The sequence below is a fragment of the Meleagris gallopavo genome, chromosome 2 (assembly GCF_905368555.1).
Source record: "Meleagris gallopavo chromosome 2, MGAL_WU_HG_1.1, whole genome shotgun sequence".
Classification (NCBI taxonomy): domain Eukaryota; kingdom Metazoa; phylum Chordata; class Aves; order Galliformes; family Phasianidae; genus Meleagris; species Meleagris gallopavo.
This window is the reverse complement of record NC_139405.1, coordinates 3,231,363-3,287,037: the sequence shown is the minus strand read 5'-3', so window position 1 is coordinate 3,287,037 and position 55,675 is coordinate 3,231,363. Positions and strand designations below refer to the sequence as shown.

At 45.6% G+C, this 55,675-nt stretch overlaps 4 protein-coding genes across 4 annotated transcripts; 2 read left to right on the top strand and 2 right to left on the bottom strand.

Annotated features, from left to right (window-relative positions):
• The first annotated feature begins 1,344 nt into the window (after window positions 1-1,344).
• GZF1 (GDNF inducible zinc finger protein 1) lies at window positions 1,345-8,259 on the top strand. Its single transcript, XM_010706331.4, has 5 exons — window positions 1,345-2,690; window positions 4,281-4,375; window positions 4,965-5,132; window positions 5,854-6,011; window positions 6,138-8,259. Exons 1-5 carry the CDS (start codon window positions 1,345-1,347, stop codon window positions 6,492-6,494), a joined length of 2,124 nt encoding a protein of 707 aa, XP_010704633.2. The 3' UTR covers window positions 6,495-8,259.
• Window positions 8,260-8,315: 56 nt separating this feature from the next.
• On the bottom strand, window positions 8,316-15,105 carry NAPB (NSF attachment protein beta). Its single transcript, XM_010706332.4, has 11 exons — window positions 14,971-15,105; window positions 14,449-14,528; window positions 14,065-14,181; window positions 13,590-13,636; window positions 13,393-13,470; window positions 13,022-13,077; window positions 12,463-12,547; window positions 12,045-12,149; window positions 11,474-11,542; window positions 11,118-11,168; window positions 8,316-10,933 (listed from the first exon to the last, which is right to left on the bottom strand). Exons 1-11 carry the CDS (start codon window positions 15,066-15,068, stop codon window positions 10,829-10,831), a joined length of 891 nt encoding a protein of 296 aa, XP_010704634.1. The 5' UTR covers window positions 15,069-15,105; the 3' UTR covers window positions 8,316-10,828.
• A 25-nt stretch (window positions 15,106-15,130) lies between these two features.
• LOC104909455 (uncharacterized) lies at window positions 15,131-27,192 on the top strand. Its single transcript, XM_085218646.1, has 7 exons — window positions 15,131-16,602; window positions 16,673-16,856; window positions 17,349-20,603; window positions 21,312-21,482; window positions 21,768-21,940; window positions 22,228-22,345; window positions 23,312-27,192. The coding sequence occupies exons 1-7, from the start codon at window positions 16,397-16,399 to the stop codon at window positions 23,567-23,569; spliced, it is 4,365 nt and encodes a 1,454-aa protein (XP_085074772.1). The 5' UTR covers window positions 15,131-16,396; the 3' UTR covers window positions 23,570-27,192.
• On the bottom strand, window positions 25,822-54,914 carry ZC3H6 (zinc finger CCCH-type containing 6). Its single transcript, XM_003203639.5, has 12 exons — window positions 54,278-54,914; window positions 41,413-41,590; window positions 40,074-40,199; window positions 38,270-38,525; window positions 36,321-36,442; window positions 34,088-34,204; window positions 32,503-32,614; window positions 31,924-32,033; window positions 31,061-31,314; window positions 30,092-30,606; window positions 29,587-29,826; window positions 25,822-28,245 (listed from the first exon to the last, which is right to left on the bottom strand). The coding sequence occupies exons 1-12, from the start codon at window positions 54,367-54,369 to the stop codon at window positions 26,747-26,749; spliced, it is 3,621 nt and encodes a 1,206-aa protein (XP_003203687.1). The 5' UTR covers window positions 54,370-54,914; the 3' UTR covers window positions 25,822-26,746.
• Between the last annotated feature and the right edge of the window lie 761 nt (window positions 54,915-55,675).

Genomic DNA, 55,675 nt, shown 5'->3' with positions numbered 1-55,675 from the left:
TCATTTTCTGGTCCTGTGAGTATTGTTCTTATGTCTCTTTATTCACTGAAACGGATTTATTGCAGTTACATTAATACAAACTTTGTTCCATTTAAACACTTATTTTCTGATTTTATTTTTCCGAATAAGGTTTGTAGTTTCCCACGTATAAAGTACAACAAGTCTGCTGTGCCTGGAGTTGACCACAGAAACTTCAGCGTACCGCTTGCAAGAGGAGAGAACATCTTTTTAGATGCACACGTACTGTGTGCGTTCACAGTTAGTAGGGACACAGTAACAGTCAATGCATTGCAGGGGAAGGCATTGCTGAAAGCGCCTCAAAACCTCAAGGCTTTTTCCTTTGTTTTGAGAACTTCAGAGCAACATAAAACATTACTTGGAAATAAAACCTTACCTGAATGATTCTGGAAATGGTGTAGGGCAACATGTGGGTGCTCGAAACTTAGAGGCTCTAAGCTTCATAGAATCACAGAATGGCCGTGGTTGCAAAGGCCACAGTCCTCATCCAGTTCCAACCCCCTGCTGTGTGCAGGTCGCCAACCAGCAGCCCAGGCTGCCCAGAGCCACATCCAGCCTGGCCTTGAATGCCTGCAGGGATGGGGCATCCACAGCCTCCTTGGGCAACCTGTTCCAGTGCCTCACCACCCTCTGTGTGAAAAACTTCCTCCTCATATCTAACTTAAACCTGATTTGAGTGGTGAATTTGCTTTATAAGAGAAACAGCATCAAGGAAGTTTTCTGGTTTCTTGAGTTTACAATTGGAGAACATGCTTATGCAGTTCCTATGCTTCTGTCAATTAATGAGCATTTGGAAGTCTATCCAAATCCTGTTTGAATGTTTTAACTGAAAAGCCCGTTTAAAGCAGTCATTACTGATGGCTGCATTTAACTTAAACTTACCTTCTTCTTACTGCCTGAGTAGGGGGGAGAAGAACTGTTTAATTCCACATGCCTTAATGGAAAGTTTTCTTTTGATCTCCCTCTGTTTGTTCTGCCCCTGTTACACTTTGTCATAGTCTCTAGTGGTTCAAGTGAAACTGCGGTTGAGATTTAAAAGCAAATTAACTTCAGAGAAATGTGTGTGACTGACAGCGTGCTTTTAGATATTGCCACTTAGGGTGACACTTCTGGAGTCCTGTCTGTGCTCCTAGCCAGACTTTTCACAATGCTCCTTTGAAAGTGTGCTCACTTAAGCTGCAGCACCTGAAGTGCTTAAATCTGACGTGAAGCACTCTCAGAAACGTGGACGTGATTTTTGGCTGCTGATACCTTTGAGGGTTTTGTTGTTGTTGTTGTTGTTTTAACATGCAGTGTTGTTAACAGCTTTTTGCAGAGAGAAGAAAGATGGAAAGTAATGCAGTTTTACTGGAATCCAAGTCCTCTCCCATCAACCTGCTGAATGAAATGCACCAGCTGCGTCTCCTGGGCCACCTCTGTGACGTGACGGTCAGCGTGGAGTACCAGGGTGTCAGGGCAGAGTTCGTGGCACACAAGGCTGTGTTGGCAGCAACGAGCAAATTTTTCAAGGAGGTCTTCCTTAACGAGAAGAGCATGGATGGCCCGAGAACCAACGTGTTCCTGAACGAGGTCCAGGTTGCTGATTTTGCTTCGTTTCTTGAGTTTGTCTATACTGCAAAGGTAGAAGTGGAAGAGGACAGAGTGCAGCGTATGCTAGAAATAGCCGAAAAGCTGAAGTGCTTGGACCTCTCAGAAACCTGCTTTCAGTTAAAGAAGCAGATGCTTGAATCGGTGCTGCTGGAGCTGCAAAATTTCTCTGAATCACAGAACTCTGAGGAAGAGAGTGCAGCCCAGCCAAGCAGTTTGCTTGAGTGTAAAGCAGCTGCTGTGGCAGAACCCGAGCAGGCTGGCTGTCCTCCGGATCCTGCAGGTTCCCCAGGTGGCAGGCCCAGAATTGGACTGTCTCTTGAGGTGCCAGCTGCCAAACCGAAAGAGAAAGCAGACAAAAAGAAGGAAATGATGAAGCCTCCTTATGCCAAAATCAGAAGGGCGAGCGGGAGACTGGCTGGGAGGAAAGTATTTGTGGAAATCCCAAAGAAGAAATACACGAGGCGGCTGAGAGAGCAGCAAAAGAATGCGGAGGTTGCTGTCGAAGAGGACAGTTACCCACAGGACCAGGATGTGTGTGACACAGAGAGGGAGGAGGAGCAAGCAGAAGACAGCATCAAACCTGAAAGCGAAGAGTGCGACGGCAACTTTGAAACGGAAGAAAACGTGAAAAAATCCGAAGAGGACAAAAAGAAACGAGGCAGTAACTTCAAGTGCGGCACGTGTGAGAAGGAATTCCTGTACGAGAAAAGTTTTCTCAAGCACATAAAACACAGCCACGGCATCGCAGCCGAAATCGTTTATCGGTGTGAAACCTGCAGTCAGACCTTTGCCAACCGGTGCAACCTAAAAAGCCATCAGCGCCACGTCCACAGCAGCGAGCGCCACTTCCCTTGTGAGCTCTGCGGTAAGAAGTTCAAGAGGAAGAAGGACGTCAAGAGGCACATTCTCCAGGTTCATGAGGGTGGTGGGGAGCGTCATCAGTGCCAGCAGTGTGGAAAGGGGTTGAGCTCCAAAACTGCCTTGAGGCTCCATGAAAGGACGCATACAGGCGACAAGCCTTATGGGTGCACAGAGTGTGAGGCTAAATTTTCTCAGCCTTCTGCACTTAAAACACACATGAGGTATGAACAGACTTAACTGGCCTTGTTAGATTCTGGGGGGAGAAGCGGAATCCCCTGGATCACGCCTTGAGCCTTCCAGTGAAGTGGGGGTGTAAAACGTGACTGACTGGAAAACTTGAGTATTTCTGTTTCGTGGCTTTTCTCCTGCTTTTCAGGTTAAGGGAGTTCTGTAATTTCCTTTCAGCCAAAGGAGAGGCAGCCTGAGCCCACGCACCTGCTGCTGAAGTGCACTAACTTTGAACATAGGAGTATATGAGAAAAGCAACCCCATGATGAGTAATTTGTGCGATTAGGGCTATCATTACTTCAGCTAATTTGATGCCCCCCTTATATTCGATAGCAAAATGTTATGCAGTAAGTATGAAAATAATCTAAAAAGACACAGCTGTGTATTAAATTGAAGAATGCCACATATTATGGGTGCTAAGCATAGCAAACAGCTGAAATTTGCTTAGGAACAGGTCTGTCAATGTCTGGAAGTGAGTGAGGCACTGAGGGCATCCAGAGCAGAGCGGTGAAATGAGGCGTGGGCTCGAAGGTGGAGGTACAAATGCACAGTCTTGGAAGTTCAAAGGAGAGACTCTTTAGCGAGGCTCTTGGTTTTTAAGGGCTTTATCACTGCCTTTTGAAAGCAGTGGGTTTATTCCCAGTGGTAGGAAGCGCACCCAGAAACAGACTTCTGCCAGACTGCCCCTGTGATATAATTGCTGATGCAGCTGTATGGAAACTTTTCCATTGTGTGTCCTGTCCTTACTACAAGTATTTGCTTTCTGCTGCTCACAAACAGTATTTTGACATAACCAAAGTTTCTCCACCATGAATATTCAGCAAGCCTGCTGAATGCTAGAAAGCATGGCTGTCCTCATTTGTGTACCATGACAGTCTGTAGTGAGAATTTTTCATCTTCTTGTGTATTTTTTACATCTAAGGCAGTGTTCTTGCAACACTATTCAAAAGATCTCTGAAGTGTGCACGGGGTGAAGATCTAAGCTCTAGAAAGCTGGTACAGGCAAGACTTGTGTGAGCTGCCCCTCCTGGACACAGCCTTCCCCAGGAGGTCACACTGCTGGCTTGGAGTGACAGGAATTAAACTGCCCACGCAGAAGTGGCATGTTCTTGTTCTGCTCCTTGATGCCACATGTGTCCGTTGCAGCTTTTCCTACCTGATGGCCCTGCAGGAGCAGTGTGCTAGGGAAGGCATCGCTCATGTTCTGCGTGGAATGTTGCATTGGTAGAGCCAGCGATGGGAAGATAACCACTTCACTTTAGGTCACAGCCTGGTGACGTTTTTCTTTCAGTCTCTTTATCTGCATATAAGGTTTCTACATTTGATTCAATTTCTAACTTGAACATTTTGTATTTTACCCTAAAGAAAAAAAAAAAGTCCTGGATCTGAGCCTTGATCATGCAGCACAATAAAATGAGAGCAGCACACCAGAAAGCACAGTTGGGCCCAGCTGCAGGTGTTTGCAAAAGACAGTGAAGTCTTGTGCAGGCATAAGATCACTCTTCTCACAGTGAAGACAACTGCGGTGTGCTTCGAAAGAGAGTTACAGACCTTGGTATTTTAATGTTGCTTTCTCATTTCAGAATCCATACTGGTGAAAAGCCTTTTGTCTGTGATGAATGTGGTGCCAGGTTCACTCAGAATCACATGCTTATATATCACAAAAGATGTCACACAGGTAAGGCTTGCTTCTGCAGCACGCTACACCTAGGAGGCAGCCTGCTGTGAAGCCAGGAGATCTTACCATCACTCAGAAGCCAAATGCCTTTTTGCAGTTTTTGATAGAAAATTAGATTTTCTCATCCCAAGATAGAATTTCTGTGAGAAAGGTTCTTACAGGTGGAAAGGCTGTCAGTGGAAGGAGCTTATTAAGGTGCTCCCACCCAGTCAGGATCTGGCACCTAAAGCATGGGTTGTGGCTCTAGTGTTCAGCAATGTCCAGAGATCTGTCAGTCATCCACAAAAGGGTTGGCTAACTCCTTTCAAAAAAGAGCTTTCTCAGAACTGTTGGCCCAAGGAACATCATGAAGTTATCTTGGCACTTTGGCATACTTCTAAATGGCTGTGGTTGGCCTCAGTTGGCTCTTAGTGAGTCCGTGCAGCTTTCTCTTGGGTAAAGCTCAGTGCTTTATGCAGAGATCACTGCTGTCGCCTTAGTCTGCACAGATCCTGCTGTGAGGTGGTTAACTTGCATGCAGTAGCCTTCTCTTTGTATAGTAGCATTCTCAGATGCTACACTGGCTTAATTCTCTTCATCCTTGCTGCAGGGGAAAGACCTTTTATGTGTGAAACGTGTGGGAAGAGCTTTGCCTCTAAGGAGTACCTGAAGCACCACAACAGAATCCATACAGGGTCCAAGCCTTTTAAATGTGAAGTTTGCTTTAGAACATTTGCACAGAGGAATTCACTTTACCAGCATATAAAAGTTCACACAGGTAGGAGGTGCTCTGTTTTGTTGCTGCTTGAAACAAGCCATCACAATGTGAAGTCTTTGTTCTCCTGGTTGCTTAGTTCAGACAAGATGTTTCTTGGATTTCCCATTACTTGAATTTCTACACTGCAAACAAGTTTCAATTCTTGATGCAGTCTGTTTTCTTTCACTCCCTTTCTCTTAGTATTTCCCTGGATTTCTTCCTGACCCTTACAGCAAATCTCTAAAGTATTTCTGACAGCTGTGCAGATGCTGCTAGTAATGCAGCTGTGTTACGATGAACCTTATTAGAGACCAAAGTAGTACGTCTGTTTTAGTTTTCAACGAGGCACTGCAGAGAGCCAATCCCTTTTTGTCTGCTTGCCCACCTTTCACATTTGCAATCTTTTCTGCTTGGATTGTGGTGATACCACAGGTTGCAATTTGCTCGTGTTACTTTGTAGTAAATACTACTTTGTGGTAAATACCACGCTTTCCCACCCAGTGCCACCCTACAGCAAGCAGCCTTGCCAACATTCCCCAGCTAACAAAACTGCTGCTTGGCTGCTATGCCTTCCTCTTTCCTTTCTTCCTGCCAGTGTGGTGTCACCGCAGGGGGAGCAATGGACGCAGGCTGGGCAGTGCTGACATTTTCCTCTTCTGGAATATCATCTCTTCTCTGTGATGAAGGACAGGGGCTAACGGAGGTTACCCAGTGAGTAACACGCCGTGTGCTGTGCTTCCAGGTGAACGGCCCTACTGCTGTGACCAGTGTGGGAAGCAGTTCACGCAGCTGAATGCACTGCAGCGTCACCATCGCATACACACTGGGGAGAAACCCTTCATGTGCAATGCCTGCGGGCGGACCTTCACTGACAAATCCACCCTGCGGCGGCACACCTCGGTGAGACCCTGTCCTCCTCTAGCCCTGCTGCCTCCTTCTGAGGCCACGTGGTGATTTAGCCCCCTGCCCTGCCTTCTGCTCCACGTGTTCAACCTTCTGAGCTGGTCGGTTGGTTTGTTTTTCCAGATCCACGATAAAAACACACCGTGGAAGTCCTTCCTTGTCATTGTTGAAGGAGCATCTAAGAATGATGAAGCTCACAAAACGGAGCTCCCGGATGAAGAGTATGATGTGTCACCTAAAATGCCAGAGAAGCTGCTGTCTTTCTCTGAAAACGGCCACTATCAGAGCTTCACTGCTGTCCCGGGGGGTGTGACTGCACTGCATGACAGCAGTTCTGCAACGGGGACTGACTGTAAGTCAGATGGGACTCCGGGACCCCAGGGAGCCCTTATAGCTACCACTCTCAGTGAGCTGACAGTACTGCATACGCAGACAGAATCTATTCAGCCACAGCTTCATGCTTTGGTGAATATGGAGTAATTTGGTGTTACGAATCCAGTTCAAGCTGCACACTTTGTATAATCGCTTGACTTTGCCAATAACCTGCTGAGGGAACTAGGAGAAGCTATGAAAAGGAAGGAAGCAGAGGTAGATGTGAATGACCTGCCTGGGTTACCAGAATTTCTTCCAAAATGTAATTATCCACATCCAGTGCATATAGCCCCATCTCCTGAAGGCAGGGGAGAGTAATACCAAAATCTGATTTGATTTCATCAGCTGAAGAAAGGTTGTTCCCTGCAGATAAAAGAAGGTTGGAGGTGGGTGCAGTTGAGCAGAAGTACCTGCGTTCATCTAGGCTACAAAGAAGGTGCACGTTTGATTTGATGACTTCTGTACAATCGAGGGAAACCATGTTGTGTTTCTCAACCCACTAGTTTCGTTAAACAAATCTGTATTTTCTCAAGTGGAAATCCTTTATATAAGTTAAGTTCCACTAATTTGCATTTCAGGAGATGTTGGTTAGTCTCTGCTTTTGCCAAATAGCCAAGCAGTAAGCCAGCTCGTTCCCTGGGAATAGGGGGTGGGAGCAAGCTCTGGAAAGAGCTGAAGTTTCATTTCAGGAATTGTGAGTCTCTGGTTGCTGCATAGGCAAGTGGAAGCCAAGTGCTGTGTCTGTGCAGGTGGTGGTGCTGTCGTTGCTTTCCAGTAAATCTTGGTGCAGTTTAGATGCTTGTACTCAGCCAGCTTTCAAGCTGGAGAGTTGGAGGATAAAACTTGTCAATGAATAGAATAGGCAGCTTACTGACACTTCCCTGCTGAATTGTAGCTAAGCACTTTTCTGCTGGTCCAGATAAGTCAGCAGCGTTCTTTTCTCCACCGTCACTTCAGCATTGCTGTTCCACAGGCCTCCTTTTAAATTAAGTCAGTCTTACAGGGACTGAATCCCCTTGTTCTCTTCCATCACGGCCAGTAGCTGGGAAAGTCTGAGAGTCACTGCCCAGGGTAAGCACGCTCTGTGTTTCCTGCACTTGGGCATCTTTGCTAACACAGAAGCTGAACTGAAATGAAAACGTGACTTTGTTTGGCTTCAGATTAAGCTCCCTGGAGTAGGGGGAAGAGTAGGGTACTGTCCTTGTGCAGGGACAGAAGCTTTGAAATAGGTGCCAAGTGACAACTCTGACTGGGATGACTCTCTTTTTTTGGAAGCAGCACTGAGTCAAAAGCAATTTGCCCATATCATTAACTCTTCCACCTTAGGACCAGATTCCCAGTGTCAGCATGTTAAAAACCTAGAGCTCATCTAATTTACTTCTCTCTTTTGCTTTTCTGTTTCTCTTTATTTTAATATTAATATAGTATTTCCACAGAAGCTTTCTCATCTGAAGCTGTGAGGAAAAACTGAAAGATTGCATTAGTGCAAAGGTAAGCACAATCGAGCCTGGTTAGGGCTTATTCTAAGGCTTAGGGGTTGGCAAAGCAATAAAGATATCCAAACTGTGGCACAGAGCTATTTTTGAACCTTAAAGGGATGTCTGATATGTTTCCATAGAATCATAACTTAATCTAGAGAAAGGGATTTTTTTTTTTTTTAAAGAGAACATTCCAAGAGCTTATATTTGAAATATTTATTCAAGCACGACGTCCTGTTGAAACTCAGTATTCCCAGTGACCAATGTAAAGAGTTTGTAGATATCTCTGAGTAAATCTGAGCATTAGTACCTGTAGCCAGGGAAGCTTTTGTACTCCATGAATGGACAAATGTGAGTTGTGTATGAGCCATTCTTATTAAAAGACTGAAATATTACGATGGACCCTCCCCTGCTTTGTGTATTTTCCCCATAAAGAACATTGCTTGCTCTGTACGTTCATGATTTTCACTTTATTAATGTACAGATTCACACAAGACATCATATTCTTGCTAAGGCCATTTCATTAATAAGTTTTCATAGTATGTGTACTGAGGGGAAAAAGACAGCAGAGTGGCAGATTGTCATTTTAAAACTGTTAACAATTTACGACTGATACACTGGAGGTCATGCTGTAGCCTATTTATACAGAACTAACATTTGTATTTTAATATTTACTCCAGAGCACAGTAACAGACCACATAACCCCATGGGTATGGTCTTCTGGTCCACCAGCAACAGAAGCATCTTATCACAGCTGTGCACAATACTGACAATTGGAAAAACAAACCAAAAAAAAAAAAAAGGCATAAAACACTCACCTCAGTTCTGTGTGACATTAACAGAAGTAAAACCTCCCCTCAGTGGGGCAGCTAAGGTGCTGGAGCCAAGTCAAGACAAATCCCTCTGTAGGCTGTGCCTATGCTTAGCAAAGAGACAAATTAAACCACAGTGGTTCCAAACCTGGGTAAGTTCAGCAGCAGTTCATCTTTGGGCTCTCTTGTACAAAATATCTGCAACCAATCCAACTTCTGCTCTGAGATTCTCTACCTGCCTACCACGCTGGCTGTGTCCTATGCCCATGCCCAGTATTTTCAGGCACAGAACACATAGAGGATGCTGGTACAGCCCCAGGCCAGGCTGGGAAAAATACCCATTAGTTCATGTTTCTGATGGGCTGAGCATCTCTGGTGAAGACAGACCAGGCCCACAAATGCAATTCAAAGACTTTCTTTGGTTAGGCCGTGCAACAGACAGATAGATGTGAAATGAGGTGGGCTAAGCTGCAATGATGGATTTGTTGCAGCTGACCTTAAAAACACATCTGAGAAGAGAGGAAACTGAAGCTGTGTGGGAGACTGAGCATGTCCCCAGCTTACTGGACTCACCCTAGATCTGCACAGCTCCTGGGTCTCACCTTTCACGTTCTGATGCATAGAACAGTCTATGGGAATAAGTGACTGCAGAGAAAAGACAGAAAAAACCAAACGTGTGTACCAGCAGTGATTTTTGGTTTTCTTACGCTTGAGCAAGTGGGAAATAACAGTAGTGCTTCACAACTACTGAACCCTTTTAGGTCAGTCTGTCAATCCAGTGGTTTTCTACTCCAATAAACATCTAGATTAAAAACAAAGAGCAGTGAAAGCCAACATATGGGCTGCCAGGACAGGAGCAGACACAATCCTTACAGCAAGAAAAACAAAAGACAGAGTCCAAACTGCAGCAGCGCCCACCAGAGCTGCCACAACCACCACTGCTGCCAAACAAAGCAGCTACGTTTCCATTCTTAGCATCTCACTCCACTGCAGAGAAATGCCAAGTGACAACTGCTGACAGACTGCATAGGCTCACAGGTCTGTCAGTATACGCTGGGCTGTAGGTAGCTTCATCATCACTAGTCAAACAACACGTTGCACAGAGGAGCTTTGGTTGCAGACATTTTAAAACACGTCTCTAAATTGACAAGGAGAATTTCTAAAGCGCCTACATCTCTTCAAAGCACGCTCCATCCATCTGTCACCCAGACACCTAAGGGTCCTGCTCAGTGCCAAGCCTCTGCCAGCACCTCTGCACGTCACGACAACGAGGAGCTGAGCCAACAGCAAAAGGGCCAGAAGCTAACAGGTAGTGCCTGGCACGCACAAAAGACCTGCAGGAGACAGCAACAGGAGCTGATTTAAATGAGAAGTTAGAAAAATATATCATTACGTGGGTCAAGTCATCTTAGGGCAGCGGGGTTGGGAGCTGTGCCACAAAATAAAGTGGAAAAATAGATCCAAGAAAATAGAGAAGAGCCTTACATTTTATATTTAGATCTTAAATACAAAATACATGGTTAACTAGGTCTGCTCTCCCGTCCTCTGATGTGCAATGCTTCCAGCACTAGGCCACTGTGCAGTCTGTGTACACACGCACACGTGTCTGTAGAGATGTACACACACTTGTGCTTCCTGTGTCTAAGAGTCACAAAGCCTTTCACTAGCACCATTTTAAAAGCTCAATCATTAAAAAAACAACCAAGATCCATGTGCATCTGGCAGAGGTCCATTTAAAAAACAGGAAACAATAACGATACAGCAGCAGATCAGCATCTATTATTTGTACTGCACTGGCACGGACAAATATTTACATGCTCAACTCAATGGTACTGAACCTTAAGACGGAACAGGAAGAGAAAAAAGGAGTTCCAAGTGCAAACTTTGGGCTCATCAATAACAAAAAACAGAAAGATTTCTGCCAGAAGTGTTCCTTTCACCTTGGAAAAATCTGCCAGTGATACCCAGAGCATCGCTTCTCATCTACCCACGTTGCCACAACAAAGAGCAGGGTACTAAAGAAACACACAGTCATTTGGACTTAGAAGCAACAAAATTAAGCTAGATATTTTATCACGTATCCTGGAGTGGTCCTTGGCTGTAACACGAGAACAAATGACTTAGGCTGCATGCCACAAACACCACGAACAATTCACTTCAGGTCCCCGTCCCCTTCTCCTTGAATTGACTTCTTGATGCGAAGCAACATGGTTGTGAGCCACTGATCCAACCGCGAGATCGAATCGAATTCTTTCACCTATTAAAGGGGAAGAAAAAAGCAGTCAGAAAGCAGCTGCAGAACAAGCACTGCGCATCTCTTGAAGTGTAATCTTTTAAACCTTCAGCTCTTCCCGAGGCAGAAAAGGCCTCTGTTAGAGAGAGAAAAAAGGAGGCTGCCTCAAAGAGCCGCAGGCAGAAATGCACAGACTGGTGGTACTTACTGCCTCGGTGTACGCCTCGGAGTTCTGCTCCTCGTGGGCTTCCAGCAGTTTCTAGAAGAACACCATTACAAGTCAGACAATACTGCGAGCCCCTCCATGATGGGGGACCTTCGCCACCTACCACCAACCCCCCACCACAAGCACAAACCCAGATTCGTTCAAGTAACCACAATGATCATCTTCCTGCTGCTGCTACTCCCACCCGCTTGGTCTGAATCCAAAGCAGAGCGAGTCTGATGTCCCTTAAGACGTTTTGAGAAGAAGGCCAAACCCGTGGCAAGGCGAAAAAGCACAAAGCAAAGGGCAGTTTGCATTTCTAAATGTGAGCGTGTTATTTTAATGCTGGCTTTACTTACTTTCAATAGCTTGCATTCCCGTGAATCTGTGAACGCTGGGAACATTTCTTCGTATTTCTCAAGCGCGAGCTGAAAGAGAGAAGCACACCCTCAAGCTCTTTTCACACAAAACTCCTCACTTTTTATTTCAGTTTTTTCTCTTCTAGTCCTAAAACCACGCAGAAGACTCAAGAAAACATTCACAGCAAACGCATAAGCACAGGGAAATGAATAGGCAGGGTCAGATCTGGCCTCAACCTGTTCAGGGCCAGCCGTGGCTCAAGATATCACTCGGCAAGAGCCAAGCAGACACAGCCAGAGCACAGGCAGGGCAGGAAGCAGAAAACTCTGCATTGGACACTGCAGTAGCAGGTGCCCTGATTTACCCCTGAGCATCACTGTGCTGCAGTTCACCCTTCGTTCTGCTTACTCTGGAGTCTAGCGGTGATTCAGCCATCAGCAGGTGACAGCACCAGCTACAAGCCCCTGTAACAGCTACCAGAGCCCTGTGCCTGCAAAAACACCTCCCTGCTGGCAAGGGTTGGTCAACATGGCTGCAGGAGGTTGGGGCAATCACTCTGAGCCCACTGACCTTAGCGTTCAGTTCATCCACAATGAAGTGACACAGAGCAGCTTTGAAGAAATACTCCTTTGCGCTGTACTTCAGCAAAGGATTATCCATCGTGTTTGTTCCAACCTAGGCGTAAAAAGGAAGTATTGGAGTTGGGAAAGGAATCTGCATCATTAGGAACTGAACTAAAAGCACGGCATCTGATTAAAACTACGCACAGCACCATGAAGCGTCTGCAGATAAAGGCCGTGACAACTGCCAGTGTCTGTGCAGTTATGGGGCAGCCAGACAGCTTTTTGGAGAGAAACCAAAGAGGAAAACCCATCCCACCCTCAGATTTCTGTAACTGAGGCCCACCATGGCAACCCACCAGCCATCCCAGTGCCAGCGCAGGCGGTGGTGCCTGCAGGCACAGGAGGACAGGCTGCCCCTGCCTCACCTGCTCGTAGATTTCTATTGCCTTCTGGTACTGCTCCAGCTGCGCGGCGTAGGCAGCCACCTTCAGCAGACATTTGTTGGCTGAGCTGCAATCCATACCAGGAAGTGAGTGATGGGGGAGAACATCCATGTCACCTGCAAGCACTTGCAAGCATCCCCTCCCCCACTTGCTGCATAGAACGGTGGGACCCACGAGCTACAAGTAGGCGACTAACTAACACCCATGGAAAAGCACGAAGACCTGCAGCCTGACCAGGTGTCAGACATCGCTCATCTCTTTGTGCTTTCTGTGCACAGAGAACGGGCATCCCAACCCAGACAAGTCTGCTTGCAGCATAAGAACCCTGCACAGAAATCTGAGCATTCTTTAGAAACCCAACTGGCATGACGCACGGGCACCTGCTAAGCTTAAAATAATCACGTAGGATTTGGGCATCCTACCAAAGGATGTTTTAGAAGAGCCTGCTGGGCGAGGAGCGTGAGCACGTATGCAATCTAGGGCAAGTTCCCATTTCCAACCCCTCCCTGCTGGAAGGGACCACATCCCAAAGCCCACTTGCCTGTTGGACTCTTCTCCTTTGTAATAATCCGCAGCCTGCTCGTAGTGCGCGATCGCCTGGGGACAGAAATGTTACACTTGAACACTGCTTCTGAAGAGGGGGTTTGGGTTAGATCGGTGCAAGGCGACCACGTTCAGAAAAGCTTTTCTGCTCTGCAGATGAAAGGAGTGAGATGATGACACGCTGCAGGGCTGTGGGTCAAGAGGGGCACCCAGCAAACTCCAAACGCAACGCTGCCCTTGAACGTTTGCCCGCATGCTCGTTAATGGTCCCAAACTCCAGAGCACGTTTCATAAAGGTGAAACATGAAACGCTGTTGCTGTGGGATCTCGGTGCCCCACAGCAGCAAACACAGGGCCCGGCACCCTCACCTTCTCGATGTCAACCAGCTCAGCCTCGTAGATCTCCGCGATGGTGATGTGGTGCTTGGCCGCGATGGTGAACCGCCCCTGGGGAGGACAGAGGTCTGTGAGGGGGGGTCTCCCCGCCTGGCACGCAGTCATAATGTGGGCACAGTGGCCGTGCCTTGGACGCACAGCTCAGCCCCATCCCCAGCTCAGCCTCTTACCATGTCGGTGTAGATATCGATAGCTGCATTTAAGCAGTTGATGGCCTCTGCAGCATGTGTGTTCAGAAAAACAACACAAAGTCAGCTGGCGCACCAGAGTGCCCACTTCAAGACCTCCCCCCCCAAAAAACTGATAGACGTGGAACAGTTGAGGGCACATCTGGATGTTCATGGGGCTGAAGACCCCGGGCCCCTAGCTTCTGGGGAATCTCACCCACTGAGCCCACCTCTACCGTCCCACAAAAGCCCCAACACCAAGAGGTGACACAGCCATCAGGACGAGCCACGTCCAAACAAAGGAAAGCATCACTCTCGTGTCGAGAAGTGGCACGAGGAAGAAATGCCAGTAATCCCCAGCAGGCTGCACGGAGGCTCTCCGGGCACACGGACAAGCTGACTCCGAAAGCCTCGGCACTGCGCTTCTACGCTGCTAAGAAGATTTGCACAAAACAATCCCGGATTTTGTCCCCTGTACCTTGCGGGTCTGCTTTTTTGTAGGCGTTCCCAGCATCCACAAAGCTGGTGGCCGAGTCGTGCTTGCTCTGCAGTTGCATGTGCAGCTTGGCCGCCTGGCAGAAGGCGTTCCCTGCAGCTGGAACAGAAGCACAGCACCGAGTGTACCCCACAGAGAGAGCAGAATTGCAGGGCAACAGCCAACCACCCAGCAGCACCAGGAAAGCTTTAGAGGTACAACAGCCCCAAAGGTATTTCCGACCCAGGTCAGCACAGCGACGCTGGGCTCCATGCAAACCTCCTCCCATAAATTCAGCACCCTGAGGGCTGCTACAGCTCCAGTTTAGCGTGGTAAGCTGTCCCCAGACGGGCCCATTTAACAGCACAAATACTCAGCCGCACTCACCGCTCCAATTTTTGGCAATCTTGAACATGTTTGCAGCCCTGGTGTACATCTCACAGGCCTCCTCCACTCTGGTGTTACCCCTGGACGAGAGCAGGAGAGTGCATGAAGCCACTTTTGCCTTTTTGCCGGTGGGTTTCAGTGCCCGAACAGCGCTGCTCACAGCACCCTGCGGGCACCGCGGCTCCCAGGGCTCCGCTCCCCGCGCCGTGCCAGCAATTATTCAGCAAAACACAGACGGGTTTTGCCATGCGGCCACATCCACAGCCCCCCAGCGTGCCCCCTCCCACCGAGCCGCCACCCCCTGCTCTGCCTATGGGGCGGGGGTGTCATCCGGGCCGCGCAATCCCCTTTATGCAACCCCACTGCACGTCGCGCACCCCACTTTTGCAATTTTCCCCTTTTTGCAACCCCTCCCCATCGCATCTCCCTTTTGCAACCCCCCCGCGCACCGCACCACCCCGCTATTTTGCAGCCCCTTTTTCTTTTTTGCAACCTCCCCCTCGGACCCCCCAAATGGCTCACCCGAAGAGCCCCCGCAGGAAGGAATGCGAGCCCTTCACCCGCTTCTCGGCTTCGGCCATCAGCTGCACGGCCTCCCGCTCCTTCCCCGAGCTGTCCATCGCGGCAGCGCTCGGCCAGGCCCGGAGCCGCCTCCTCTTCCTCCTCCTCCTCCTCCTCTTCCTCCTCCGGGAGCGCGCACAGAGGCGGGGCACAGCGCGTACTGCACGATGCGCGCACGCAGCGCACGGCCGCGGGCTGCACACAATGCGCTGCAGGTGATGCGTACCAAAACCAGCCCCGCGGAAGGCACGCGGTGGATGCACCTCGCAGGACGCACGGGGTGCAGCCGGGCCACGATGCCCACCCTAAAGACGAGGGAGGAGCGGGTTGTAGGGTTTTCCCCGCAGGGCCAAAGCCTCGGCTCCCTGCTGCTGCCCTGCATCATGGTGAATGAGTACAGGAAAAGCCAGAAGAGGCAGCGAGCTTGCCCATTTTCTGTCTCCTTCCTCAAACTAGAGACGGATTTCTCCTTCTTGGCGAAGCAGCTTGGCACACCAGCATCCTCGTGGTGTGCTGGATGCCAGCACCATCACTGCAGTGCTTGTCCAAGATGTGCTAGGCCACAAGCAAATACAGCAACACAGGCTTATAGTCCGGGTGATGCAGGGGGGGTTAGAGCTGCCGGGGGGACTCACCCATTGCCAAAAGGCCCAGGACCTTTTGCTTCCAAAGCCCCAAGGGGAACCAGGCTGTGTGCCTCCAGACTGCAGCTCCCGGTGTGCCCAGCTCCTGGTGTCACATCACACCTCCACCGCTGCTCCATGGGGACACACGGGTTACACAGCCTCCTCCTCCCCAAAGCACAGCCCTGCATGGTGCTGAAGGTGATGACATCTCAGCAGATCTGCAAGGCCAGAAAACCACGCTTTCAGCTCCCCAGCTAAAAGCACACCCCTTTTTGACCAGCAGCTCCAAACCTGCCCTTCAGACCTGTGTTTTTCAAAGCATCCGCAGCGGGAATTAATCAATCAATAATTAATTTGCCCACGTGGCTATGGATTGCCCAGAGCTCTCTGCAGGTGCAGAATTCAATGCCAGGGAGGGGAAGGGGCCAGGCCAGGTGATCGCTGTGCTGCCCAGGCTCACATAACACCAGCTGCAATGGGAGCTGCTAAGAGCTGAGTTGTCAGCACTGCAGCACCTCGGGTGCCAGTGGGATGCACACACACGGGCTCCACTTACAGAGGGGCTGGGATGCTCTGGGTTACTCACACAGCCTGAGCAGCACAACGCCTTCCCTCCTGCAGGTTGGTGCTGCACTCAATGCTCCGATGGCCTCCGGGGTTTCCTCCAGCCCAAGGCTGCTGCTGAAACTGATCACCATCACACATTGTGAAGGATCCCAAACCATCCCTGGTTTTATTTCCTTTTTTCCAGGCAGGACACAATGGAACCTTTTTATCTCTATGATCTTGGAATACAGATAGAAAACAAAGCTATCCAGAGGATCCTTTGCCCCATGGCCGCAGAGTTCTGTCATCTAATGCTTGCCCTGGAACAGGAAGATGGAACGTGTCAGACCTTACCCAACATAGAGGAGAACGCAGAAAAATTAGCCAAAGCCACTGATGAACTCGCTTCTGCCTCAAGGAGGTAATTTTGCTGGGTGGTGGGTGGTAGATATGGGATGAGGATGAGCTGAGCCTCATGGCTTTTCTTCCAGATTGGCCGAGCAGTCCAGTGACAAGGCGTACCAGGAGGAGACACATCTCACAGCCGAGTCCCTTGTGCTGGCAGGGAGGCACGTGTTGCAGGCAGCCCGGCAGCTGCAGGGACAGCCGGACAGCCCTAGCCACAGGGAGGTGCTGGCTGCAGCAGCAAAGGGCATCCTAACCGAGACTGTGAAGGTAACACCAGAGGGGATGGTGCTGAAAGGAGTGGAGGGGAGGATGCAGCTGCAGGAGGGACGAGATGGCCCCTCTGCTGGGGAGCACTAGTTGGAGCAATTTTGTTCAATAGGATGAGAAGGGATGGCCTCAAGTTGCACCAGGTTGTAGTTCAGGATGGGCATTAGGAACAATTCCTCCTCCCAAAGAGCGGTGAGGCACTGCCACAGCTGCCCAGGGAGTGGTGGGGTCACCTGGAGGCGTCCCAGAGCTGCGGGGATGTGGCACTGAGGGATGTGGGCAATGGGCACGGTGGGCTGGGGTTGGACTGGATGATCCTGCTGGTCTCTTCCGACCTTGATATGCTAGGATTCCCTGTGTGCTCACTAGGAGAGGCCTGCTGGACAAAACACACCTCTTTTCTCTCCAGCAGCAGATACAGTATCATTTCCAGAGGGATGTAACAGTGATGCGTAACCTTAGCCACACTGACTGTACTTTCTGCTGCGCTAGATCCTTCAGATCGAAGGTGCTGCCGGGGCAAGGAGCATAATGCAGGCTGCCAGCTGGCTGTTGGAGTGCCTGGGCACACTGCGGGATACAGGGGACATGCCAGGGCTGCTGGCTGCTTTCCAGGACTTTTCCAAGGCTTTGCTTCTGCTGAGCAATCTGACAGCACAGCACCTCGAGGAACTCCAAGATTCTCCTCGACGGACCAGCTTGGCCCAGACATTGCAGCTCCTTCAGAAGTGCATTCCTTTGCTCCATGAATCCAAGCACAGACACCTTAAATGCTCCTGTGCTCAACAAGTCAACTTCTCCAAAAACGATGCTTTCCAGCTGATGGATAGGACCATCCAAGAGCTTGTTTCCTTGCTTGTCAACAGCACGGGCAGCAAGGAGCTTCAGGACAGACACGGGACCTTCTCCCATCATGTGCATAGGCTGCTGGCTCTCCTCAACCACCCAGACCCAGTGCACCTCTCTGACAGCGAGCTCAGCACTCACGTGGAAGCAGTAGTTTTCCACTGCATGCTTCTAGCAGAGATGTGCAGGGCAGATCTGAAGCAGGATCTGGTAAAACGTTGCTGTGTTCTCCTACGGCTCAGAAAGAGCATTTGCTGCCACATAAGTCAGCAGGAGGGATGGACAATGCCAAGCTGGGGAGAAAGCAGCCTGCAGGAGAAATGTCACACCATGGGAAAGGAGGTGGAGGACCTTGACAAGGCTGTGCTCAAAGCTACTCTGCACCAAATCCTCAACACCTTCTCCGAGGCCAAGGAGCCCTTGAGGCAGTTAGTAGAGGAAGCTCTTACCCTTGCAGATACAGGGTGTTTTCCAGCAGGGCAGGGAGGATTACTGAAGAAGCTTCAGCCCCTCACTGCCACCTTTTTCGCACATGCCCAGCAGATGCTCAGAGTGGCAGACTTTGTCCTGGCCAGGTGCACCAAAACCCGAACTGCTAGAGAAATCCACGACAGTTTAGAGTACTTAAAGAGCCTCCTTGCCAGTCTCCCTCCAGCGCTCACAGAAATGAGCAGAAATCCAACCCACATGAGCACTGCTCAGCAGCTGCAATCCTTGTACCACGCATGGGCTGGGACAACAGAAAGCCTCTTACAGTGTTTCGAAGAGACAGTCAGCATGCATGAATTCCTGAAGCTGTCCATCCAGGAAATGGCCAAGCACAAGGAATGGTGTGACAAGGCCCTGCAAAGCCAGGACCCCAAAAGGCTCTCTAAGCATGCTACCAGCCTCACCAGTTGGGCTCGGTGGGTCGCTGAAGCTGCTGCCAGGTATGTGGAAAGAACAACAGACCCCATTTTCAGGAACGGCTTGCTGGTTTGGATTGAGCAGCTGGCCAAGGCCATTCTTGAGCTGAAAGCAGCCACGGCCCTTTGCACGGAGCAATGCTCCTGTCTCCAAACTAGGGATGTCTTTTCAAGGATGATGAGCTGCCTGATGGATACTGCTCACTGCATTCAGGATGGGCTGGATGGGTCCAACCACCCAGATATCCTCAGCCCTCTCCGGGAACAAATACGGAAAGCTGACGTTGTGAAGGAGCTTCAACTCAGCTCATCCTATGCTGGGTTAAAAAACATTATCAGTCAAGCTAAATTGCAAGGAGGTATCTTAAGTCATCCGTCTCCACAAGCAGGTAACTCACACCCAAATATTGTTCCAAGGAAAGGAGAAATGCACCCTGTCATTACAGCACTCCTAGCAGCTACAAGAGCCCATGATACAGCAGCTGTGAACGCTGCCTGCTCCGCCTTGCTCGAAGTCTCCAACTGCTGTATCAATGCAGCAAAGGAAGCACTGCCTGTTGCTGCTTCTCCCCAGATGGAGACACTGGGGCAGTACCAGAAGATTATCTTACTGACACCATGTGTTATTAGTTTGGCCAGGGAAACAGCCAGGCCAGAGCAGCTCCAACATCAAGGCAGACTTCTCCAAACTGCACTTTCCCTCTCAGAAACCATCTGTGAGACCAAAGAGTGCCTGGCAGCCATGGCAGGCTCTTGGTACAGTCTGTCTCAACAAGTGCTTGGTTTTATCTTGGCCGCTGACTTTATGAGCAGCAAACAGGCTTTGGATGAGACCATGATGGGTTTAGCAGGAGCGGTTCAGATAGCAGAGGACATTGCAAGCACGGCCTGTAATAAGCAGAATCCCATCTGTCCTGATGTCTGGGAAAACTTTCTACAGGTCCAAGCCAAATTTTCACATGCTCAGATGAAGACCAAAGTGTTACTTGAGAAAGCAATGTCCTTCAAGGGCTCCTGCAAGTTGGGAGAGGCCAGCCTGGAGCTGCGCTGTGTCCACTGGGCTATCAGCATGCATGTGCTCCTGAGTGCTGTGGATCAGTTCATAGGCAGAGACATCCTGTTCCTGAGGGAGCTAAGAAGTGCCATGGAGAACAAGCTTTGTTCGCAGAGCCTCTTGGCTGCCGTGTCTGAGACCTCCCTGAGGCTGCAGGAAGCTGCCCGGCTCTCTTACTTCACTTGCCCTGAAGACTGCGGCCGCAGTGAAATCCTCACCCTCAGGGAGGAGATAAAGGTGCTGATGGAAGCACTGCTGGATGCCTCCAATATCCTCTTGGTCTCTCCACTGCCTTCTGCCAGCTTGTATATTCGCTTTGAGCTCCTGCAGAGAGACTTGGCCCTCAGGGCCAAGGCATTACTGCTCCACCTGGAGAAGACCAACAGCGAACACCTACAAGTCATCCGAGATGTGGTTGGACCAGCCCTGTCTTTCTTCCCCAAAGAGTGCGGGGAGATGAGCCAAAAAGCTTTTAAAGAGAAAGCAGGTCAGCTAATGGCCAACATTCAGTGGGTCAAAGCCACCCTCCAAGATGTCCTGGAGACCACCGCACAACTGCAGCCACGGGCAGACCTGCTCTCTGTTGCAGACCACCTCCTGGTCCTCACATCTGATGCAGTGGACAGTGCCAGCCAGCTCTTCCAAAGCCACCAGGACAAAAGGCACCTCCACCTAGACAGCATTGTCTGGTACTGGTCAGCTAAAGCACACTACCTTGCCACGCAGCTTCAGGCTGTCCATGGCATCAATGGACACATCCTGGAACTCATGAGACAACACCTGCAAAACGTGGGGGATCAGTGCTCTCCAAAAGAGTGCAGCAGCACAGCCAAGCTCTCCCCAGCCCGAGAGCTCGATGTTCTGAGGCCCACCAAGTCAGCAGAAACTTGCCTGAGCAGGAGTGGACAAGCAAGCAGAGCTGTCAGAGAGGCACGCAAAACGGTACGGTAATTTTTCCCCCATTAGTGCAGTGTGATGAACACTGTTCAGTAGGAGAATAACTGAGGTTGGCAGGGATCTCCTGGAAATCAGCAGTCCAACCCCTGCCCGCGGCAGAGCCAATTTGTTTGTTAGATCAAGCTGCTGGGTGCCCCATGCAACTGGGCTCTGGATATCTGACCTGATAGAGACCTTTCCACAAATAAATCCATCTCCAAAACACTGTTCCTAAGGAGCAGGGAACTGTACTGCCCTTCCTTTCCCTGAAATACTCTTTCTGCTCAGCTCCTCACCTCTCAGTGAGCTTTCCTCAGGAGTAGCAGCCACCCTGCTCCCACAATTGCTGCCAGTTGCCAGGTGCTGGCAAAGGCTTCAGCAACATGATCCAAATCACTCTGCAGAGCAGTTTAAGAGTATTTCATTGCACTTCTCAACTATGGGCACTGCCAACTTACGCTGCAGTTACCACCCACTTGGAGATAGCTCCAGACAATGGCACGGGGCATTTGGACTCAACAATCCCATTGTGGGTGAAGGCAGAAGAGAAAAAAACTGCGCAGGAAGGCAGAGTAGACTCAGCAGCGTTGCAGGCAGCCATCCCACCTCTTTACTCACCAAAAACTGCTTCAGAAACACGCAGGCAGGAACTTCTCAATACTGATACAATCTGCATACTCTAGACTTTTAACTGTTCAGTTGTTGTCTCGACAGCAAGGGAACCGTCCTCTCAGTACCTTCTTTGCAAGCAGCTCTGGGAAGCAAGAGAGAGAAGACAGGGAGAGAATGCAGGGAGGTGCCAGCAGGATGTCCCAGATGACCAAGGACATGGCAGTAAGGATGCTTCACATGACTCAGTTCCTGAGGAAGAAGGGCCCCATCACGGTATGGAGTTTCTCACCCCCTACAACTCATCACTTCTGTAGGTATAGAGATGCCTTCTAGAGGAGATACCCAAATGCCCAGTGCCTGCTGAAAAATCCATGTTATCCCATCCTACTAAAAGTGGCACTGGGTGCACTTGCCCCAGTAATTTCAGGAATTACTTTCCTGAAAGGAGATGCAAGTCCATTCCTCATTTCAGAATACACCTGGCCTCTCTGGATGCTCCTATCTTACAGGAAAGATGTTTATTTTCCTCCTCCCCATCACATTTCCATTTTGTTTTAGAGCAAGGAGCAGCTTGTGGCCTGTGCTAAGCAAATAGCTTCTGATGGGCAGGCATTTGTTACATTCGGCCGCATCATTGCAAAGATGTGCCTGGACAAGAGATGTTCTGCAGAGCTGCTGTGTGCCACTGAGCAGACCCACACCATCAGCAGCCAGCTCACCATCGTGGCCAGGTGAGTTGCTGGTAACGAGGAGTCTCCCCGAGGCTCAAAGAGACGTGCACAGTGGTCTCCAGAGGTCTGTGTTGGATCTGGGTGCAGCACTTAGAGCTCAGTTACAGTTCAGCAGGCTCTTCTCTTTCTGCTGCTGCCAGCAGCACTTTTCTCCCATTTGCCTGCCTCGTTTCCCCTGAAAAACTACAGCAGTGCAGGGGACACTGCCTCTGGCTTTGGGCTACCTGGTGGCAGAGAGCTGCACGCTTCCATGCTCTTCCAGTAAAATATCTCAACGTGTCTTTAAGGGTAAAAGCAGTCACTGCTGAGAGCAAGTCCTCTTCTGAGCTGCTCGTGAGCAACGCGCAGAACCTCATTCAAGCAGTTTTACACCTTCTGAAGGCAACCGAGGCAGCATGCATCAAAGTAAGTTAATGCTGCTAACACTGACTAGGTTTTGCAAGGTGAGCTTGTGCTATGGGGAGCTCCTTCAGCCACATCTGGTGGTGGAGATGCAGAAGCTGGCTGCTGAGGGACCTCAATAGCTAGGGGTCAAGATTCCTACTGCTACGTTTCTGTTTTATGCCTTTCTGTTTTGTTTCCAAAGCCTCCTCTGCATTTTTTTCCAGGCATTGAATCTGCTCTATCGCTGTTACCAGCTTTTAAGTCATCTTTAGCTGGTCCATTTCCCATTTCATATTTGGAGAGTGGCAGCACCTCATTGGAGGCCTTTATTTGGAAATAGTCCATGTCAGTCTTAGCCTTCGTGTTGTCTCTAGATGGGCTTTGATCACAACTCCCAAGAGCTTGCCTTGCAGCTGCCAGCAACGGCTGACTGATCCAATTGTAAATAGTTTGTGAGAGCAGACTTGATGTGAAAGCACTTCAAAAACAAGCACAAATACAACTGCACTCTGCGCCGGTGCAGTTTTTCATTGTGTGCCTTAATCTCCTACATAGCCCTGCAACCTCTGCTGAGCTCCGTGTCTTTTTGACAGAGTTTTGATTAGAATCTTGGTTGATGGACAATCAGCAAAAAGCAAGGGAAAGCTCCTCATGTCCATCATTACCTATGCTGTTTAAAGTGTACTGTCTGGGTTATCTGCTGGCAGCACAATGTAATGAGCCATTCTTTTATCTCGACTGTCCAGATTACAAAGTCCTTTATGGCCCAGCTGCTCCCCTTTCAAAATGTATGGGCCCACTTACCAATAAGCTGACGAGACAGCCTTATTTTTCTCTCTCTGTAAGCAGGTTTTTAAGCACGTGGAGAATTTTTTAAGCATTAACTAACAGAAACGTGGCATCACTCGTACAGACGTCGTTACGTTCTGCCATATATAATTTGTCTTAACGTCTTCAAGCACGTAAATATTTGTCTCCTTCCAATAGGGCTTGCGACAGCCTGCTCCTGACTCTGAAGAAGCAGCAGCTGCTGCTTTTTGCACCGAGTGGAGGAAAAACCTGTCGTGGCACAGAGCCAAGCAATGCTTAAACTCAGACAGGGATGAATTAGGCCTCCGCAAGACTCAAGCGAGGGCTGAGCCCACGCTCACAGCCATGGTGCAAGGACAGTCGCCTCTGATCGGTGGTACCCCCCAGTGTCCCAAATCTATTAAAGGACATCCAACTATGGGCAGCCACCTCTAGAAACAGGAAGGCATTTCTGCTGCTGCTGAGCTGCCCAACCTTGCAGATGTGAGACAGCTGGGGCTCTGTGGCAGTGAGGCTTCTGAAATGCTGAGGGATGGAAGACGCCGTTTCATGAGGTACCTTCACTGCAGCAAGAAGTGCCAGTTTTTGTGCTCTCCAGATGCAAACAGAAAGATGCAGGAACACACTTGTAGCAGCAGCAAACGTGGCTGGTAGGATCAGAGGGTGTTGCTCACCTGCATCAGAAAGCCTCAGAGCTGGGAGGTGTTTCTCAGGGCCCTATCGCACTCCTCTTCATCCAGCAGTATTGCATGATGCTAACAGACACCACCCCACCAAGGAGAGCTGCAGGGCATTCTCATGCAACCAGCACCTTTTCTTCTGCAGTAACACGACCCACGGTACTACAAAACCCTGAGGAAAAAACTGAATGAGGACGACTAAGGAATGGGCTCACTGACTTCTGAAATGCAAAGGAGGCATGTAATTAAACATTCTGCACTTTGCAATAATAAATTAACTTTAATTGGGAAGGATTCGTATTCTTTCCTTTATGGCAGAAAAATATTTGAACAGGCTACATATGGAAGCTAGAAACCTCATTAATAGTCGTCTTATCACAGGGCAGCAACAGCAGGTGCTGATCTAGGAATGCTCATCTTTCTAAATTGCAGAGATTATTTTACTCTTTCAGTAGTCCAGGGCCACAGGAGCATTTTGTCACACCTGCTGTCCCTGACTCAGCAGATCCTACAGCCTGAAACGAGCCTTTTCTCCAGAATTCCGGGGCACACCATCACAGTAAAACGTTCAGTGCTGATGCTCACCCACCTTGCAACCATGGGCATCTGGGACATCCAGGACCCCCAGTACTGGCTGCTCCTGTTGCTGCTCTTCTGAGTTGAAAGCGTCCGAGGGAAACGCTGCTCTGTGCTGGAGGAAGGGATGGAAGCAAGTGCTTTCCCTGCAAAAGACACAATCATTTCTCACAGCAGACCTGAGCTCAGGGAGTGTGGCAGGACTGTCCCCACACACCTTCCTGCCCCTCTGCTGGGCTCAGACCCCCCCCCAGCATCTTCCCCTTGGCTTACAGGGTAGGTCAGTACTTGTGCTGTAGCAATGAATCCTCTCCACGTTTCAAGAGGGAGCAGTAGCAGCAGGCACACCGGAGCAACCTCGAGCTCAAGGAAGAAATCTGCAACGAACAAACACGCAAGCACAGGCAGAGGAGAGGAAGCAGCCCACGGACACTTGCACTGCAGCTGGGGATGCCCTTGCAGAGCTGCTGGCCAGGCCCAGATGGATCGTGGATGGATGGAAGGAGAGAGGTTTCACATGGAGACAGTAAGTTGCAAGGACAAGCCAGCCCCTTTCAGATGACATTTTCTCCTTACCTTGTCCTCCTTCTTGCCCCAAAGAAGCCCCACATTACATTAAAGGCACTGACACGGCAGTCCTGGGTTTGAAACTAGCATTCTGGGTCCCCTTACCAAAACACAACCCATTTTCATCTGCACCTCCAAAATGGATCCATACCTGGACCAACGGCAAACCACCTGAGATCCTCCAACTATCTCAACTGCAAGGCATAACATTTTGTCCCTGGTATCAGCATTTTTCCTTCGACCCTCATTTTCCCAAACGCTGAAGACAAGCCAGAGTTCAATTTGATGATGATATCTTCACTGCTCTGAAACCACTATTGCCTTCAACAATACTGAATTTGCCACACCGTCACATCCCAGTCACCAGCACTACCCAGCCAACACGCAGAGAGCAAGAGGACAAGGTCCACCAAGAAGAGGCTTAATGCAAAGAAACATTCCAAGTGGGCGGGAACCAGATAGCAATTGAGCAGACTGCAAAATTTTATTGTAAATGTAGCTAGCTAGGAATAACTACATTTCCTCTATATAAAAAGCAACCCAAAAGGCAAAACGAGAGAGGCTTTGAGGACAGTTGTGCTCTCAGCATGCAACATCTTTGAAAATTAAAGAGCATGCATGACATTTCTCACAGCAGCGATGACAATCGTCGTCAGAGAACAACGCAGAAGTCTGATCTCGGGACCACTCAGCCACAGACTCCATCTGGATTCAATACGAGGGCAGCTTAAAAACCCACCACCATCCGACTGGCGAGTGGTGCAAAGCCAGGCTTCATCACTTGTGTCCTTCACACACCCTCTCTGCTGTTCCTCCAAGCCTGAGCTAGCTGGCAGCACGTCAACACCACAGTCATTACCAGACTTTAATGGTACCCTTTTTAATTTTTTTGTTAAAAATGTTGTAAAGACACAATGAATACAAGTACTGCAGTTACATCGATACAAAAAAAGCAATACAAATTAAGCGGCTGAATACAAAAATACATTGAAATACATGAACACCACAATGTAACTTATAGCACTAATCAGAATTGTGTATGTGTGAAAAAATTAAATAAAAACCTTTTTCGTATTAGACAACTTAGGTATTCTCCACTTTTAACAGTAACTTTCTTCTAGTTATGTACTTCACAATTTCTTCTATATACAGCATAGAATAAAATACTTTTAAAAGATATGACATTTTTACTCCTCAATATGTGATATAGGTCTCTTTTACACTAAGAATATTGACTGCGTGAATAAAAACCGATGTCTGACGTCGACTGATCGGAAAAGGAGGATCAACATTTTCCTTTTAAATCACTTCTGTATACTTAAGTTAGTCGGTTTGGCTTGATGCGTCGGACAATCCTTGTCAAACAGTGTCTCTCACAGTAATGTACATAATATTGCTTGTATCTATACAATCATACAAATGTGGCAATCATATCTAAATGTTGTTTATGAAAGAGACAGCTCACACATATACAGGTCTTCAGACTTTCTTAATGACTTATTTACAATGAAAGTGCTTTTATCAGCTCTAACACGATACATGTTGTTTGTTTGTTTGTTTCCTACATGTCAATTATTAGTCTCCCTGAAATTGGAAAAGTATTATATAGAAAATACCACAGCTTTGCAAACACTATAGCGTACTGTATAACTGCATGTGGTTCTGAGATTAGCAGCTGAAAAGTGTTGATAATTATAATTTAAAAATAAATAAAGCAAAGAGGTAAACCAGTTACAAAACAGCAGAAAACTGCAATATTCACAACAGTAAAAAGACTTAAAATCAATTGCTAACAAAATGGTGAAGCGGTCGGATCGAAAGTCTTGAAAACATCTTTTAAGGACTTATCATCTGACTCCCCGTTGGGATCATTATCCTGTGTCTGAGTGACCTGTCCAGGCTGTCTCACCTGCCTCGGATCACTGTACTGCGGTCTGATCAGCCCCGATAAAGCTTGGATAGGAAGATTATGCACTGCAGGTGCAGCGCTGGAGTGTTTAGCCTGAGATTTACTGTTGCTGTTTGCTTTATCTGAAGCAGCTTCTGCTGATGCTTCGGGATTTTTCTCTACGTTGGAGGCAGGCTTGGGCAGCGACACGTCTTCTGAGAGGCTGGGTTCATTTTTAGCAGAATTTTTCAAAATGCTTTTTTTCTGGTTCTCTCCGTTCTCCCCGGAGCTGGCTGGGGCCGTGTCCGACGACGAGCTGTGATCTCGGGGATCATACAGACTGATACCGCTCAGCAAGGAGCCCGAAGTCCCCAGCCTGACGCCGCTCGCCGACAGCTTGGGCGCGTACGGAGGCAGAGCATCCGGGTCAGGTTTAGCAGTGGCAGCTTCTGAGGGCTGTGACGAACTGGCAGCGGATCTGGCGAGGCGGGGGTCAAACTTTGAAGGGTGCGACTCCTTTGCGACTCCGTGATACGTATCTGTGTTAGACAGTCTGTGGAGCCTGGGGTCAACGTTCTTTTGTAATCGAGGATCTCCTAACTTGCTGGAGCTACTGGCATGAGAATCCACAGACTGATCCAAGTAGCCACTCCTGCCCACTAAGTTATTTTTTGCTTTTGCGGCTAGTCTCGGGTCAGCTGGCATCGCGTTTGGATGGGGATCGTTTTTCAGATTCCTCAGTTTATTGAGCCTCTGGTCAGCTATGAGTGGAGGAAGAGGTAAATTAATTGAAGAGACGGGGTCAGGCTTAGGCAAAGGTATTGGGAGCAAGTCTTCGGGCGCCCATACAATATGCTTAGCAAAGTTTGGTTTCATCAGGGTAACATCCATTTTAATGTGGCTGAACTGCCTAAGCTGAGATCGGGGATCCCTTAACGTTACACCGGGCAAAGGTTCCAACGGAATCAGAAAAGCTCGTTCTCTCAGTTCTCTTTCTGAATCCTCTTCATCATCATCCATCCCTTTTTGCTTGACTTTCACACCTGTGTGAGGGTGGTGTAAATCTAACTTTGCTCCCACAAGAGACGAGCTGGCATGACCACCGTCGCTGATTTTATGCATCCTGGGATCCCTCAGCCTGGGGTCCAAGGCTGCGGATTCCGATGGCTTTCTGGGGTTTGATCTTGGCGAGGCCCTAAGCCTTGGGTCAGCAGCCTGAGGCCCTGCACCTTTATCTTTTGCCAGCCTGGGATCAGTAGGAATACCAAGCATGTGCTGCTCTGTGGAATGCTGCTGCTGATTCCTAAAGTTTTCACTCTGTTTCTTCAGTGTTTTCAGTATTGATTTAACACTGTTCCCCTCTTCCTCTTCACTGCTGGAGTACCAGTTGACATTGTCATCTGAGAAAAAAGATTATGGAAACAAATGGTCACGAGGGAATAAAGCAACATGCTTACTCACATAAAGGGACAACTTCTCAGTGAAAAGGAATGGAGTAATAATATCTGGTACCAAGTCCTCGTTCGCTGTATTAAAACAACTGCAATATGACAAAAATAATGTAAATGAAGAACTGAAGGAACAAAAAAACCAAGTTAGCTCAGATACTCTCAAACTCTGCTGCATTCTCTCCACATTTCTCACAACAGCAGCTGGCTAAGCACCACACAGTCCTTCACTTATTCCTTCCCCCTTCAAAACTCCTCCTTCATGATGCCATACAGTACGGAGCATCCCTTTGGGCAGTTTAAGTCAGCTGTCCTATTTTTGTCCCCTCCCAGCTCCTCAGGCTCTTTGCTGCAGATGGCCTTGGCTCTGTGCAGCTCTGCTTAGCAGCAGCTACAAACATCAGTGTGTTATCAACATTGTTTTTTTCCTACAATCAAAACACAGGATGATACCAGACACTCTGAAGTAAGTAATTCCATCCCAGCTGAAATTAAGACAATAACCTACCTCCAAACAATTATTCCTAACAGTAAGAGTCTAGATGAAAATGACCTTCACTGTGGGATGGGTGGGAAAAGAAAAAAAAAAAAGTAGAATAGTGCCTTACAGTCATCTTAAAAACAGATACATTACAAATGTGGAATTTGCTGCTTCATTACAATCCAAATTAGAAGATTTAGGGGAGAGGTCAAGATTCAGAATGGGGGGAAATATGAATATCTAAAAGGTTAAATTCTCAACCATCATCTTCTCCAATTTACTGGAGAGTAATATAGCTAAACAACACAGCTGCATGCTCTGATCTGTAATCTAAACTTGCATACTCACAGAAGGAGATGAGTGGTCTATTCTGGCTCAGTAAGATGAGAAATGAAGATGAAATCCACCAACATCAGCAATTCCTAATGCACAGTAATGCAATACTTAATGCACAGCCTAGTGCAGAGTTTGATCAGTGCTAGCTGCATCACACAAATACTCACTACACGGCACAACCACAAGGAGGAAGCTAGGAGGATCATTTCCCTGTTACACTGCATTCTGAAAGACCCCTAAATGAAAGGACTAGTTACTGAGAAGCATTCAGTTCAGAACCAGTCTAGAACCAGTTCAGAATCCAGTCTAGAATGAGCTGGAAAGAAAAGCAAGTTGACCTGAAAATACTGACTTGGTACTTGTCCACTCAAAATAACAACAAATGGTAACGTGATGAAAATTCAAATCAACAGACTTGTTCCAGAATAACATATGGTCAGTAAATGAATTTTGAACATGAACAAAATTAACTCTACCTTCTTCTTTGCTCATTGCCCTTTGACCCTGGCTGCTGACAGAGTCTCCATCTCTCTGATGCTTCTGACTAAGCCTTACATACAGGGCTTTCTGCATTGCTGGAAGAAAATCTGGTACATTAATGGCTGGTTTATGGCCCATATGACCACCCATACAGTCTGACTCGCTTCCACCTTGATGAGACTCTTGAGCCATGAGGTGAGCCTGGTGATCTGTAAATTCTCCATGCCACGTTCCATCTGCAGTACAAAAAAAACAAAGCAGTCAGCAGCTATTCTGCGCAGGCTTTCACAGCAAAGCAGTTAAAACACAACAAAGCAAAATTAATGGGATGTAACGCATGACTGGAAGGCATCAGCTGAAAATAAATATATGGTGAAGATTTTAAAGGAGGTGTGGCTCTCTACAACTCCTTCCTCTGTTCAGCATTGAAGCCACGATGATTCAACTCTATACTGCTACAAACCACCACATCGAGGAACAACAATTCTTAAAGGTCCTTACCACCAGAGTTATTTGCTGGCTGGAAATTATGTACAGCTTGATGAGAATAGTAATTGTCATAGAAATCAGCTGGGTTCTGAATAGGCTCATAATTCATATTCGGCTGTCGTTCACCAGGCATCTGCTGGTACTGCGGCCCTGGAGGACAATGATTATCTCTTGGCATATTCACCATATGTCCTTGAACCCCAGGGGCATTGTAAGATCCACCAAGACCTGGTGGTGTCAGAGGAGGACCACCTTGCTGTCCTTGCATAGGCATGCCGCTCTGGTTCTGCGGTCCTAGAAAGCCTGGTGGGACACCCTGCATAGGAGGACTCTGCGGCATTCCTTGAGGCCCTCCACATGGATGATGCCCAGGAGAACCTGGGTGCATTGGTGGTCCATTATGTCCTTGTGGCATGCCAGGTCCAGGCCCTGGGCTTGAACTTGGGTTATACATATGCTGAGAATGCGGGTCATTTCCCTGAAATGGTGGTCTAGGTGGTGATGAGCTGTTATAGAAGGTTGGTGGCCTGTAAGCAAAAAAAAAAAAAACCTTAATGAATCAAATTCTGCACCTATAATGATCAGTAGTCTACTAGCTATCTCCTCTCTCTCTTCACTCTTACAGATGTCTGTGCACACTCACTGGATCTCAGTAAGTCTTTGGTCAAGAGCTAAACATATAAAGCTTTTAGGAGGAGACTGAACTGGGAGACTGAACTTTGCCCAGCTTGCAAACTGAGACAGGCAAGGCAGGCACAGAGTCAAAACAAGAGCCAAAGGAGTAGTTTTCTGACAGGTCAAGGCTCAGTAAGTAATCCTTTCAAGGAGAGCATTAAGTAAATAACTGATAGCCTGTGTTTAACAAATAATTAACTTAGCAATGTACTCAGAAGTATACACTTCTGATGGAAATAAATGAGTAATTTATGCTTTATGTAGCCACGTCCTAAGGAGAATTCTACAGAAAATGCAAAAACCTACTTTTTTCCAATTTTGTGTGCTAAATCCACAGTGGGCTTCACAACAATTTCAAAGAGAGATGGTATTTTCTTATAATCTCCTGAAGGATCTTGATAATTCTCGATATCGGACTCAGAAAATGGATATTGCTCAGCTGGGGTGGGCAGCAGTCCAACACCCGGTGGTGGCTTAGGGAGAGGAACTATGCCACGCTTTCTGAGCTCCTCCAGTTCCTTCTCATCTTCATTTTGTGGTTCCTCCTCATTATTCAAAACCTACAACAAAGTAATAGAGCAAATAGTTTGTAAGTTTATAGTCACCAGTGGCCAACTGTACAGAAGTCCATTTCTCTCACAGAGTCACTTTAAGTGACATAAATGACTTATTTTAGAATTCATCATAGTCTCTAGTGTTAAATTTGCATCATTTTTCTGATAAGACCCATGATATGGTAGGTAACTGTTTAGGTAACTACTTAAGCACAAAGGTCAGTATTTCACGAATCCTGCAAAAGAGGCATCTCATTCCTTTCTCCACCCAGATGAGATCTAACCTCTGGGTAGATAGAGGTAGGCAACATAAAAGTCACACTCCTTGTTACAGAGTGCAGAAAGGGAGTCAAAAAGAATTTATGATTACAAATAAAAGCTGTGAAATTAAACCAGTCTAACACAGCAGAAAAATAACTGGTGGCAAGGGGGAATTTGTTGTCTGGGACCGAGTCACAGACTTGCAGTGCTAAACAGCAACAGGGAAGTTTTAACACTGTTTTTGTATAGCATTGTATAGCATCATCTTTCCCCAGAACCCCCTGGAAATTTCCAGGACTATCCCCCACTCTTTTTGGGAACAAAGCTCAAGTTTACAGATTGCAAACTGCTCACCTTATCCAGCAGCTCTTTTGTTTCTGCAGTCAGGGGTGCATGAGAAAATTTGCACTTATCTCCTTGATAACATTTTGCTCCTGTATGGTAAAACTTGCAAGGGAATTCATGTAAGCAATATGTTAAGGACTCCTAACAAAGGCTAATGATCAGTTTGCCCTGTGACACATGTATGAAACTCAGCTGTCGGTTATTTTTCAGTTAATCTTTCCAAAACAGTATCTTAATAATTTTGAAAGCTAACAACCAACTTACCTTTTAGATTCATTTGACATTCTACTAATAATTATTTTACTGTCACCTTACCATTGGTTTTTACTATGATAAAAAAGAATAAACAAAGCTACAACACAGCAGAGATTAAAAAGTACACAGCTGTAAGGGTACATAAAATATATGGATAAACACATCATATTTTCTCCTCCCATTTGAGCAAAGAAATTATTTTCCTCTAGTACATCTACACAGAAATTGGTATACACTTTTAAGAAGAGAAACAGCCACCCTTTAAAATCATTTATGTGAATTACGAGTAAATACGAACAGTTGGTTGAGTTCAAGTATTTTTTTAAAGGATATTGTGCAAATAAATGCAGTTCTCTCCTTTGGTGCAATAACCCTGTATGTAAAACTTGCAGATTTCCTTTTTCTTCTCTATCTCTGCATCATGATCAAATTTACACTGCTCTCCCTATAAATAAGAAGAGGAACACGTTATCAGTCCGAAATGCTGAGTAGTTCAATTTCACATCTCAAGGAAAGCATCCTCCTTCACTGAATTTAAACTTTTTATAATTGCTAACACAGGATTATATTGTAAGTATGCACCTAAAAAAAATCTGAACAGGGGAAGTGGGACACAGAGAAACAATTGCTGAATCTGGGTTCTAAATAACACATTTGGTGCTTATAGAAAAATAAGCTGATGTTACTGTACCAGTCATCTTCTCTGTTCCCATCTAGCAATTAGCATTGAAAAGACATTTAAACCAATACCTAATCAAAGTTATCTCACATATAGACAACAGTGCACTTAATCAGTAAACCTGACTCTATTTTAACAACACATGAGATAACCATGAAGTCCAATAAGCAAAGTATTTTACTCTTCCATGTAGGACATCAAGCTGCCACCCCTGGCACATTAGGGTTAATCTGCTAGAGAGGTGGTTTTGTTTTGTTTTGGTTTTTTTTTACATTTTTTGTAATTATTTTCAAGAAAAATACACTAAGTTATTTCAACTACTCATCTTGCAACTGAAGGTGGCAGCAAACACTCATCTCACTGAGCACAACAAACTAAAATACATAATGCCAGCAAAACGTGCTCATTTCATTTGCCCCTTCATTTGGGAGAAAAGCATACTGATTTTCATCCTTAATTTCACAATACAAAAAAGCAACAGAGAATGTTCTATCATGAAATACACAGAAAAACTGGATAAAATGGCGCACTCACTTATTTGAGAAGCATGGAGTGTGATTTGTAACTGACTGAACTATTCTGACAGCACAGGATTCAACTTCACAGCAGCATAAGCTTCAAAATGAAGCAATAGCAAAGTTCTAATGCAATAACAGACTGTCTTGCTAGGGATTTTGCTTGACAGCTGACTGCTCTGAATAGGATTCTCTTCTTTCTGTTGCCTTCCACTTGCTGGCTGAAGGAAGATGACTTCAATTCTTTGGTAAGGGAACTATTTCTACAACCTCACTTCTTACAGAGAGAAATAATTCAGCATAATTAAGCAATTTTCTTCACTGATTCAAAATTACTGGTAGCACAAAACACAGAAATAATCTAATACATTCAGAAATCATTGACTATCTACAGATTCCATGCTTGCAAAACTTGTTATATATTTACATATGAGACACTGTCAGTGTAAGTTTATAATGCCAAAGACATTTTTGCTGGATATATTAGCAAGCAAACACAATCACTTGTTACAATCAGTCATAATCCTAAGCATGTAACAGAGGGGATATTTTTCCACAAGCACTTCTGTTAGCATTTATCTATAAATATGTAAAACAGAGGAAGTCAAACACAGCTTCAACCTACGAGTTTTCCTTGCATCAGCTGAAGTAAAAAAAGCACAGTGCATCTTCTCCCCTCCCTCACACCAAAGAATTAGGCCGACAAGACACAGTGCACATTTACCTTAATACATCTCCCTTCAAGGAAATATTTACAGATTTGTTTGCCTTTGTGTTCCACTGTGTGTTGATTTATGAATTCCTGACTCATATTAACCCATTTCTTCACTGGTTTGCCATCCTGCAAGAAAAAAGAACATTCTGCTGATGTTTACTTATTTAGTGAAACTGCAAAAACTGTTAAGAGCATATTTGGTGCAGCAGTTAGCCCAAAATGTGACTGATTACACCAGGATTGAGTTGTTAATACTACACCCGCAGCTCAAAGTAAAGGTAAACACACATACCTTTTCTTAGCTGCTTTAATACTGAGTTTTACACTCTTTTGCAAATATAATCAGATCAGAAATTTCTTACAATACAACAGATGTAAGTAAGTTCAGTGAATGGACAGAACATCTCACACTTCATTTGAAATGCTAAAAAGCAGGGCTGACTCATGGCTACCAACTAAGTCAAGTGTCCCTGACTCAGGGCACCTCTGCACACAGGCTTTGGGAACCACCTCTGTGACCTCTCACCATGATGATACTTATGGCAAATAAGTAACTCTCAGTTGCACAACAGCCCAAATGCAGTATTTCCCATTTTTTTCCTCAAACCACGCAGTGTTTGCTGCCCGTTGGCACACCACAAGTCAGCCTTTAATCTTCATCAGTCCGTTTGGTAAGCACGTTGATTAATAGCTGGCATTTCTATCCTACAGACAGATATCAGGAAGATGGCTGGAACTCTGTTCCAGACGCCCTGTTCCAGCACTGTGTGCCCTGGCCCAAACCACCACTCAGTTTTCACCTTCCTCTGTCCTTCTGGATCCAAACTGCAGGACACTTTGCAACAGAGCTGCTCCGCCATGTGATGAGTGGGAAGACTTTGGTCAGTTGCACTTACATGCCAACTCACAGCACTTTTGGGAAGAGAGCAAGCAAAGACGACTGAACAGCAGCTCAGGTGGTGCACGACCTGCTAGGCGTTCCTCTTGTTGCTGAGGAGATTCTGAATTGTCAACCTGCTTACCTTCACAGTTCCTTCACAAGTCCATTGTTATCAAATCCTTATTAACCATGTTACCACCACGCATGGTGTTACGTCCAAACGAGTCCATTTACTGCTTTTAGTAGTTTAACAAATCTTTAACTGAATATAAGTATTGCCTGTAGCACTCAGAAGCTGAACAATCAGACCTCTAGTCTACCTCCTTAGCCATAAGGCTATATTTAGCCAATCCTTCCCCTCTACACCTTTCTCATGTGGTTTTTATGCCCTTTTTTGCAATACAGGGTAATCATCTATTGATCTGGAGGGGATGGAGGGGAATCAGGCTTTTCCAATGGCAGACCTCCACAAAAATGGGCAGGGATCTGACTGCTGAGGAGGAACTTCTGAAATGGAATAGATATGCTTCTCCACTGCAATTGGACTGAAAATGTGAACGTCAGTTTGCCTGGCAAATTACACAATGTCACAAAACATTTACACTAAGAATGATTAATGGATTCTGTGACATTCAGAAGCAGACATCTTCAAGTTAGATCAGCTAAGATCTGTTCTCTATTCTGAATGCAATGAACTTGGAGAAATCTCAGCTGTTTCTTTCAATCAAAGTTTTGAATCTAATACCTGATCCCCTTCAAGATGAACTCCGATATTAGATGAAAACAATGTCCCAAGTCTTTCTGGAGGCACTGAAAAGCAGTGATCATCTAACACCTCAAAAAACTTGAAACAGAGGCTCAAGGAAGATTGAAATACTCCAACTGAGAGTTCCAGGGATGTGGAGTCCCATCTAAACGGGAACTAAGGTATGAATCTCTCCTTTTCCACATTAGCTAAGGAAAGAAGAAGCATCCTTCATGAATCAGAATAAAAACTGGCAAAAGCTGTGAAGGTAGCCTTTTTTTTTTTTTTTTTTTGCTGAAAAAGCTGAGGTGAATCAGTAGTAGCAAAATGTCACCTTTCAGAAAGTTAATATTTAAGTCAATATGCCATTCAGAACCAAAGATCATAAACCATATTCTTTTTTTTTTTTTAATTATTTCCAAGAAAATGATCTATCAGCTTAAGTTATCAACTGCACTTTTTACATCTAGTGCAGGAAAATTCAAGTAAAGGGATTTAACTTTTCTAGAGAAGAGAACAAGCAAAAAACCACGTAGCTATAAATACACTTCTGTTAAAGCAAGACATCCAGTCATTTGAAACAACTGCATTTGAAATTTAACTTTAATTCCACGTACCTCATGAAAGCCATCAGACCCTTTATTGCCCCCTCTTCCTCTTCCACGATCCTTACGCTTCAATTTCTTTTGCATTCCACGTCCTCTACCAACACCATAATTATTACCTCGCTGAGAAATACCTGAAACACAGCAGCAACCTTTTAAAATGTCCTCCAGAAGTACAGTAATCTAGGGACATCAAATACAGACAAACATAAAACTTAATATCTTTTTGCAATCTGAACTCCTAAATGCTATCTTGAATCATGAGTTGGCAGGTAGAACTACATCAATTATAATTCTGTGCAACTGCCTGCTCTTTGGAAAGCTCTTCAAATCAATAGCAGACTGACAAAGTGCACACACAATTAATCCCGTTCAAAGAAGCTTCTCATAATTGGAAGTGCAGAGTTGATTTCAAATAAGCCCAAATACTTGAAACATTTTGCGCCATTTGGGCACTTTCTGAACACAAAACTAATCAGTGCAACTGACACCCAGGTGTGCACATATATCTGAAAACATGAAAGAAACCAAAGACCATAACCTAATAGGATAGAATATATTTGAATATAATAACACTCAACTGGAAGTTTCAGGGTGGTAATTTTCCAGCTATCAGCACATCATGAGTCATAGTCTTAACTAAAAACACTGAGACAGAGTTTCTATCTACTTTTGTAATCAACTTAAAACCAAAGAAAACAAGTTCTGTAGACGTCACACCTGCTTCAGATGGAAGCCACCCACCACAGCAAGGCTGCAACTTGCAAAGACAGAGATCTTGAAGCAGTACCACCAAACACTATGTGAAACAAACATTTTTTTGTCTCAGTTAAGCAGATTCTGCCAAACTTTTGTGAGTTTACTTAGTTCTGAACCAGAACAGAAGACAGAAGATCGTCACAAAAGTAAGGAAAGGAAAGCTTACTACCTTTCTACAAAATGGCATCTTCCCTGCAAACTAGTAAGACACGCACACACTCATACGAAACCCTGCTCAGATTTTGTGCGGCAGATAAATAAAGGGAGAAAATTATTCAAACTGAATCAATGGTTTCCATTAATGCTATTGGTGCCAACTTTTTATCTCACAGAAAAATCAAAGTAGTGCCATTTTTCCAGATGGTAGATCAGGATACCTCAGTAATAAGTCTAAGTGGCATGCACTGTCTCCCTCACCTAACCTTCCACACCCCAAGACAACAAATAGTAGCAAGAAGATGAGGGAGTCCAGAAGATGAGGAAATTCAAGGTCTCTTGATAGGAAAGGCAGAGATGTAAGCTGGTTCAATGAACTGCACTACAGTGTTAAGGAGATGACCAGACACCAAATGAAAGGTGCAAGTAAAAATGCTTGCATAATTATGTTTGTGTAACGTGTAAGTAAAAGCAAAACTCTTTCTGAAGTATGTTTCTTCAGAGAAGCACTTTCTCATGGCCTTTGGATCAGTCCAGCTTTGAAAAGGAAAAAAAGTTGAGAAAAGAAAAGGATCATAGCACACTTATGGGGCACACTGATAAATTTAGGCACTCATCAAAATGTTGAGGTACCTTAAACAGACGTATACATTTTTGGCCTAAGCCGTATTTTGGAATTCACAGGTCACATACTCTTTTCTTCACCCTTTCATGAACTCCACCAGAAAGTCACTTTACAGTAGTACGATTTCTTAGCCTGGCAGTCACACAATCATGATCTTGTCTGTTTGTTTTTCAACAGGTTCTTTATTTACTATTTACACATTACCCAATGCTTAATCTTTTTCCTCAGTAAAGGCAGAAGTGCACCCATACAATATTATTCCTTCCCAGTAAACAGCATGCCACATCCTGACTGCAAGCCCAATGGAGAGTCACTGCTGGCAGCTCTCCTCTTGCACCTCTCAACACAAACATTCCGAAATGACACAGGACACAACTGCTACCATCATCAGTACTACAGCTAACAATTCAAATCATCTTACCTTTCTGGATCCCTTTCATCCCCTGTTTTTTCACTGGTTCTTTCATAAATGGAGGTCCTAAATCACTACTGGAGGTCTCTTTAGCTTGCCTGTATTGTTTAAGCTGATCGGCAAAATCTTCATCTTTTTCTTCCTCGTTATAATTACCAAAGTTTTCATCACTGTAATGACTATAGTCATCATACTCCTTACTTTTTACATTTTTTTTATGTTGCATTTTCTGTGAACTCATGTAATTTCCAGATACGTGTCCATGCTGTATGAAAGGGATTGTATTGTTTAGAACCAGCTCAATATTTCAAACACCACCCCTCCAAACTGCTCTACAAAACCAATTGTTTTTACGCTGCTATACTGTCATGCTGACTACACAACTGCACAAACAAGCATTAATAATAATGAAAATCAGTTATCAAGTAAAAATTAGTACTTTTGACTCTGAATGCACATAGGAAAAAGTTCTTTTGAAACCAAACAACAGAACAGCATCAGCATTTATACTCCAGAATGTTTCCCAGAGGGACTGACAAAGAATTTTCATGTACACGATCCTTTGCATTCTAAGTGGTATTTTATAAAAAGCTTCTTCTAGAAACAAACAGAAGGTAGTACAGCATGAGAAAAAAATACATTATTGCTTAGAACATGCTCAGAAAAACATTGTATATTGAGATCCTCACAGCTGAGCTTACATATGTAAGAATACACAGTGGCACTCGTGTTTCAAGAATTACTTTAACTATGTTGCTATAGACAATATAACATGCAAACAATTTCAAGGTTTTCACACTTAGTTTGGAGGCTTTGTACTGACAGTGTATGTCAACAAGATTCTTTAATGCTTGTTTTGCTGGAATTTGAGAAGTTATTGGACATTTGTCAAGAAGCAAAGCTGATTAACTGGTGGAGACTGCAAGTGAGCTGCTTCTTGGAACTCAGGCTACTCTGGTGTACAGAGTAAAACAATTTGATGAGTATCCACTCAGGGAAAGTCAGCAGGACTGAAACAAAAATCCTGTGTTTACATTAATAACAAAGCTCTCTCTTAGTAACAGCAGGCAGAATTAAAATTTAACTGGTTAAAACCAATATACCAACGGTTCATTAGAACCATGATTAAAATTGAATCTTTCCCTTTGTGATCTGCATACCCCGATAATCTTGGACACACGTGATACAATCTGTTCTGTCTCCATCAGTCAGGATGAAATACTCCTTAAGGCCACTCCCAAGCCAGTACTGTCCCTTCTCCAGTTTCAGCAGACAGCATTTTCAGCTCACTAATAAATCAAGCTCATTTGGAGTTTTCTGGAATGGTTTCAGGCTAAAAGGAAAGCATCCCTTCCTCTGAAGTAATGCAGTTCCATCAAGCCTCCAGCTACTCTATCTCACTTGTCGAGAACGGCATTTTATTTCATCCACTGGTCTCAGGAGAGCTATTGAGCTGTGCAGAGCGAGAAAAGCCAGGACAAATTGAGCCATCAGAAAGCAGCATCAACTCTAGATATTTAAAGGTGACATTTCGAGAACCTGTTTCCTCTTAGTATGGTCTAAATCCAACGTAGCTTTAATTACTTCCGCACAGCAGAAAACTTGTATCAAGTTTGTTTATATCACCTACATTTAAGTTACAGGTGATGCTTTGATTTTCCACTCAGAGGACATGAGAACTACATGTATTTTCTGAAATTGTGAGAAGGGGCACTGTGATCAAATCAGCTTTCAAAAACTGCATCTTTGACATCAGCGTTTTTATATGCATACCCAAATAAACACACGAGAAATCAGCTTAAAGAAGTACTACCTGACTGAACGAAGAATCATAATCTCTGTATGAAGAACTGCTACTTTTTTTATGTGATCTTTCTGTACGTTCAATATCAGAGTCATGGCTGTAGTCTGAACTGTCATCACTGGAAGGGGAGTTATGCTGAAAAAACAAACAGAAGAAAACAGCTGTCTAAAATGCTGTTATATAATTTATTATGCAACTGGCCTGCTACATATTAACTTAAAGGGAGCACTAAACCAGTATATAAAAACATTTTCTTAACTGTCCTGAACCTCTGCCTCTGGGGGAGACCAAAGAAAACACACTTTTTGATGACCCACTCCCTTTATCAGAGAAAGAGATCTGATCCTAAGAGGCTTTTGCATGAAAACACTGAGGGTTATGTGGTTACACTGGGTTACATCAGTTTCCCATGGGTCTGCCTCGAGCCCTACTTCTTTGCAGCATTGAGTTGAGTTGCTGCTGGAAGGCTAAAAAAAAATCTTGGAGAGGGCTAAAAACTTGCATATGACCGAAGAACAGATTAGCACCCTCTCATTTCCTGCTGAGGGAAAAGAGCAGTAGCTCATACTGGGTGCATTTAGATGTACAGTTTTGCAGTAGATTTAGAGGGACAACTAGCTGTACACAAATCAGCTGTAATTCTTCTGCCACTTTCCTCAAAACCATACCAGAGTACCACAGTGCTGTGATTTGTAGTCAGTGATAAGCGAGTTTAATTTCTTAGGCGAAAAATCTCCTGCATCTACTTCAGAACCAATTAAAATGTACATTATACACATCATCTTAATGAAGTTTGCTGAAGAATTCACTCACCTAGCCTGAGATCGTCCACTTCCATAAATACAGTAATTAACTGAACAAACAGGATTGAGCAAGGAAGCTCATTCCCTACTGTACACCTACCATCAGCCTTGCTGATAGTAAACAAGCATCCAATGAAGACGTGTATCACAAAACAACAGTTAGACTCAATCTGATTTTGTTTTTCTTTTTAAAAAAAAAAAGTCAATGAAACACATAGATTTGGTTTAGAAACTTGCTTGTTCGCTTTGCCTATCATATGGAATGTGCTACAGCTTGACTATTCAATGATTTATGATCTCTCATCCCACACAAACTATCACTGAAACACGTGAATATGCACTGCCACGTGTCAAAAGTCTACTTAAATTCTTCAAGGCTGAAATGCACCATTAAGATAGGAAACTCAAAAAAAGCAGAGTCCAAAGACTGTCTAAATAGTAATACTGTTTTCAGACAGCTTCTCTAATTCCTTGGATTCTTGTCTAAACCTGGAAAGCTGCTGTTAAAACAAGCACTTCCATTAGTTTGGTTTGCAGTTTCTGACCTTATGCTTATCCCGTCTTCTCCTTTTGGACTTTTTCTTTTCTTTTTCTTTTTTGCGTTTCTTCCGTGATTTTCTGTGTCCTTTTTCATTTTTCTGTTTATCATCTTTTGAACCATGTTCTTTCACATCTTCATAAGCTGCATCATCTATTTCACCATCCTCAAGCTCTCCATCTTCTCTGTAGGAGGAAAAATACCAATACAATAAAATCATCTTATTACCCATCTCAACTGTGTGACAGCACAGTAAAAAGAAAAGCACACAGTATTTCTTTCCACCAGTTGCACTGTCACATGCACGCAAATACACATTATAACACATGCAACACCCCAAAAATACTCAGGTTTTCTTGTGAAGAAAAATGGAATTAAGTCATTAAATGTCCTTTAATTGTACTGCCAAAAAAAGAAATTAAATTTCTCAGAACAAAGACCTGTTCTTCCACAGTTTTGTCCAAGCTAGCTAAAAACTGCAGCTTCAACATATCACCCATTGCTGCACCTAAATCCACTTCAAACTGAAAAGGCACTTTAACCATTTCCAGAAATGCTTCAACTACAACACTTTAAACATGTCTTCATCGTGCTCTACTTGCAGAACAGACGCAGTCAAATTCAAAGGCAATTAAGGCTCTCTGGAAATCATACATTCAGGAGTAGCAATAACACAAACCAACAGTTGGGAACTGCAGGGAAAAGAATGCACCGTAATAGGAATGCATCTCCTTCAGCACACCAACCAGCTCCTGCAACTAAAGCACCTCGGAATAATGGCCAACGTCCTGAGCAGTTCCAAAAAGGAGAACTATAGTCATGGTTACGTTGATTCTTTAAAAGAAATTATTAGTAGCAGAGGAGAGAAAAGGAGTAGTTGACATTTAAAGCCCATTTGCTAGAATTTAATATGCACAGAACACAGACATCTGATTCTGCTGTTGTGTTAGGACACCTGTTTGTTGGCTTGGTGGGGGTTGCTGTGGGTTTCTTTCCAAAGTATCTACCGCTGACTTCTGTAGGAGTTTGCTCCCCACGTCACAGCAGTAACTGACACAATAACCACTGCAGAAGGAACGACACACGTGAGACCACAACTTCTGTATATGTGGCTGCCCAAAAAGTCTTTTTTTTTTTTTTTTTTTTGGAGTAACACCAAAGGATGATTCAAAATAAATAGATAATACAAAGTGCAATACTTCAGGTATAATAGGAAGGTTTGTCCTGATTTCTACCTGTACAGGAGAAAAAAAAACAACCTGTGGTTACTAAGCCTTTACATTTCACATTCTGACCTAAATAACAACTCCAAAAATATTTCACCTGCGAAGAAATCTATCCAACACAACACAAACCAATGTCTTTCCAACCCCTACTCCTTGCATACTGCTGAAGCAATCTCAATTCCTCTTTTATAAATTGCCATTTGCTGCTTTTAGCAGTGAATACACAGAACACACTACTTTCAAACTTCAATAACTGGGCTCTATATAACTACCTCTATGTTACTTTCTACTGCTTCTAGAATTCAGAACCTTGCAGGAACTCAATCCTGAATTTTTACAGAGATTGCCAGAAAACACCACTGGCGACCCAGTGCTGGAAACCATCACCCTCAGTGCAGTGGATTTAGCAGAAACTCAAGAAATGCTGCCAGCTGAAGCAAGGGGAAAAGCCTGCAGATAGCAGAAAATCATATACAAGATCACAATAGGAAATGGAGGTTTTCTTTAGAAACCTCTACAAACTGTTAAAAGTCAGAATCCTCATTTACTAGTAAACAAACATCATAAAACTTGATCCATCTGATGGAGAGTGTGTTAAAACAGCACTGTCAGTCCAAAAGATTCAAAGTTGTTACAGCATCAGTGCTGTATGAAACAGGACTGCAACTACATCCTAATGAAGGTTGGAAATTTGTGCAGCAGTCAGTGACTGCTGAGCTCCTTGCAGGATATATTCTGATGTCTGTGGGAATGCAGGAGTGGGAGACAGGGAAGACAAGTCCAGGAGTCACAGTAAATTGCGATCTATGCCTCTATGTACTTCAAACAATTGAAAAACTGGGCATCAGGGGCTTTCAAAGCCTTTTCTACACATGGAATAATGAAGATCTTTGATCCGCTCAGATCTATGCTATGGAACAGCTGAGAACAATTACACCATTAGGATGCACAGATACTTTTTTTAATACGTACAACTGTTTAAGCAGAAAACTGTTTGACATCCGTGTCCAAAGCCTAGGAAAACCACTGGTATTTTAACAGAAACAATTTGGTAACAAAAAAAACCTCAAAGCTGCCGATATATTTTTTTTCTGTCAGAGAAGGAAGACGTGACAAACAGCTACAAGAACCTTAGGACACACTGCAAAGCCCAGGAAAGCTATAACTTATCACGCCCTGTGACATTCATATATTTAGAGATGATTTGTCTTCCTGAAATACAGGGATCTAAAGCCAATACAGGAATACTCCTGTCACTGCCAAGAGGTGACGTTTTTATATGCCTGTGCCTTGCTGCTGAGAAAGGAAAAGGCAGGTGGCAGGTCTTGGTCTCGCTTGCAACAGAGCTAGATGAAAAAAAGTAAAATGATTTGGTACGTGTAATGCCACAGTGAGACAGAAAGTGCTGCAATAACAGCGGGGTAACAAAGTCTTTGGCTACAGCAAATGAGAATGAGCCCAAATGCAGCAGTTGCAGAGGGAGAAATGAAGGAAAAGGGCTGCTCACCTTTGGAAGGCCTCAGGCAGGAAGGGATCTCCAACCCTTCAGCGAGGTCTGGGAAGGGTGGACCCCCTGAGTTGGCCCTGCTTTCCCACCAGGTGCTCAATGATTCGGGCTGTGACTTAGCATTTCCACTACAGCATGCAAACCAAAAGATGCCTGAACTAAACCCACTTTGCCTGCAGTCTGCCTGGGATAACTAGCTAACAGGATTTATGATCCATCATGTCTGATGCTCCTTTGCTACGGAATGATCCCGAGGGACCCTGATTTAAACAAGCCACTTCCATTCAACAATTGTTCCTGGTGTAAAAGAAAACAGCAACAGAAATGAAATGAAACTGGGACCCAGAGAATGCTGGTAACCTTCCTACAGTACTTTAAGATAACTTTGTATCTATTATTCGAGAAAAAAATTAATTGGTAATGGTACTTAAACATGTAAAACATGTATGTACCCTTCACTAAGAAATGTGCAAACCCAAACTATGTGAAACCAGAATGCAGGCTCTCCAGTGTGCTGAATCTTCCAGAGATGATCCACGATGCTTTTTAAAGAAATCATCAACTGCTGATGGTCCATCAGTATGATGCAAATACTAAATATCTACATTTAAGCTAGACTTGTTTGAATAATGTTTGAGCAGCAGTAATAGGACCACAATAGAGCATAGTAACTCTAAATAATAGAATCAAGAATTAAAAAAAAACCCTTACATTGAAATTACATAACTACAATAATACAAGATAGAGACAATAGGAGAGATGTACTGAGAGGGAAGAGCTCACTGTTGAGCTCATGTCTCAAGTTCAGACTCCTCTCTTCCAGCAGTGAAACCAGCATCTAGCCTTTCTGTCTGACTGCTTCCATCAACTGCCCTCCAATTCTTCATGCAGCACCACCAGATCTATGACAGGTTTAAGAGGCTGCAAGAGAAAGACAGCAAAAATCCCCCCAGAAGAGCCAGAAGGAACATGAAGTTCTCACTGCCTCGAGGCTTTAAAAGATTTAGATTTGGAAGGCACCTCTTAATTTTTAAGGCTATTTATCTCTGTAATATCAGATTTTAAGCTTCATGAACGAAGTGCTTAATTTCTGTCCAGAGCTTTGTCAGTTATTTGGTTTGGTTTGGGTTTGGTTTTAATATTTTCAGTATTTGTAAGTGAGGGGAGCCAGAATGTATTTCCTCCTCTGAGGAAAAGTATCCAACTCTCCCTTGCCTCCTAATCATAATAAAGCAATACAAATTGAAAATATTAAAATTAGCAGACCATACTTAAATGATAGAAGAGAGAACCAGAACATAATATAGTTTATTCCAGTTAGAACAGTTTACTGGACTGCTGAAGCCCTTAAGCACACAGTGACTCTTAAACGAGCGCCGAGGGCAGTAACAGGTATTAGGGCAGAGGTAGTAATTAGGCTACATTAAATCACTGTGCAATTTGTCCACCTCAGTGCTATACTCACAAGGAAGCAAGCCACAGTTCTGACCTCTTCTGAGAAGAATAAAGGCATGTGCCAGGGAGAGGAAAAGGGGAAAAGACAGACATGACTCCCGTGTTTAGTCCTGCTGCATCTCCTGGAACCTGCTAGAACCCATTACTGTTAACAACCACAGTGCACAAACAACACAGAGGATTGTGGATCACCAACTATCACAAAATGGAAAAAGAAAGAACTGAAAACAAATACTCCCGAGTGACCAGAGAAAATCATCTTCTGGATATGTACTGAAGACAGCTCTGTTTGCTAAGTCATGGCAGGCAGCAAACTCTGACAACTGGAGAAGATTCCAGAAGGGACCAGAGAGATGCACAGAAAGCAAAGCTCACTTCATCAGGGACATCTACCCAATTAAAATACTTCCTTCAGTAAAATACAGGCTGTAAATGCTCTTTGGGAGATAGGCATTTGCCAGTTACCAGTTCCTTGGGGAGCTGCTGTCGAGTATTTATTGTTCTGGGATGTGTGCAGGGCTCAAGTAACTTTCCAGGTACAACCACTGTGCAGAATCTTAGTAACACTACCCTTTGGATTGCATTTCAAAGGTACGGAGACCAAAGTTCTCTACTCTCCAAACACTTAAATTATTTCCACAAAAACCTAGAATTTTCTAAGTGCCAAACTTAAAGAATGCTTAAAAAAAAAAAAAAATCAAAATCGGTGCGTAAATATAATTTGAAAATATAATGGTCTAAAACGTACCATTTCTTGGAAATAATTTAATTCAAAGGAAGTTTGAAGGAAGCGATAGGGCAGAAATCACCTTCAGTTCAGGCCTTTTTTCCACTCAGAAGTGAGAACAGCAGTGTTACACTACTGAGTGAGCACAGAGCCGACCCCTTTCCAGCACTTATTCCGCAGAGCTGGCTGTGAGCAAGCAGCTCCGGGCTGGGCTTTTGGTGCTGCAAACCAGGACTACCTCCTTTCCCACTATGAGTAATGAAAGTCAACAAATAGCTGTGGTCTGGAAAAAACAGGGCTAGTGGCTGATTTTCTAGGAAACGGGTCCTAGTTTCATGCTGCTTCCCCTCTGGCACATCCCTGCAGTCACGCTGCTGATGTAACAAGAGACGATAGGAACTTCTGTTTTGCACAGCACAGCACAGGGAGGATTCTGAAGTTACACAGTATCTCAGCATGCTGATATTATTGCTGGAAGCGTCTGACAAAAACAGCATTTTCTTGATCTCTAAAAACAAGAAACCATCAATTTATTTTCTACAAGGCTTCAACTATCTTTCAACTATCCTACAACGCAGCACAGAAACATCCTTCACTGAGATCAATTTGTGATGTGTTTCCTACACAACCCACACCTCAGGAATCAAAAGATGGCCTTTGGTTTGAAGGAACAAACACTGGCCAATGGTTTTTACCTTCTGGCACGTGTGTCACTTTCCTGAATTCTATACTTGCATTTGTGAAGGCTGAACTAAACCCGATGCATCTGCTGTCTCTGTATTTGATACATGTTCTTCTGCGTTTCCAAAGAGAAAAAAGAATCAGAGCAAAGAAATCATAGGGAAAGGACAGCAGCCACCGCTAGAAGAAAGGCACACTTCAGTGGGTTCCACACATGCTGCACGGAAGTGAATGGGCAGTGTCACATGCATTTGTGAGAACGCAGACTGCCATTAAAAGCAGCGAGCTCCTCAGGCTGGCAGGGACTGCCTGAACCACCAGCAGAAGCTGAGAAGACAAGCTTTGAGACTGCACTTTCTCCTCATCCATTTCCACAGAGTGACAGCTGGAAGACAATACTCAAGCTGTAAGGGCATACCAATCATCTTTTTATTCCTTACACTGTCAACCATCCCCAGCAGCAGTCTCTTAGGAAAAAGCACATTCCTCTCTGCAGCACCCAGCCCATCCATGGGTGACCTATCCCAAAGATTAGGCAGCAACTCCACAGGCCATGTACTGGCTCCACACGGCAGCCCTGCTGCACACATGAGACATCTCCTACTGCATTTTAAGCCCTTTTGGAAGAGAAACCACAGCATCTTATTAAATAACCAGTTTAAGTCGGTTGTTTGGCTACTGCAGCCTGACCTGTTGGAACCTCTTCATGAGAAGTTCTGGAGAAGTTTAATAATTAAAACGAGTTGGCAATCGATACTACTATTTCCTCATAACCCATGAGAGAGCAAAGGCAATCTCGATATCCAAAACACAGGCAATGCAAAACTAAATAACATCACCCAACACCATGAGGTAAAGCCTAAGCCAAGGCTGCACACTGGCACTGATCCTTTCCTATGATCCCTGTACAAGGACAAGAATTAAAAAAAGCTTTGGTCCCTCTCCAGGAAGAGGTTCCTCCAGGAACCAGGCAGGAGAAAGAACCAACACTGCTGATGGATCACTCCCTAATCCACAATTTCCAGATACTTGGAACTCGATGGATAAGTGGAATAAAACCATAAAGCATTTCCACTGCCCCAAATCTATTTCAGTGCATCTCCAAAATGGATTAGAAAGGCACAAAAGCCAAATTATTTGGGCAGGAGAGTCAGTCTGGTAAAATCATTGCAAAACCAATTATACAACATGAGAAGTAACCCACCATTACTCTAACGTTTCCAGCTTAATTTCTACCATTCAGACTTAGTTTTCAATCACCTTTCTTGCCCTCAGCCTGAATCATTTTTAAAAATCACATCCTTTATGTTCAGAGATGAACAACTCAAGCTCCCAAAGCCCAAGACACAAAAAGTAAATGCAGCTACTCAGCACACCGCTGACTGAGGAAACCAGAAGGGTTTTCCCTTTGGGACTGCCTTTTTAATCCCCCTCACACAGTTACTCAGTACACGTGCAAACACAGCAGGTGCTACACAGGACTCGTACTGCTGCATACACTAAGAACTTACATGAATGAAATCACACGACCAAGATGTAAATCTCTATCAAATACTATTTTAAGTTCATCTTTGGTAGGTTTCATTCACAGCTGAGGAAAGGTCTCATCTGGCCTTTCAATATTTGAAGGGAGCATGTAAACAGGAGGGGGAATGGCTGTTTACAAGGGTGGGCAGTGATAGGACAAGGGGGAATGACACACTGGAACAGGTTGCCCAAGGAGGCTGTGGATGCCCCATCCCTGCAGGCATTCAAGGCCAGGCTGGATGTGGCTCTGGGCAGCCTGGGCTGCTGGTTGGTGACCCTGCACACAGCAGGGGGCTGAATCTAGATGAGCATCGTGGTCCTTTTCAACCCATTCAAGGCTATTCTGTGACTCTATTATTTAAAAATAATTACACTGTTTTACAGTGTGATGCATTTAACTGTATCTATTAGATAAGCCCTAAGGAGAATACTAACGACCAACGGATTCCAAAAGTATTACCCCAACTAGATGAAGTCAATTATGGGATGTAAACCTCTCTCTTTTCCTTCTGGTGCACAGAGAACTACTGCAGAGAAAGAACACAGAAACAAGACTGCACACATTATAAATGAGCAGAACCCTAATGCAACAAGTAATAAATTAATTTTAAGCAACTATTAATTTCTGGCGATAGCCAAATTTTATAGTCCAAAAATAAAATACTGTAACATTTATCTCCTCCTAAAATGAGCACATTGTTAAACCTCCACGTCTTTTTCCTGCAATTAGTTCTGAAGACGTGTTATCATAAAACATGCAGGATGTCCAAAAACTCAATCTCATATAGAAGCATGAAACTAAGAGCCTCAACTTACATGGGCTGATAACAGCCCATATAATGCAGGAAAGAGAAAAATCCAAGTGTTTCTGGCACCAGCCAGAAGCAAAAAGGCCATCCTGGGTATTTCTTCTCCTTAACTCCTTTATGGGGACATTTTGTTTAGTACCCCAAACCTGGTTTCTCCTTCAACCCCTCTATTCCAGCTCTTTGTGCACTCCTGCTGCTCCACACCACCTCATGCAGCACTAGTGACTGTGCAGCCCTTTACTTCATCACTCCTCACAACTACATCACGAAAATCACATGCCTAAAATAGGATGCTAGAGGGCTAAAATTGACCAAATCCTTACAATCCACTACATTACAGCTTTTATGAATGAAAAAGAACTACAAAAAGTAGATGTGCTTGCAGTTAGCAACAAGCCAGTGTTTAATGAGCACTAGCCTTTCCCAGCACTTCACAGGTTACTCAGAGCACAGTTTTCAGCTGTCCTTTAGTTTTGACCGCTCTGCAAATGCACAGCAACACTAACCAACAGGGCACACTGCTTGGCTTTTGAACCCACCTTCTGCTTTTATCCCCAGGCTTGCTCTAGCAGATACTGCTCCCATATAAAGGAGAAGGAAGCCAGAAAGGCAGGGATAAGACGTGCCAAAACCCAGTTTCCTGCAGCAGAGGCCAACAAGTAGGCTGCAAGGCTTGCTTTCTCACCCTGCCACTACCCACCTCTGCTAACAGGGGCTGGGTGCTGCACTAAGTTACAGATATACACACAGACCACCTCCTCTGCCCCAACAGGATGAGAAGTAACAGCCACACAACTCAGATGCACTTCTACCACTCCTGCAGGGTTTGCTGGACGGTAACTAAGCCTCTTTTACCCATAGGGCACATCAGGGAGAGATTCTCTCTTCATTTCCTATTTTCCTAATGTCCAAATGAGTTTTGAAATCGTGCTCATGGACAATAAATCACAACAAGGCTGTCTGCTGGGATCACAAAACTTATGAATGCATTCTTTGGTGATTAACTATTGCAACAACAACAAAAAATCTCCCTAAATACAGCTGTAAGTAAATATTTTCAAGTAAAACAATGCACATACAGACAGAGGGCATCAAAGCACAGGCAGAATAAAATACACGTTTAGATCACCTATACTAAAGATGGTTATGGCAAGGAGGCCTGGGAGAGTGGCAGGGCTGGGCAGCACGAGTGTGGATTATAGGAGATCTTGAGACCTCCAGCTCAACAAAAGCTTCCTTGATCTGTGCTGCTACAGTGCAACACAGAGCTGGTGAGCCACAGGGATCAAAGCAAGATGCAGGCAGAGCAGCATGCAAAATATTGCTGGCTAAGCAGTAACTGAGAAAATGCCTAGCTGAGGTGTATAATACGGATTTCAATTTACTGTTACCTATATTGTTTACAACCAACCACTTGTGCTTTTCCCTTTGCTTCCCACTGACTGTAATTTCCCAGAGCAGTTCTCCATTACAGGGAACCAGACAAACCTGTTCTATCAGCAGTTTAAAATGGTGTCTGCCAAGGACAAGAGTGGAAAACTGGTACACTCTCCTCCTGGGAGACAGCTGGAAGAAGGAACTGGGAAAAGAAAAACATAAAGAGGAGGGTGGGAAGAGCAACAATTTGCCTGGTTTGTCTGGGCACAGACAGAGAACACTGAGCTGGCAGAGCAGGCTCTGGAAGCTGGCAAACTTCAGCCACACCATAAAAGTCAAATTGGTTTATCATGGACAAGAGAGCAGCTATCCATTTAATTTTAAAACGTAAGAGCTGTCTCCAATATGATGAAGAAGTGTACAAGGATGATTTTTGTGGCTCTTGAAAAAGGAAGCTGAAATACAACAGAAAAGCTTGACTGACAAACAAACAAACAAACAAAGGGCAAAATAAAATCAGGACAATTTTCTCCAGAAACTTTACACAGGACATTTGGGCGTGCATCAGCTTTAACACAGAATTGCTTTGTTGCACTGTGGGCTGTTAGAAGGGGCCTGAGACTTACACTGGCAATGCAATTCTCAAGACCACACTGGGCACAAAAGCATCACCTGCACTGCTGTGAGCTGGTATCTCAATGCTCAGACCCATCGTCGGGGTCACTGCTAAATTTACTGCAGTTAATGGAGATTACATGACAGTAAAGCAGGGATGGCCAACAGAAGGAACCAGGTACCAACCTAATATTTTAGGTATTGAAAAAAAGATACTCAAATTCACAGAAAAGTTATTTGCTAATGTTTCTCACACTAAATCTGGCAGTGTTCTCAAACGCAGGACTAGTTGAAAGAAAAAAGTCCTTCTCATGTCTGTCACAGCTCCACATTAATCAGAAAATCAAAGTCCACCAAAGTCTGCACGAGGACTGAATCCCTGTATATTTGTGGCAAGCATTTAGTCCCATCTTAGACACAAAGGGAAACCAGCCAGTATATTCACCCACAGCATTATGTATAGGAGATGCCCATAAAATAAGAAGATTCTCTTGTGTTGGTATCTGCCCACAGCCTTCCTCTGACTTCCTTCTTATCCTCCCAGCATGACCTACAGAAGAAGCGACCCTTCATAAAGCAAAACCATACAAACTTAAGAAGAGACACTTGTTTTCTGGGTGTATGGAACAAAAACCTTAGAGATCACATGAGTTAACTAAAGGCACGTAAAGAATGAAAAGCTTTCCTTATGTAATTGGCTGCCCCGTCCATAAACAAGGAAACAAAGCCTTTGGATTAGAACAACACTTCCATCTCCGAACAGACAAAGGCTTTTAGTATTTCCTGCTGCTCTAAACACTCACCAACTTTCTCCTAACTCCACAGATCAGTTCAATACCAAACTCGTAAGTGTTTACAGAAACGCCATTAACTTACGCTGTCCAAAATTGATCTGTTAATGACCTCACCAGCTTACTATTATGGGCTGTATCTATAGCAAGCTGCTCAGTCCGAGCTACAAATGCAGCCAAACACTGAACGCAAGGCAGAACATACTGAAACCACACATATTAGCTTTAAAACACCAAATTAGTTATAGAGTAGAAATCCACATAAGCTTACAACACGAGCATACTCACAGCATTTCTACAGAACGGACCTAAAATACTACACCTTGCTTTTCAACTCCCAGCCCAGGAGACTGGACAAAATCAACTCAGCACTTCAAAAGCATTCCTCTGCAAGCTTCCTGCCCCCCTCCAGACGGCCACGTTCCTGCAGCAGGGAAAGCCTTGGCTTTTGTTTGGGCCTTGCAAGTTTACCAGCTGGTGGGGAAACTCTGCATTTCAGCTAGGCAAGGTATTATGCTTTCACAGGATTACATTTACGTATCTAATACAACACCAAGACTTCTATTTGGGGTGTTTTATAACACGCTAGGTGTATGAAGAATCCACTTGATTACAAATAGGTCAGAGGAGAGCAGAAGTTTTACAAAAGCATTATTTAGAAGGTCTATTTTATCGTTAGTCTTCCGCTCTCCTGAAACGAAAGCGTTATAGAGCAATGTTTATAAATGATCATGTCCTGGAAGCACATCAGGCTGTTAAGGAGCACTTATTTATCTTATTTCACAATCTCCCAGCCTAACAACAAGCTCACTGGTGAGAACAGCTGCTAAGAGGAACTCTGCTTATCACATCACATGAGGAACTAGTAACTAGAAAAACAATGCTTACAGCGAAACAGTGGATAAAGTTTTTTTGGGCTCTCAATGAGAACTTCAAAACACCATGCCTGAAAAAGTATCCACAGTAAAAGTCAGAGCCTTATGAATGCATGAACTTTCAACAAAACACTTCTGCTGCAAAGACTTAACAAGTATGTGCTGCATCTTCAGCAAGTGTGCTGCTATTTTGCTTTTTACGTACCACTCTTTTAGGAACACACGGTGAGGCACAACGTACACTATTTCAAAACTGAATGTAGGAAGGGGAAAGCAGGAATGAGAATCTCTGGGGTCTGCGCTGAACCCCTCGCTATGTCACAGGGTGATTTTTGGACAAGTTAGTCAGCTCGCACGGCCCTCTGTTTCCCAATTTGTAACAGTGAGCTTATGACTCTTCCTCCAGTGAGGGAACGTTACATTCACTCCCGAGCTTTTAGGTGTTATTCAGCTCTTTGAAACAAGGACCGAGCACAGTTGTGGAGCTGTGTGGGGCAGACAGAACCAACAGGCAGCTGTCGCAGAACAGCATGTTAACTCCTGCCCTTGTGTTAGCAGATGGACGCCGAAGGACTGGTAGCTGTCGCCCTGCAATGGTATTTTTGGAACTAGTTTCGAAGGGCAGAGCTGCCCGGAGAAAGGGTTTGAATTTCCAGCAGCTGCAGGAGAGAAAGGGAGGGAGGAACAGAGGTCCTTTCACCAGGAACAGGACTCTGGTGTTCTGCGCATGGGGATTGAGAGGTGGCAAAGATAACGTCAGTCAGACCATAATCTGCATAAAAAAAGATCCAGTTAAACGTGGAAGGTGTAATCTGGCAAGAAAATGACGTTAAATATGGATCTGGTGAGAATTTCGCACAAACAAAAGCAATGAACGAAAACAACTCAAACACCCTTTCCTACCTGACTAGCAGCACCAGAGCGAGGGAGAAAAAGAACAATGGTGACATTCAACAGACACCCGCTGGAAAGTGCAATTTATGGAAAGAAATGGAAAACAGCCCCCCCTCTTCCCAGCCAGAACAAATAAATGAAGATGTAAAACGCATGCATTCCAAAAAACAAAACCCTACCGCCAATGCATCAAAGGCACCTCGGATGCGGTGAGCCCCCCCCGGAGCCCCCCACCCCAAGGTGACCGCTCCCGCCAGCGTTAACCCCCTCGGCACATCAACACAGCATCATCATCATCATCATCATCACCATCATCATCATCACCACCATCACCCCACTCGTATCACCACCACATGAGAAGCGGAGAGAGAGAAGAATGTTACTCGACCTTTCGTCCCCTGCATGTTGCCTGTCAGAGTCGGGCATGTTTGGGTCAAGAACTGGGTTTGGGGGTTTGGAGAACAGGCTTTCAAAGGCCATGCTGCTGGCCGTGGTGTGGTGAGGAGGAGGGAGGTGGAGGAAGGCAGGACACCGCCGCTGCGGGAGGAGGAGGCGGCGGCGCGCACGGCCGCTCCGGGGGCGGCTCGGTGAGGAGGAGGAGGAGGGCCGGTCCCTCCGTGCGGAGCGATGATGAAGGTTGCACTCACGGTTACTTAGTGGGACACTAACGGGCACTCAGTGCAGGAAGGGCTGCACAGCTGCGCCCGGCCGCCCCGCGCGGGCGGGAGGAGAGGAGGCGGCGGCGGCGGCGGCTCGAGGAGCAGGCCCGGGGCACAGGAGAACGAGAGGACACACACACGGGGGAAGGGAAGTGCTGGTGGCCGGAGATGGCTGCCCTATTTCTTCCTTACAAACATGGCGCCCGCTCGAGGCACTCTCACAAAATGGCGGCGGCGGCGGCGGCGGCGATAGCGGCGAGGGCGGCGGCGGCGGCAGCGGCGGCAGCGAGCCCGGTGCCGCCCCCAGCTCGCTCAGCGGCCTCGGCCCGCGGGCGCCGCCGCCACCACTGCGTCTTCCGCGCCCGTCGGGGCCGCGATGGCGTCGCCTGGCGCTGGCCGCCGCCGCCGCCCGCGACGCGCTCCTCCTCCGCCGCCGCCGCCGGCCCGCCCCCCGCGCCGCGCCATTGGCTGCCGGGGTCGCGCGTCACCGCGCCGAGCGCAAAGCCTATTGGCGGGGCCGCTCCGCTCGTCACGCGGCCGTGACGTGGCGGCGAGCGGGCGGGCTCCTTCCCCTCTGCCCCCTCCCCCTCCGCCTCCGGCCGCCGCCGCCCGCCCTGCGCGCGCGCCAGCCAGGGGGAGGGCGGGGCCCCGCCGTGCCGCGTGCGGGCTGGCGTCACGTGCGCGCCCCGCCGCCCGTCATGGCGGCCGCCACCCGTCACGGCGCTTCCGGGCCGCGCGTCTCGCGGCCGACTTCCGCCCCTCGTCCTCTCGCGAGAAGTGAGCGGCGCCTCTCCCCTCACGGCGCTCCCGCCCCCGGGCAGGGCTTAGCGCAGCTGTAGTGCGGCCCTAAAGGAGGGGGGTTCCGCGTTTGTTTTTAAAGAGCTGGAGCGGGCTGTGGGTCATTCCGCTGCGTCTTGTCTCTCAGGAGTTCCGTGCTTCTGCTGTCCCAGATTTCTGAGGGATTTTTTTTGCTCGTTTATTAAAAAAAAAAAATTTAAAAAAATGCCACGTTTGAAATAAAAGCTCTTGGTGCTCATCCCAACAGAAACACACACTTCACTTGCAGCCATCTTTATTACCATTAAAAACAGCACTATTGCCATTAAAAAACAAAACAAAAAAAACCC

Excerpts from the sequence above, each read along its gene's own strand:
- GZF1 (XM_010706331.4), top strand. The coding sequence starts at position 1,345 with ATGGAAAGTAATGCAGTTTTACTGGAATCCAAGTCCTCTCCCATCAAC. Across the intron at positions 4,376-4,964 it reads TCACAAAAGATGTCACACAG|GGGAAAGACCTTTTATGTGT; the intron begins GTAAGGCTTGCT and ends TCCTTGCTGCAG. Across the intron at positions 5,133-5,853 it reads GCATATAAAAGTTCACACAG|GTGAACGGCCCTACTGCTGT; the intron begins GTAGGAGGTGCT and ends CTGTGCTTCCAG.
- LOC104909455 (XM_085218646.1), top strand. The coding sequence starts at position 16,397 with ATGGAACCTTTTTATCTCTATGATCTTGGAATACAGATAGAAAACAAA. Across the intron at positions 20,604-21,311 it reads TCAGAGAGGCACGCAAAACG|CAAGGGAACCGTCCTCTCAG; the intron begins GTACGGTAATTT and ends TTGTCTCGACAG. Across the intron at positions 22,346-23,311 it reads CCGAGGCAGCATGCATCAAA|GGCTTGCGACAGCCTGCTCC; the intron begins GTAAGTTAATGC and ends TCCTTCCAATAG.
- NAPB (XM_010706332.4), bottom strand. The coding sequence starts at position 15,068 with ATGGACAGCTCGGGGAAGGAGCGGGAGGCCGTGCAGCTGATGGCCGAA. Across the intron at positions 11,543-12,044 it reads TGGATGAACTGAACGCTAAG|CTCGCGCTTGAGAAATACGA; the intron begins GTCAGTGGGCTC and ends TCTCTCTTTCAG. Across the intron at positions 11,169-11,473 it reads GGGAATGCAAGCTATTGAAA|AAACTGCTGGAAGCCCACGA; the intron begins GTAAGTAAAGCC and ends GTGTTCTTCTAG.
- ZC3H6 (XM_003203639.5), bottom strand. The coding sequence starts at position 54,369 with ATGGCCTTTGAAAGCCTGTTCTCCAAACCCCCAAACCCAGTTCTTGAC. Across the intron at positions 36,443-38,269 it reads GATGAAAGGGATCCAGAAAG|GTATTTCTCAGCGAGGTAAT; the intron begins GTAAGATGATTT and ends GCTGTGTTTCAG. Across the intron at positions 29,827-30,091 it reads GCCAGCAAATAACTCTGGTG|ATGGAACGTGGCATGGAGAA; the intron begins GTAAGGACCTTT and ends TTTGTACTGCAG.